General features: G+C 42.4%; 2 protein-coding genes and 1 pseudogene across 2 annotated transcripts; all 3 read right to left on the reverse strand.

Annotated features, from left to right (window-relative positions):
* Positions 1-4,466: 4,466 nt before the first annotated feature.
* On the reverse strand, positions 4,467-8,785 carry si:ch211-255i20.3 (transmembrane emp24 domain-containing protein 11). Its single transcript, XM_038993043.1, has 5 exons — positions 8,560-8,785; positions 8,138-8,229; positions 7,874-7,999; positions 4,979-5,125; positions 4,467-4,741 (listed from the first exon to the last, which is right to left on the reverse strand). Exons 1-5 carry the CDS (start codon positions 8,687-8,689, stop codon positions 4,592-4,594), a joined length of 645 nt encoding a protein of 214 aa, XP_038848971.1. The 5' UTR covers positions 8,690-8,785; the 3' UTR covers positions 4,467-4,591.
* A 1,419-nt stretch (positions 8,786-10,204) lies between these two features.
* On the reverse strand, positions 10,205-15,210 carry LOC120047095 (annotated as a pseudogene).
* Positions 15,211-25,311: 10,101 nt separating this feature from the next.
* LOC120047517 (C-terminal-binding protein 1-like) lies at positions 25,312-50,172 on the reverse strand. Its single transcript, XM_038993044.1, has 9 exons — positions 49,996-50,172; positions 32,304-32,458; positions 31,610-31,754; positions 31,169-31,375; positions 30,682-30,896; positions 26,807-26,937; positions 26,567-26,694; positions 26,278-26,392; positions 25,312-26,185 (listed from the first exon to the last, which is right to left on the reverse strand). Exons 1-9 carry the CDS (start codon positions 50,033-50,035, stop codon positions 25,996-25,998), a joined length of 1,326 nt encoding a protein of 441 aa, XP_038848972.1. The 5' UTR covers positions 50,036-50,172; the 3' UTR covers positions 25,312-25,995.
* Between the last annotated feature and the right edge of the window lie 21,917 nt (positions 50,173-72,089).

The following is a 72,089-nucleotide window of genomic DNA, read 5'->3' on the forward strand; positions in this document are numbered from 1 at the left end:
ATGTGTGTGTGTGTGTGTAACCTTTATTTAACTAGGCAAGTCAGTTAAGAACAAATTCTTATTTACAATGACGGCCTACCCCAGCCAACCTGGACTACGCTGGGCCAATTGTGCGCTGCCCTATGGGACTCCCAATTACAAACGGATGTGATACAGCCTGGATTCAAACCAGGGACTGCAGTGACACCTCTTGCACTGAGATGCAGTGCCTTAGACCGCTGTGTCCATGTGTGTGTGTTAACTATTTAACTATACTAGAATGCTTAAAAGGCCTCTAAAATGTTAAATATTGGTTATCGGTATCGTTTTTTTGGGGCAAGGAAAATATTGAATATCGGTATCGGCCAAAAATGTAATATCAGTGCATCACTACAAAAAAGCTCAATTGAATACATTTTAAATTCAGGCTGTAAGTCAACAAAATGTGGGAAAAGTCAAGGGATGTGAATACTTCCTGAAGGCACTGTATGTGGTACTGAATTATGCTAATGATTTGCATTCTTACTTGGACATTTGCTGAATTTCTTGCTTCATCTTGAGTAAAACGTCTTCTAACTTTTCATTCTAAATGGGTTGGGAAAATATTTGCGCAGATGTTTGAGATTGTAACACCACAAGATATGAGCTACCTCTAAACTATTATTGGTTTAATAATAATAATAATAATAAGAGGTATGACTAAATGTCCCTCTTACCCTATTCTGGTAATGCACCAACAGCCTCTTTTGGTGCCTTGCCTGGAATAGTTTCACCTACAGTAATAGGGTAGATATATATGTTGTTTTTAAACATGCAGTACAGCCTTTCTGTGTTTGAAAATTACTATCAATAATGACTTATTTGCCTATGAGCATCAAGAGCAATACCTTGCTTATCTCTGTGAAGTGTTTGGTTGCAACAGAATTGATGTCAGAGAAGAGGGCCTTCACTTCTGCACTACTCTGTGAATGTCAAGATTGTAAAGTTATGGCTACCATCAAATAGACTTATGTATGCCATCAAATTGATTTGTTTATGAGCCTTGCCAGTTAAATAAAGGTAACATTATAATAATAAACAGATGTATAAGATATCGCTGCTTACTTTGTCTGAGAGAGGAGTAACTTGACATTTTGCTTTACATATCATGCATTCCCCTTGCTTGCCTGAAAGAAAAATGAAAATGTGTTTATTGGAACAATACCATATACAATAGAATAGCGGAATATTACACTACTAGGAGGCTTTCAAACTGCATGGAGCATTTTCTATTTTGGCCAAAATCTCTCTGTAACATCAGACAAAGACCAGCAGAGGACAGTGTTTTCAAGTTTAGCCTGTAACTGTTTTGAAAAGACAGAACTGCAGCAAACTGACAAAGTAATATATTTTTCGTTCATATGACGTTAGGCCTATATCATCAGTAGTTAGGCAATGATATGTTGAACTTAATTTCACAAGAGACATAACAGGGTGCATTAGCACAATCAAATAGAGACTGAACTTGCTACCTTTCTGAAAACACACGTTGCAGATGACATGACCACAGCTGGCAACAGCTAGTTGGCAGTCAGGACCAGGGAGGTTGAAGCAGGAGTTACAGCAGATCCAGTGAGGCATTTTCTACAGCTAGCTAAGATATTAGCAAAATGTTAATGTTAGGTAGTAAAATCATTAGATAAGACTATGACATAGCTAGAAATTAATATATTCTATCTTCTTGCCCTCAAATCGCACAGATCAGCCAAAGCAGATTGCTTGCTACCTAGACTAATTTAGCTAGCTAGTTTGCGCTAACGTTGGCTAGAAAGAATAGCTAACGTTACCTAGCTGCCCCGGAGTAGATACAGCTAGATATAGCTGCCCTTTGAGTAGATACAGCTATCTACTCAAAGTAACGGGTATTTTATTGAAGACTGATCAACATCTGACTTACATAATGGCCTTTTGTTTCTCTGTGGAATTAGCAAGCTTTCACAAGACTTTCCGTGTCGTTTTACTGGCTTTAGCTAGCTACTAACTAGCTTCAGATTTTCGGTTTGTTTTGATTTTGGATCGCTTTCTGATTGGCTGGGTACGTCATCATTGACGTTTTGGGTAAAAATATGGAGATAGATTTCTATCAAAATGTTTAAAATATATAAGTAGTGAGTCACAAACAAAAAATGTTGTGCAAATATAGAATACAACTTTTAAATAAAATTCACAGTCTGTAAATATGCCATATAGTTAAACAAACATATGTCAATATCCAAAAGCAAATTAGTCATCATTAACAAAAACAAATTCAACACAACAGTGGTCAAATATGTTTTTGTGAATATGACAAGATTTGTGACTCCGCAGATTACATTTGTGACCTACATTTTACATATTTGTGACTTGCATTACATTTGTGAGTTGACTCCCATTTGAGAGTTGCTTCACATATTTGTGAATGGCCTCATATATTTGTAAGTTACATTTTACAGATCAGTTTATGCAGACATATGATATGGAATCCAGAGTAGGACATCCTCAGTTCTAATAAAAACGAGATTAAAATTAATATATCACAATTACCCTTTCCTCCTTTCCTATATTACTTTCCTCCTTTCCTAGCTTGCTTACCTTGATTCCTTTCCTTCCGTTCCTCCCATCCTTTGCTTTCCGAGCTTTCTTTCCTCCTATCCTTTCTAACCTTTTCCTTTCCTCTGACCTTAGCTTCCTTTCCTCCATTTCTTTCTCCCTTTCCTTCCCTAACTTCCATTTCTCTCCTCCTTTCCTTGCTCTCTTTCCTTCCCTGGCTTATTCTCCTCCTTTCCTAGTTCCCTTTCCTTTCCTCCTTTGCTTTCTCACAACTCACAAATGTAATGTAATACAAAGAAGTAAGATGCGGGTCACAAATGAAATCTTTGGAGTCACAAATGTTGACATTCACAAAAACATATTTTTGACCACTGTTGTGTTTGCAAATTAAGATATATGTTTCTAAATTATGTTGTGTTAACCAGAAAAAAACATATTTGCATTTATTTGCTAATCATAATTTATTTTTGTTAATGATGACTCATTTGCTTTTGGATCATTACATACACTACCGTTCAAAAGTTTGGGGTCACTTAGAAATGTCCTTGTTTTTGAAAGAAAAGCACATTTTTTGTACATTAAAATCACATCAAATTGATCAGAAAAACAGTGTAGACATTGTTCATGTTGTGAATGACTAATGCAGTGGAAAATGGAAAATCTACGTAGGTGTACAGAGGCCCATTATCAGCAACCATCACTCCTGTGTTCCAATGGCACATTGTGTTTGCTAATCCAAGTTTATTATTTTAAAAGGCTAATTGATCATTAGAAAAGCCTTTTGCAATTTTGTTAGCACAGCTGGAAACTGTTGTTCTGATTAAAGATGCAAAAAAACTGGCCTTCTTTAGACTAGTTGAGTATCTGGAGCATCAGCATTTGTGGGTTCGATTACAGGCTCAAAATGGCTAGAAACAAAGAACCTTCTTCCGAAAGTCGTCAGTCTATTCTTGTTCTGAGAAATGAAGGCTATTCCATGCGAGAAATTGCCAAGAAACTGAAGATCTCGTACAACGCTGTGTACTACTACCTTCACAGAACAGTGCCAACTGGCTCTAACCAAAATAGAAAGAGGAGTGGGAGGCCCCAGTACAAAACTGAGCAAGAGGACAAGTACGTTAGAGTGTCTAGTTTGAGAAACAGACGCCTCACAAGTCCTCAACTGGCAGCTTCATTAAATAGTACCCGCAAAACATCAGTCTCAACTTCAACAGTGAAGAGGCGACTCCGGGATGCTGGCCTTCTAGGCAGAGTTGCAAAGAAAAAGCCATATCTCAGACTGGCCAATAAAAATAAAAGATTAAGATGGGCAAAATAGCACAGAGGAACATTGCCTAGAAGGCCAGCATCCCGGAGTCGCCTCTTCACTGTTGACGTGGAGACTGTTTGCACAGTTCTCAGCTGTGCTAACATAATTGCAAATGGGTTTTCTAATGATCAATTAGACTTTTAAAATTATAAACTTGGATTAGCTAACACAACATGCCATTGGAACACAGGAGTGATGGCTGCTGATAATGGGCCTCTGTACGCCTATGTAGATATTCCATAAAAAATCAGCCGTTTCCAGCTACAATAGTCATTTACAACATTAACAATGTCTACACTGTAGTTCTGATCAATTTGATGATATTTTAATGGATAAAAAATATATATATATTTTCAAAAACAAGGTCATTTCTAAGTGACCGCAAACTTTTGAATGGTAGTGTATGTTTAATTCTGTATTTGCACAACATATCTTTTGTTTGTGACTCAAAACGTATATATTTACAAAATATTGATAGAAATCTACGTCCATAAAAAAGAATGTGTGTTATAATTCATAGAAATTACAGTCAAGTAATAATAATACAAAATAGCATAGGTGTGTAAGATTAAACAAAGCACATTTTTATTAATCCATACATTGTCTCAAGAAGAATGTACAGTAAAATAGATGCATCAGCACTTGATGTAAGTCTAGTTTTGGAATAGCCGTTGACTCTAGTAGCCACTTTGCATTGTACTGCAATATATAAATCCTGCCCTAAAGCCAAGCATATCAAACCAACTTCTTTGCAATCAAGAAGTCTTTCAGTCTTTTGATTTGCCAAAATCCAACTGATAGTAGAACGGAAGTCTGCACAACAGCCCACCACAAAACTTTCCCATTGGTTTCTTCACTGATTTGACGGAAAGTCTCCTCTCTTTCCTGTGAATTAAAAAAGTAGTGGTGGACAGTTAATTTTGGACCGTTCTTAGTTGAATAGGGCAGGCATAGTAGCTCAATGCAATATTTGTTGTCTTCATCAAACAATGCATCTGTAGTTCTGATCAAAATACTGCTTTGTTCAGAATTTTTCAAAATGACTCTTTCATAAAGTGTTTGTTTGTGATTATTTCCTATGTGTGTGATACTTTGCATTGTTGACAAGACTGTAGGGTTTACCCTCTGGAAGTCTTGCTGCCTGGTGATGTATAGGATCTGGTCCCTCAGGTGCTCCAGGCTGTACTCCATGGTCTGGACTGTGTCTTTGTGTCTCTCAACACTAGGGTCAATGGAGTGCTCTCCCATCTGAACATCAAAATGAATCCTCTGCGATGGAGATATCAGAACATTGTTCAGTAATGGTTATGGAGCAGCAGCATAACTTACACAAATGACTGATGATTAGCTGAGAGAAATTGATGATAAAATTAAGTCTTGTTAGACTTCAGTGCAGCTTTTGACATTATCGATCATAGTCTGCTGCTGGAAAAACGTATGTGTTATGGCTTTTACACCCCTGCTATAATGTGGATAAAGAGTTACTTGTCTAACAGAACACAGAGGGTGTTCTTTAACTTCTTTGGGACTGGGGGGCAGTATTGAGTAGCTTGGATAAAAAGGTGCCCAGAGTAAACTGCCTGCTACTCAGTCCGAAAAGCTAGAATATGCATATAATTAGTAGATTTGGATAGAAAACACTCTGAAGTTTCTAAAACTCTTTGAATGATGTCTGTGAGTATAACAGAACTCATATGGCAGGCAAAAACCTGAGAAAAAAATCCAACCAGGAAGTGGGAAATCTGAGGTTTGTAGTTTTTCAAGTCATTGTCTATCGAATATACCGTGTCTATGGATTCATATTGCACATCCTAAGGCTTCCACTAGATGTCAACAGTCTTTAGAACCTTGTTTGATGCTTCTACTGTGAAGGAGGGGGGAATGAGAGCTGATTGAGCCAGGGGTCTGGCAGAGTGCCACCAGCTCAGTCTCGCTTCCTCCCGTGAGAGTTAGCTGCGTTCCATTGCATTTCTACAGACAAAGGAATTCTCCGGTTGAAACATTATTGAAGATTTATGATAAAAACATCCTAAAGATTGATTCTATACTTCGTTTGATATGTTTCTACGAACTGTAATATGACTTTTCGTCTGAACTTTCGCCTGAACTTGCCCGCGCCTCCTGAGTTTGGATTTGTGTACTAAACGTGCGAACAAAAAGGAGGTATTTGGACATAAATGATGGACTTTATCGAACAAAACAAACATTTATTGTGGAACTGGGATTCCTGGGAGTGCATTCTGATGAAGATCATCAAAGGTAAGTGAATATTTATAATGCTATTTCTGACTTCTGTCGACTCCACAACATGGCGGGTATCTGTATGGCTTGTTTTTTCTGTCTGAGCGCCGTACTCAGATTATTGCATGGTGTGCTTTTTCCGAAAAGTTTTTTTGAAATCTGACACAGCGGTTGCATTAAGGAGAAGTTTATCTATAATTCCATGCATAACAATTGTATCTTTTAGCAATGTTTATTATGAGTATTTCTGTAAATTGATGTGGCTCTCTGCAAAATCACCGGATGTTTAGAGGCAAAACATTACTGAACATAACGCGCCAATGTAAACTAAGATTTTTGGATATAAATATGAACTTTATCGAACAAAACATACATGTATTGTGTAACATGAAGTCCTATGAGTGTCATCTGATTAAGATTATCAAAGGTTAGTGATTCATTTTATCTCTATTTCTGCTTTTTGTGACTCCTCTCTTTGGCTGGAAAATGGCTGTGTTTTTCTGTGACTAGGTGCTGACCTAACATAATCGTTTGGCGTGCTTTCGTCGTAAAGCCTTTTTGAAATCAGACACTGTGGCTGGATTTACAACAAGTTTATCTTTAAAATGGTGTAAAATACTTGTATGTTTGAGGAATTTTAATTATGGGATTTCTGTTGTTTTTAAATGTGGTGCCCTGCAATTTCACTGGCTGTTGTTGAGGTGGGATGCTAGCGTCCCGAATATCCCAGAGGGGTTAATGGAAGCCTCTCAAACATAATCCAGGTAGAATCAGGAATTCCCTAGGGTAGCTGTTTAGGCCCCTTTGATTTTTTCAATCTTTACTAACGATATGCCACTGACTTTGAGTAAAACCAGAGTGTCTATTGAGCAAGTTGAGATGACAACACTGCTTGGAGTACCATGGATTGTAAACTGTCATGGTCAAAGCATATTGATACAACAATAGCTAAGATGGTGAGAAGTCTGTCCATAATAAAGTGCTGCTCTGCCTTCTTAACAACACGATCAACAAGGCAGGTCCTATAGGCCCTAGTTTTGTCGCACCTTGACTACTGTTCAGTCATGTGGTCAGGTGCCACAAAAATGACTTAGGAAAATCGCAATTGGCTCAGAACACGGCAGCACGGCTGGCCCTTGGATGTACACAGGGAGCTAATATTAACAATATGCATATCAATCTCTCCCGGCTCAAAGTGGAGGAGAGATTGACTTCATCACTACTTGTATTTATGAGAGGTATTAACATGTTGAATGCACCGAGCTGTCTGTTTGAACTACTAGCACACAGCTCAGACACCCATGCATACCCTATAAGACATGCCACAAGAGGTCTCTTCACAGTCCCCAAGTCCAGAACAGACTATGGGAGGCACACAGTACTACATAGAGCTATTTCTACATGGAACTCTATTCCACATCAAGTAACTGATGCAAGCAGTAAAATTTGATTTGAACAACAGATAAAAAACACCTTATGAAACAGCTGGGACTGTGAAGCAAAAAAAAACATAGGCACAGACACATGCATACACACACATACGATAACATACGCACTATACACACACACACACATGGATTTAGAACTGTAGATATGTGGTGGAGTAGGAGCCTGAGGGCACACAGTGTGTTCTAAAATCTGAATGTATTGTAATGTTTTTAAAATGGTATGAACTGCCTTAAATCTGCCTTGGCAGCAGTTAATGGGATCCATAATAAATACAAACACAGTCCAGCAGACTCCATGCATTCAAAGTATAAGTGTGGATGAACTCACCAGCCTTTCACCGGCGAAAACTGAAAACCTTGTTGAGTTGGACTGCATGCACAACCAATGTGGGCCAGAAGCGTGGGATGTGAATGTGAATTTTCCAAATCTGCCATATCTTTTTTTCATCAGTATCTGGAACCAAAGAGGAGAAAAAGATGAAGAGTATGTTCTCTCTGTTTAAGGAATAGTTTTAGGTAATCAGGACAAGCAAACATATGTTTTTGTTTAGGGAGTGGGCTGGGTAGTAAACTGCTCTGTAAACCTACGTACATCATGGTTTGGATCTCGCACAGTGATAGTGAGGCCAAGATGAGGGGAGTTAAGGTTATTTTTTGCATCCCAATTCTCCAAAAGAAAATAACCTGAGAAGAACACAACACAGACAGTATAAGGCAATATTCTAAGTGTTTTATTACAACTCAGTGTGCTTTAGATTGCTTGGGGTTAAACCATTATTACATAAACAGTAGATTTTGCAAATGAAGAGTCATTTTGCAAATGAAGCCTGTCCCTCTCCAGATGTAAATACTATTAGAATATCACATTTCATATGCCTCCTGGATGACTTCAACATGATCCCTGCTAATTCATTTAACTTTTTTGTGTTTTTCTGATAGGTGGCTGAGATACAGCACAGTGAAATTCAACCATGCAGAACTGTGTCCTCTTTTCCAACTGCCCATAGAACTCACCTGTGACCAGCATGTCGCCTGGAATCTCCTCGATTAGGCATTTCTCCTCCTGCTCACCCAGATCAAAGTACATAGCAGCCGTCAGCACTAGGTAACACAGCATCCACAGCCCAATGCCCCTCACATTCATTTTGACATACAAGATGTGACCAACTTAAATTAATATAATGAGCCTTATGGTTGCTCGTGTGCAGGCGACTCTGGTGTGAAAATGTACACCTGCTGTTGCTGCGACTGACCAGCCAAACTGTGAGTTTGAGGGGGTACCCAAGGCCAACAGAGAAACTGATAAGCCTGGCAAGTAGTAGACGCCTACATGTATTGATAAAGAAACATGAAATAGTTCACTTATTAACTAATGTTCACTGTACCATCGTGAAACCTACTCGCAAAGACTGTCATTTATCAAAAGCCAAGAACCTGTCTTTCTCTTTTTCCTGTTACTTTTCCCAGTCATTTTCCATCAGTTGTCATTGGTTTGAATTAAGACCAACTTGAGAAACAACCAGGAATATATATGAAGCGAAAGCCACCAATGGCCAAGATGTAGGTTATGATAGCTATTGCTTAGAATTTCTGGAGTCAGTTTATTTCTTTGGTTTTCTGTAGCTTAGGGGTTTTCTAGGGAATAGCTAATTTGTGCTACATTGTAATTGACACTTTGGCATTATCTTATCATGGGACATGGCTTGATACAGTATGTCAGGTATGACTTATGAAAGCTTTGGCATATATAGCAAATGACGTCAATGAGTAACAAAGCTTTTGATGAAAGGGACAGTCCTTTGAGATCGGTGTGCTTCATAGCCCTATTTTATGCTATGGTGTATGTTGTGTTGCATGATTTATTTTGTAAATTGTATGTTATATTTTAGCTTTACTTCAATCAAAAATAAAATTACAATCGGCTTACATGTATTTAGTTTTCTGGACTTAAATACAGACACACAAATCAACTTAGCGATTTCTCTCTGATTACCTCAATGGCACGATTGAGTATGGTATTTCTACTGCTTGATACTGTACAGGTCAAAATTCTGTAAATAAATATACTCTCTGTAGTAGAGATCATCATGGAAAATAATGCTTTATCTGTAAACACTTCAATGCACACTGCACAATGTTTAGGACAGTAGTTGTAATTGAACTGCATCTTACAATGCAATTCTGAACTCCAATCTGGTCTATTGCAAGTACTGGATCCATTGACGCACCATGATTTCCCTGTTCTCTGAGGTTTTGGCAACTCTTGACTGCCTTATCATCTAGAACTTATGATTCATCCTCCATTTGCAGACTAATGGATAGCTACCACAGATAACCCAATGACGTAGGAGAACATCAATCACAAGGAGAAACTAGGCCTATGGGGAAAGTTTCAAGACAACCTCTTCATTCCTCTGGCTTCCCAATAATTGCCTGTCTGTGACCCATTTATAAATCTTTCCCAGTGGCTTTTCCAGTGGCTTTCCCATCTTTCCTGCCAACTGGAGTTAATGGAACGGCATCAAAAACATGGTTTCCAAGTGCTTGATACCGTTCCATCTATTCCATTCCAGCCATTACTATGAGCATTCCTCCCTTCACCACCCTCCGATGTTCCCAGTGAATACACTAGGAGGCCCAGAGAGAAAAGGGTCTATCTTTACAGCTTGGGCTTCTCCAGTGGAGATGACGGACGTATCTTTCGTCGTCTTGCATGGCCTCTTCTTTTCTGTTTCTTACTCCTGTCGGCCAGACATAAGCAGTTGTTAGAGATGCATTTCTTCTCCTCTTCCAGTGGGGGGCAGACTACCCAATTGTTAGCTGGTTGTAGGTGGATGTTGCGTGTTCTGTTGCGCACACCTGAGTCTCCGCATTTGCCTTTGCACAAGGTGACCATACAGACACCTCGCAGTCCAGAGGGGTGGAATCTAGTGGGAAGGACACCAGAGACTCTGTTAGCAATATCCATGAAGACATTATTTAAGCAAACACTTGAATTGCAAGAGCCCAGATACAAGAGACCTGGAACACTTGAGCATGCAGCAAGCAGTAAGGGTTGATATGAATTCAGTGAGCCTTCTTCCAGCCAAGCTCTAGTGCCCCTTTGTGTGTGTGTGGTGGTCTGTTAGAGTTATAGCATGCCACACACGGATATGCCCTCAGGCATAGGTTAAAAGGACTGATTCAGCTAAGCCACCCAACACCATTTCATATAAAAGGGGAAGACTTGATTTATTGGCTGGTACTAAACTTTAAGTACATTTTCTGAAAAACAGATCAAATATTTATACAATATTTCTAAGTGCTATGTAAAATATAGCTGTAATACTGGCGAAAACATGACATGTTTGGTTTACATTAGGAACTCCTGTTTGGTATACTCAGTGTATGCTTTTGTGTATCGAAAGCTCTTATGTAACTGTACATTCCTGGCTATTGTGGCTATACTGCAGGTTAAGTCTGGATGGACTTTTATTGAATAATTCAATTAGAATAACTTGACTTTGTTTTTAAATCATGTGATTTGCCAAGCCCCCACCTACAAAGCTATGACCTTGTAAAATGTTGATATCTATCGCAGATTGAGGCTTTTTGGATAATTAGAAAAGCAGAAGGATGGAACATGGAAATAAAAGCAAGGCTCGAGTTGACATCGTATTTTGGTTCCATTACAAACACTCCGAACGTGCTGAGTGGCAGGAAACTTCCAATGCCTTTGGCCTCCTGTTTGTTGCCTGGTTGCCATGGGTTCAGAGGACCAGCACTTGCTGACTCCATGTCAATGCTGTTGCACAATGGATCCGATTTACTACAGATTTCCTCTATGTTTTGCCAGATGGCCAGCACCAATTCTTTGCTCTCTCCTTTCATTTTAACAGTGCTAAATTTGAGAAATCTTAGATCATAATATTTATTATGTTTTTTTTTTTTTTTCGATCAGAGGGTTAGGATTGGAAGATATCCAATAGATATTATTTATGCATTTTCACTGTATTTGTTTCTTACATGTGTCTTGATTACTTATGAGAGAGTCCGCAATCTCATTGCCAGTCCTGTTGAACTGGGTGGGCTCCATGAGTATGCTGAAGATCTGGTTGCTGTTGATCTTTGTCAGGGTGACCTTGCCCATGGGGGGCAGATTCTTCAGACGGGGGTAATAGAAGGAGAAGATGACGTTATCTGGAAAGGACAAAATCAAGTTGAGTTGTCATAATCACTTCTGGTATTGATTACCGAAGCTGATAGTGATACTATCATACAGTACCAACATGATGATGAACCATTGGCTCTTTTAGATTTACCTGCGTGACTTTGTCCTGAGGAATGGTCTCAAAGTTGGGAGAGGAAAAGGTGAAGCCGCTGTCAGTGCCTGCATCGTAGGGGTACAGCTCCAGTGTAATGCTCTCCTTCACGAAGGTTAAAGCTGTCTACTCCCAGGAACCAGTCTGGGCTGGGAACTATCCGCACTACGAAGGACAGCTGGGGAGAGAGAAAGGAGTAGTATGGGTTATGTGAACGTTTCTAGTAATCCATCTAACAGTAAACTCAAATTTGGTGCGAAAGCATCAGCAATCTCGATCTGCACTGCATTAATCCTTGCTCTCATGTCTTTCCAGAGCTTTCCTCAACTAAAGTTCCAACAGAGCGTTCCAACAGTAAGAGTTTTCTTTGCTGACATAGTTGTGCATCTTTTAAAGGATATCTGGAGGGCAATAATAAGAAACTTTAACTGGTCCCAAATGCAGACTCTGAATGCTGTTTTTTATGGTTGTTAGCTTTGGGACATATAGATGAGAGCTTGCAAATAAACAGCAAACATGAATCTTAGGTATAACTACTGGGACACTCTTAAAAACCTTTTAAATTAAAAGTTGGCACAACATTTAGAATATTTTGTGTAGGCTTAACATCTCTCTATATAAGAGATGTAAGAGTAATCTCTCTGACAGTATACTTCATTTCTGGCATAGTCTAGAAAAGACAAACCTTGAGAAAGGTTCTTCCAAGTTAACAGGTGCACATTGAGAAATTATATTAGATAGATAGACATTGCGAAAGGTATATTAGATAGATATTATGAGATGTATTTTAGATACAGTCAGGTCCATAAGTATTTGGACAGTGACACAATTTGCATCATGTTGGCTCTGTACTCCACCACATTGGATTTGAAAGGAAACAGTCAAGATGTGCTTCAAATGTAGATTGTCATCTTTAATTCAAGGGTTTTGTGAAAATTATTGTATGAACCGTGTAGGAATTACAACCATTTTTATACATAACCCCCCAATTTCCGGAGCTCAAAAGTAATTGACATAATCATAAATTAAATTGTGAGCCGTCTTCAGTTCCTGCTTGTTCTTGGGGCGTTTTGCCTTCAGCAAGTGAAATGCATGCTCAATTGGATTCAAGTCAGGTGATTGACTTTGGCCAATGCAGAACATTCCTTCCACTTCTTTGCCTTGAAAAAGTATTGGGTTACTTTCGCAGTATGCTTTGGGTCATTGTCCATCTGCACTGTGAAGCGCCATCCAATGAGTTTTGAAGCATTTGGTTGAATCTGAGCAGATAATATATCCCTAAACACTTCAGAATTAATCCTGCTACTTTTGTCAGCAGTCACATCATCAATAAATAAAAGGAAACCAGTTCCATTGGCAGCCATACATGCACGCGCCATAACACTACCTCCAACATGCTTCACAGATGAGGTTGTATGCTTCGGATCATGAGCAGTTCCTTCCCTTCTCCATACTCTTCTCTTCCCATCATTCTGGTACAAGCTGATCTTTGTCTCATCTGTCCATAGGATGTTGTTCCAGAACTGTACAGGCTTTTTTAGATGTTTTTTGACAATCTCTAATCTGGTCTTCCTGTTTTTGAGGCTTACCAATGGTTTACATCTTGTGGTAAACCCTCTGTATTTACTCTGGTGAAGTCTTCTCTTGACTATTGACTTTGACACAGATATGCCTACCTCTTGGAGTGTATTCTTGATCTGGCCAACTGTTGTGAAGGGGTTTTTCTTCACCAGGGAAAGAATTCTTCTGTCGTCCACCACAGTTGTTTTCAGTGGTCTTTCGGGCCTTTTGGTGTTCCTGAGCCCACCAGTGTGTTTTTTCTTTTTAAGAATGTACCAAATAGTTGATTTGGCCACACCTAATGTTTTTGCTCTCTCTGTGATGGGTTTGTTTTGATTGTTCAACCTAATGATGGCTTGCTTCACTGGCAGTGACAGTTCTTTGGACTTCATATTGAGGGTTAACAGCAACAGATTGAAAATGCCACACTTGAAATCAACTCTAGACCTTTTATCTGCTTACTTGTAAATTAAATAATGAGGGAATAACACACACCTGGCCATGGAATAGCTGAGCAGCCAATTGTCCAATTACTTTTGGTCCCTTAAAAATGGTGGGGACCACACATAAAAATGTAAGTAATTCCTACACCGTTAAATCTGATTTGGATGTAAATACCCTCAAATTAATTTCAACTCCAATATGCTGTGGTAGACAGATAAAATAATAATAACTTGGTCAATGTCCAAATATCTATGGACCTGACTGTAGATACTGAAAGCTGTGTGAAGGTTGAGAAACTTACGAAAGCGTGCCTTGCGAAGACATCGAACTTCTGACCCGTTCCCCTGACCACGGCTGGAGTGGAGAACAGCCCGTAGACACTCTGGATGTTTTCCCCAGCCGCCCCCACCTCCTTCATCAGAGTCCAGGCCTCGCCCTTCTCAGAGAACTCCCTTACCCCGTTGCTGGCAAACTCATTTCGTTGCCAAATATGATAGTCTGAATTGTGGGTCACCCCTGGAATGGAGGAATCACACATTGCAATAAATTACATTCTTTCCTCATGTTTGTCTAGCTCTTAATTGGCAGCTCAGATTGTACAGTATTTGAGGGGTTTACGTTTCAGGCACACTGTAACCTAATAGTAATGGTAATTAATTGGATTCATATAGCACTTTTCCATGTGCTCAAAGGGTTATAAATTGTAGGGGAAAGGGGACATCTGCAATGCATGTCTACTACCATAAATGTACCAGGTGCTTGTCTACCACCATACATTTACCAGATGTCTACACTTTCAGAAAAAAAGGTGCTATTTAGAACCTTAAAGGGTTCTTCAGCTGTCCCCATAGGATAACCCTTTGAAGAACACTTTTTGGTTGCAGGTAGAACCCTTTTGGGTTCCATGTAGAACCCTTCTACATGGAACCTTACTGGGTTCTAACTGGAAGCAAAAAGGGTTCTTCTATGGGGACCTTTTTGGAACCCTTTTTTCTACGAGTGTCATTTTTTTTGTCATACCATGTTTTACTCATGAATATAGGAATCTATTACAGTATAGGAACGTAAGGAGAGTTACATCACCTCTGGAGGAGCACAAGCTAATAAGAGTATTTGCCTTACCAATGAGTGGGGACCACTGGGCAGGGGGGCGATAGATTGGGTACTGCTTGGGGAAGGAGTTCTGGCTCCACTTTCCTGAAAATGTCAGACTGTACTTGGCAGTGGCGTCCGCCGTGCATACCGGGTCTACGGTCACAGGCATGGGGTGGACACTCCCTACCAGGGTCAAGGTCAGGGTCAGGCTGGCTAGCCAGTGCACCACACTGCTAGTGCTGCACATGTTCTTCACTCTTTCCATGCTTGTTACTGAGGCTGGAAAAGAGAGGGGGGATTTCAGGTTCTGATCTGCACCACTTGAATGGGCAACCAACCACACTCTCTCTGTGTTGGTTTAAAGTAAGTGTGCCATATGATTAAGGAGGAAATCATTTTTGCCTTAACTTTTCCACAGCACCAGACTGAAACTCACATGTAGCCTAAACCCAGTGCAACAATGACAGTTAAATGGGAAGTAGGTCCGATTCAGACTTGAAATCAACTTAGATGTCTATATTAATAACGGCACTGAGAGAATCCTAAGGTGTTCGCAGTCTATCTATGATCTGCATTCTTTTTACGATCATTTGTCTTCATTCATTATTATTGTACTTGAAATTGTCGAGTGGAAAGCCTTCCCAGAAGAGTGGAGGCTGTTGTAGCACCAAAGGGGGGACCAACTCCATATTAATGCCCATGATTGTGGAATGAGATGTTGGACCAGCAGGTGTCCACATACTTTTGATCATATAGTGTATCAATCAAAGTCTAGTAATTGTCTCTGACAATTCACATGTTTTTGCATTCATTAATATAAATGAGCTAATGCAATTAGGGACATCATAGAACACTTGTTCACTGCATTAAGATAGACATTGAGAAAGGTATATTATATAAAGTTGAAGTCAGAAGTTTACATACACCTTAGCCAAATACATTTAAACTCAGTTTTTCACAATTCCTGACATTTAATCATATTAGAAATCCCTGTCTTAGGTCAGTTAGGATCACCACTTTATTTTAACAATGTGAAATGTCAGAATAATAGTAAAGAGAATGATGTATTTCAGCTTTTATTTCTTTCATCACATTCCCAGTGGGTCAGAAGTTTACATACACTCAATTAGTATTTTGTAGCATTACCTTTAAATTGTTTAACTTGGGTAGCCTTCCACAAGCTTCCCACAATAAGTTGGGTGAATTTTGGCCCATTCCTCCTGACAGAGCTGGTGTAACTGAGTCAGGTTTGTAGGCCTCCTTGCTCGCACATGCTTTTTCAGTTCTGCCCACAAATTTCTATAGGATTGAGGTCAGGGCTTTGTGATGGCCACTCCAATACCTTGACTTTGTTGTCCTTAAGCCATTTTGCCACAAGTTTGGAAGTATGCTTTTAACTTCCTGACTGATGTCTGGAGATGTTGCTTCAATATATCCACATAATTTTACTTCCTCATGATGCCATCTATTTTGTGAAGTGCACCAGTCCCTCCTGAAGCAAAGCACCCCCACAACATGATGCTGCCACCCCCGTGCTTCACGTTTGGGATGGTGTTCTTCGGCTTGCAAGTCTCCACCTTTTTCCTCCAAACATAACGATGGTCATTATGGCCAAACAGTTCTATCCATCCACAGATAAAAGGGTAACGTTAAACCAAGTTTGTTTCTAGTAATCTTTCCTCCTACAGGCTTCTTCTTTGGACTTTATATGGCGGTTGGCAACCAACTTTAAGGTGCATTACCACAACTGACTGGAGTGTGGACCTCAGTTCATCTTTCAATCACCCACGTGGGTATATGCTCCTAAAACCAATGAGGAGATGGGAGAGGCAGGACTTGCAGTGTGTTTAGCATCACAAATAGAACCAAGTTCTATTTGAGCGCCTGGCTATGCAGATGCTTGTTGACGTGCGCGATGCGATGCGAGCAGTGTGGTCAGCATGCTAGTTAGCATTTACTGGTAGGTATCATAAATTGAAACATCTTTCCTACCCTACCGCCTACCGATGTCATTCTTCTGTGAGCTGCTCCACCAGTTGAGAGCTGCATACTCTTGCTGCCTGCAGATTATATTCCGCTGAAACTAGGCTATGTGTGCGTCGCGCATGTAAATATATTTCACGTGCTTTGCGATTGTGTAGGCTACTTTGTGAATGCTTTCTCTATTGTACTACATAATTGATAAGTCGTATACAGTACCTTCTACACTACTTTTGTACGAATCAGTAGTGATTAAAGAGTATAAGCAATGCCCACAAAAAAAGTGCATATACGGTTTATACTTGCATATACCCTCCTCTACTGGCCCTTTGTACTTTAAAAAAAATGCACACTCCTATATGGGTTGCTGTCCTTTCAGAATCCTGTCACACACTGATGGCCTATAGGTTTGTCATTGCGCAAACATGTCTATAATAGATACGGCTCTTAAGATATTAATGTTCCAAGAAAGGAGTGTATATATTTGTCCTGGTGAAACGGTTTCAAGCGCTGACTAAATGGAAGATGATAATTATGAGTGTTTTACTCCACTGGTCTCGGCTGGTCTTGGGGAAGGAATTAAGAGTCCTCACTGTCAGAGACCGAGTCAAGACCAAGTACAAATGTATCCAACTCCAAGACAAGACACATTCAATATGTGGTCTCGAGATCTTACTTGAGACCGGTACTACAAGACTGCTTGAAACTAGTCTGATTTTCTCAAACAATGCTGCTCCTCAGATGTTTGAATATTAGTGGTTTTGCTTTGGAAAAACTTTGAAATTCACTCTGAGATGGTTTCAGATGAGTACTTAATAAAAGGGGCATAAATTCAAACCCATCGCCGCTGACAAGTCACCATTCAGATTATAGCCAAGAAAATAAACCTTGAGAATTGTGAGGGCTCGATGGCTAAAGGATGTTAGCAAGCATTAAAACTGTCTTTCCTCAATAAAAGACAAATGTCTTTCTGAGGGAATCTCTCAAACCATTTCTCTAGATGAGCTTGTAAAGGTACCACAGAAGTCATAATAGCTGAGACATTGATGGAAACCAGATGACACACAACAGCTCCCGTTCAAATAACAGGGGGGCAACAAAACCAGACAGAAAGTGGGTCTATCTCCTCCTACAGTCTCATTTCGCAAAACGTAACCATTAACGATGGAGGATCAAACAAAAATATGGCCTAAATGTTTGCATAGCCAAACTGGACTTTTCTTAATCCAAACATAAAACATCCTTCTTCTGTTTTAGTAGTCTTTTTAGGCCCCCTCTCCCTCCGTATCAACCTTAAAGATGACCTGTTTCCAATCTCATATGACTCTTCTCCATAGTCTGTTTACCTTACATGTTAACTGTTGCTCAATCTAAAATGTCATGTGGGTCTACAAAATTCGATTTGAGGATTTATGTACATTTTATAGAGCGAATTACTCTTGTCTTTTGGATTATGTTTTGAAAAATATCAAAGCACTTGACTCTGCCTTCCTTCTACGTTTTCTTTAGTTAAAATTCGGACAATTAGCTTCTGTATAAATGTTTGATATGTAGGGGTTGAAACAAGGTTTAAGACATTGCCCTTCTTTTCAAAGCGGAGCACAGAAGTTTTATTGTGAGCTGAGAGGAGAACCAGCCATCCAAGTGAGCACATTCTCCTGCTCCCAGACTTTACAATGTGCTATGTAGGCTAAACCCCTTCTCACCTTATTTTTGGTCATATGTATAATAACGCCAAAACACTGTATATGGATCTATAACAGTTTGGAGATAACATTTCCATTCAATGTCTTGTGTATTTCCCTGTCTGTGCCCCATGTCAACCAACTGCAGCTCTTCTCAGAGAGGTAGAGAGAGTTGGGGAGGAAGTCTGGATATTCTGACAGGCAGCATCTCAGTCACTGCTGAACTTATCTGTGAAGGCTGGACCTACCATTCCACAAACACATCCATATGTGAGGAGCCTCATGTTTGTTGGACAGGTTGAAATGAGAGGAAGAAAGTCAAGGTAGGATACCAATCAAGCCTCAACTCCATCTGCTTTTTATGCTCTGAAAGAAATATCAGAACTTCCAGCTGCTCTTTTCCAGGGATTGTAATTTAGAGTGACAAGAACACACACATACACAGCTATTTCTATTGTCCATGCCAGCAGCCTGACTCAAGCCTGTTAGGAAAGAGACTTACAAAATATACAGCCATGATTGTAAATAGTGTCTTAGTTGTAAGTGAGCAATTTAAGTCAGATTTGTGCAGAGAAATCATTCTTTGTGAAACAAATGTATGTTTTATTGACATTCAAATATAATTCACCCTAAAAAAGAGTAACCCCATTGCCTCAAAGAAAAACGAACAAGTTGAACAACGGAGTAGATTGATATTTGATTGAGTATGCTACTCCTATAATTAAATGCTGTGTTTCTGTATTCCAACATATACAAATGTAATTCATCAAGATCAGAGGTTTTCAGGCAACTTGCCTTTTTCCCCCACGAAGCAAGAATATGTGTTTATTCCTATATGCTTGAGATGAAATACATGAATATGTTTGTTGAAAATCAAAACAATAATCTCATGGGAATTCAGATACAGGTACAATGGCCTTCAGCCTTGCAGGCAGCTATTGTGCCATCGAGTCTTTGGGTAATGTATCCATTTTCCTTGGACTGAATGCCAACCGACAAAGACATAACATTTGACATTTTAACAGGGACTTTTATTTATTAAAAAAATTATTAAAACAAATGCATACAGTCACAAACATCTCTTTTTGGATTTTGGTTAACCCAAAATAATTACACTACCGGTCAAAAGTTTTAGAACACGTACTCATTTAAGGGGTTTTCTTTATTTTTACTATTTTCTACATTGTAGAATAATAGTGAAGACATCACAACTATGAAGTAACACATGGAATCATCTAGTAACTAAAACAGTGTTAAACAAATCAAAATATAGTTCATATTTGAGATTCTTCAAATTCTTCGAAGATTCTTCAAATAGCCACCCTTTGCCTTGATGACAGCTTTGCACACTCTTGGCATTCTCTCAACCAGCTTCACTTGGAATGCTTTTCCAACATTCTTGAAAGAGTTCCCACATTTGCTGAGCACTTTTCCTTCACTTTGCGGTCTGACTCATCCCAAAACATCTTAATTGGGTTGAGGTCAGGTGATTGTGGAGGCCAGGTCATCTGATGCAGCACTCCATCACTCTCCTTCTTGGTAAAATAACTCTTTCACAGCCTGGAGGTGTGTTGGATCATTGTCCTGTTGAAAAACAAATGTTGGTCCCATTAAGCCCAAACCAGATGAGATGGCGTATCGCTGCAGAATGCTGTGGTAGCCATGCTGGTTAAGTGTGCCTTGAATTCTAAATAAATCACAGACAGTGTCACCAGCAAAGCACCCCCACACCATAACACCACCTCCAACATGCTTTACAGTGGGGAAATACACAGCGGTTGGAACCAAATATCTCCAATTTGGACTCCAGACCAAAGGACACATTTCCACCTGTCTAATGTCCATTGCCTCTTTTTCTTAGTAGTGGTTTCTTTGCAGCAATTCAACCATGAAGGCCTGATTCACACAGTCTGCTCTGAACAGTTGATGTTGAGATGTGTCTGTTACTTGGACTCTGTGAAGCATTTATTTGGGCTGCTATTTCTGAGGATGGTAACTCTAATAAACTTAACTCTGGGTCTTCCATTCCTGTGGCGGTCCTCATGAGAGCCAGTTTCATCAGAGATTGATGGTTTTTGAGACTGCATTTTAAGAAACTTACAAAGTTCTTGACATTTTCCGTATTGACTGACCTTCATGTCTTAAAGTAATGATGGACTGTCGTTTCTCTTTGCTTATTTGAGCTGTTCTTGCCAGAAGATGACGCCGACGGAGATGGCAGCATTGTGACTAGCTCTTAGGAAACTTTGCAGTATTTAGTTTTTTATGTACTATTTTTTACATTATTAGCTCAGGAAATGTTTTGTGTCATTACAGACAGCCGGGAAGAACTATTGTATATTAGAGCGGCGGTAACTCACCAGAACTACCAGCATTACAACCAGGAATACGACTTCCTTGGAGCAGATCCTTTGTTCACTCTCCCCAGAGCAATTGAACTTATTCCAGAGACCGACTCAAAACATCGCCGGCAGAGGAGAGGCACTCGAGGCGGGCTGCTTGTTCGACTTAAGAGGCGCACACACCACCCACCGCTTCCGAGTATATTACACGCTAATGTTCAGTCTTTGGATAACAAAGTTGATGAGCTTAGAGCAAGGATTTCTTTCTAGAGAGACATCGGGGCCTGTAACATACTTTGTTTCACGGAAACATGGCTCTCTCGGGATACTCTGTCGGGGTCGGTAAAGCCAGCAGGATTCTCAGTACATCACACAGACAGGAATAAATATCTCTCCGGGAAGCAGAAGGGCGGAGGGGTGTGTTTCATGATTAACGACTGATGGTGTAATTATAGGAATATACAGGAACTCAAGTCCTTTTGTTCACCCGACCTATAATAACTCACAAACAAATGCAGACCATATTATCTCCCAAGATAATTCTCCTCTGTCGTTGCCACGGCCGTTTACATCCCCCCTCAAGCCGATACCACAACGGCCCTCAAAGAACTTCACTGGACTTTATGCAAACTGGAAACCACATATCCTGAGGTTGCATTTATTGTAGCTGGGGACTAGCACATTTGAGGACTAGCCTGCCGAAGTTCTATCAACATATCGATGGTACTACTCGCGCTGCTAAGACTCTCAACCATTGCTATTCAAACTTCCGGAATGCTTACAAGGCCCTCCCCCGCCCTCCTTTTGGCAAATCTGACCCCGATTCCATCTTGCTGCTCCCGTCCTATAAGCAGAAACTCAAACAGGAAGTACCCGTGCTAAGGACTATGCTGGTCTGACCAATCGTAATCCACACATCAGGATTGTTTTGATCACGTGGACTGGGATATGTTCCGGGGTGCTTACGAAAATAATCTAGAGTTTATATGGAAGTGTATAGGAGATGTAGTACCTACTGTGGCTATTAAAACCTACCCTAACCAGAAAACGTGGATAAATGGTAGCATTCGGGCGAAACTGAAAGCGTGAACCACCGCATTTAACCATGGCAAGGTGACTGGGAATATGGCAGAATATAAACAGTGAGCCTCCCAAGTGGTGCAGTGCCTTAGCACTGCATCGCAGCACTAGCTGTGTCACTAGAGATCCTGGTTCGAGTCCAGGCTCTGTTGCAGCCGGCTGCGACCAGGAAACCCATGGGGCGGCGCACAATTGACCCAGCGTCGTCCGGGTTAGCGGAGGATTTGGCCGGCAGCGATGCTCTTGTCCCATCGCGCACTAGCGACTCCTGTAGTGGGCTGGGCGCAATGCACGTTGACACAGTTGCCAGGTGTACAGTGTTCCCACCGACACGTTGGTGCGGCTGGCTTCCGGGTTAAGTGGGCATTGTGTCAAGAAGCAGTGCGGCTTGGCTGGGTTGTGTTTCGGAGGACGCATGGCTCTCGACCTTCGCTTCTCCCGAGTCTGTACGGGAGTTGCAGCGATGGGACAAGACTGTAACTACCAAATTGGATACCATGAAATTGGGGAGAAAAGGGGTACAAAAAAATAATAAAAAAATAATATAAACAATGTAGTTATTCACTCCTCAAGGCAATCAGACAAGCTAAACGAGTTGCAATTCAACAGCTCAAGCACGAGACGTATGTGGCAGGGACGACAGACAATCACAGACTACAAAAGGAAACCAGCCACGTCGCCGAGACCAACGTCTTGCTTCCGGACAGGCTAAACACATTCTTCGCACGCTTTGAGGATAACACAGTGCCACCAACTCGGCCCGCTACCAAAGACTGTGGGCTCTCCTTCTCCACGTGAGTAAAACATTTAAACGTGTTAACCCTCGCAAGGCTGCTCCCTAGCCGCGTCCTCAGAGCATGTTCAGACCAGCTGGCTGGTGTGTTTACGGGCATCTCACTATCCCAGTCTGCTGTCCCCACATGCTTCAAGATGAACACCATTGTTCCTGTACCCAAGAAGGCAAAGGTAACTGAACTTAATGACTATCGCCCCGTAGCACTCACCTCTGTCATCATGAAGTGCTTTGAGAGACTAGTCAAGGATCAAATCACCTCTACCTTACCTGCCACCCTAGACCCACTTCAATTTGCTTACCGCCCCTTTAGATCCACAGACAATGCAATCGCCATTACTCTGCACACTGCCCTATCCCATCTGGACAAGAGGAATATCTATGTAAGAATGCTGTTTATTGACTACAGCTCAGCATTCAACACCATAGTACCCTCCAAGCTCATCATTAAGCTCGAGGCCCTGCTTCTGAACCCCGTCCTGTGCAACTGGGTCCTGGCCTTCCTGACGAGCCGCCCCCAGGTGGTGAAGGTAGGAAACATCACCTCCACTCTGCTGGGGTCCCACAAGGGTGCGTGCTCAGCCCCCTCCTGTACTCCCTGTTCACCCATGACTGCATGGCCAAGCACACCTCCAACTCAATCATCAAGTTTGCACACGACACAACAGTAGTAGGCTTGATTACCAATGATGACGAGACAGCCTACAGGGAGGAGGTGAGGGCTCTGAGAGTGTGGTGCCTGGAAAACAACCTCTTACTCAACGTCAATTAAACAAAGGAGATGATCGTGGACTTCAGGAAACAGCAGAGGGTGCACCCCCCTATCTACATCGACGGGGCCGCAGTGGAGAAGGTGGAAAGCTTCAAGTTCCTTGGCGTACACATCATTGACAAACTGAAATGGACCACCCACACAGGGTCAAGAAGGCCCAACAAACCTCAGGAGGCTAAAGAAATGTAGCTTGTCACATAAAACTCTCACAAACCTTTACAGATGCACAATTTAAAGCATCCTGTTGGGCTGTATCACCACCTGGTACGGCAACTGCACCACCCGCAACCACAAGGCTCTCCAGAGGGTGGTGCGGTCTGCCCAACCCATTACCGGGAGCAAACTACCTGCCCTCCAGGACGCCTACAGCACCCGATGTGACAGGACAAAAAGGACAAAAAGATCATTGAGGACATCAACCACCCGATCCACTACCTGTTCACCCTGCTATCATCCAGAAGGCGAGGTCAGTACAGGTGCATAACAGCTGGGACCGAGAGACTGAAAAACAGCTTCTATCTCAAGGCCATCAGACTGTTAAACAGCGATCACTAGCACATTAGAGGCTGCTGCCTCTAGGCATAGACTAGAAATCACTGGCCACTTTAAGGAATGGAACACTAGTCACTTTAATGTTTACTCATATGGCATTACTCATATCATATGTATATACTGTATTCTATACTATTCTACGGTATCTTAGTCATTTAACGTTTACATATCTTGCATTACTCATCTCATATGTATATACTGTTTTCTATACTATTCTACTGTAGCTTAGTCAGTTCCGCTCTGACATTGCTCATCCATATGTATATAGTCTTAATTCATTCCTACTTATATTTGTGTGTATTGGGTATATGTTGTGTAATTTGTTAGATATTACTTGTTAGATATTACTGCACTGTCGGAACTAGAAGCACAAGCATTTCGCTACACCCGCAATAACATCTGCTAATCACGTGTATGTGACCAAGAAAATTGGTCACATACACACACACCTTGTCACAACACAACTGATTGGCTCAAACACATTAAGAAGGAAAGAAATTCCACAAATTAACTTTTAACAAGGCACACATGTTAATTGAAATGCATTCCAGGTGACTACCTCATGAAGCTGGTTGAGAGAATGCCAAGTGTGTGCAAAGCTGTCATTAAGCCAAAGAGTGGCTACTTTGAAGAATCTCAAATTAAAAATATTTTTTGATTAGTTTAACACTTTTTTGGTTACTACATGATTCCAAATGTGTTATTTCATAGTTTATGTCTTCACTATTATTCTACAATGTAGAAAATGTAAAAATAAATAAAAACCATTGAATGAGTAGGTGTGTCTAAACTTTTGACTGGTACTGTACATCAGTACGTCAGTTGTTTTGCTCACAGGCCTCAGAAGACTCACAGGCCTGTCATGTATAGGGCAGACACTTTCTTTAAATTCTTTGGGGGGTGACTATCTGTTTTTGCATGTAGTGCATCTGTTAATCAATGCATTTGTATGGGCTAATAGCAGTAAGGCTAAATACAATTTTCTATCAAATATATTTCTTATATATTTTTTTGATACCAAAAAATTGTATTTAGCCTTACTGCTTATTAGCCCATACAAACGCATCGAATAACAGATCACTACATTTTTTTTTTTTTAATCTATCAATCTATCATTTTTGTTGATACTTCAAGGGGTCTTAAAATTAAATAGCTAAATGATCTTTGGTATGACCTTCTTAAAACAATTCCATATAGCTTAGTAGAACCCACCTCCTCCACCGGCTTAGACAGGGCTTACTCTTATGGGTTAGTATGTTTGCTAATATAAACAAAACAGGTAGAAAAAGAAAGCACTATCTGGCATAAACGGAAAATAACTAGAGAAATTCAATTTCCTGAGAAGTTGTGCAAAAGCTTCCTCTTTTGGGGCTTGTTGGGGAATATATATTTTTTAAAAATCAGTTGGTTAGTTTTCACCCTTATTTTTCTTTTAGACTGCAATATAAATATTGTTTTCATTGTTCTAAAAACTGTACACAAACAGGTTATTCATGTTATAATAAACTACTTCTGCTTTAACGATGAACCCATAGGACACAGCAACAGATATTCGCCCACTTTACTAGGTCAAACTACAGTCTAAACAGCAGGATTCGCTATAAAGGATATAGGTATTTTCTCTTTCCAAATCCACATTATTATTTTATTTTTTTCTGCACAATTTTTTTGTTGTTGAAAAAGATGACCACTATGGTTGGACCAGATGAACTGTAATAGACCTCTGTGAGTCTGTCTGTTTCATGGCAGCTGTTTGAAACCTATGAGGCTTCAACTTCATTCCTCTTCGGACGAATGAAGACCAGTAGAGTTCTTTTGGTTGGACAGAGAGCTCTGTGGGGTGGGGCTACAACAACTGGTCATTGGGGTGCTGCTCTCTGTCTGACTCTGCTTTGCCTGGCTGGCCCGGCGAAGGGGCGTGAGAGGGGTGGGCGACGCTGGGCAGGCAGTGTGTTATGGGCACTGCGTTAGGAACGATTCCCTCTATAGGTGGAGGGAGCCCCCCAGAGGCCAAACTCACAACACCAGGAGGGTACCTGAGACAAGGAGAGGATGAATCAGAAAATGCTATAGCACTTGTAAATGCATATACAGTACCGTTATTATGTATCAACAGTGGGTTCATTACCTGTAGGCCCCATTGAGCTCAGGATGAATGACAGCAGGGTCCATATTGACCCAGTGAGTAGTCTGGGACAGGAACTCTTTATTCACACAGTTCTTTAGGCTGTCTGGAATACGACCTGGAAGCAGGAAACAGTCATTGATGAAGCACAAAGCCGTTATTAGGGAGTTCGTTATTGTGGCTTCGCTGTTGTTTATTAGTGAGAGGGGAGCCTGGGAGCCTGATACATTACCCCTTGGGAAAACAATAATCAACCCAAGAATACCCATTATTAGTGTAACAGGTATGTTACCTGAAATGGCTCGTCGGATCTCCCGGGCTGCCTCCTCTCTCATCTCAATAGAAGCCTGTTCGCTGTACCAGGCAGCATGGGGAGTACATATCAGGTTAGGAGCATCTTTCAGAGGTCCCTGGCTGAAGCTGAGAAAAAGGAAACATGGTTGCGTAATATTAGACTCACCTCAACACAGTGGGGAAAAAATATTATCAAAATGAAGACAGTATAAGATAGAATAATGTAAAGGGAGCTAACCCGAAGGGCTCTGTCTCGTGGACGTCCAGGGCCGCCCCTCGTATCCTCCCCTCTTTCAGGGCCTGTGCCAGGGCCTTCTCATCCACGAGCCCCCCTCGGGCCGTGTTAACCAGGAACACACCCTTGCGCATCTACAACACACCATATAAAATATGTAAACAATGCAGTGCACAACTGTAAATGAAATGTCTTAGTAGGTTTAGGTTTAATATATTTGCACTAAAACAAATAAGTTATGAACAACAATACAGATAAAAACAAATAAATAAAAAACGGTGTGCAGGTTATTAATACATAAGTACAAAAATGTAAAATGTTTGTTAAAACAGATAACAAATCCCGCTAATCATAAATGTACACATTAACTTTTCAGCAATCACAAAAAATAATAAACAGTATATGTTTTGTTTATATGTGTGTGTGCATGTGTGGATGTGAGTGTGTGAGAGATGGGATATATGGAGGAGATTACTGATGAGTAGTTTGGTCCATCAGGCTGACCCCCTGTCTTTGCTTGAAGTTATTGAGGGATGATGAGGTTTTGGCAATGTGAAGATAAGAATTCCAGAGTACGGTACCTCTGTATCTGATAGAGAATTGACTATGTGAGGTGTGGCAGTGGGGAGGGTGAAGGTTATCACAGTGTTATATAGATGGATTTCAGAATTAACCTATACAAATCCATTGAAGGGTTTAGGTAAACTGTCTGGGAGGAATGAGTATGTGTAAATGCATAATTGACATACATTGATGTGGTAAATAGACAAGATGTTGAGTTTCTTAAACAAAGGAGCAGATGGAGCCAGGTAATTAGAGGAGGTGGCTAGTCTTGCACATGTCTTTTGTATGATGAGTAATGTGTGTATGTTGGAGGCATATGTACTGGCCCAGACAATATTACAGTAAATGAGATATGAGTAAATTAAGCTATAGTAAAGAGTTAGGAAGCGAGCCTGATGAACCAAACCACTAATATTTCTGATGATACTGTCAGGCGTGTGCGTACTTGTGCTGAAGTCAGGTGCAGGAGAGCAGAGAATTGTGAACAGGCGCACACTTTATTTCGGCAGGAAAGATATACAGATGGACGCAACTGCATCCAAAAAACCTCCAGCCAACAAGGCAAAGTGTATAATGCGCAAAACAGTCACAACACATCAAATGTATACAAAACAGGCTTTGTGAAATAACACGGGAAAAACGCACACAAGCCTAGTGCGTTCAAAAACACATAACACACAAACAATCTACCACAAAGACATGAGGGGGAACAGAGGAATAAATACATGTAGTGTAATTGGGGAATGAAAACCAGGTGTGTAAGGAACAAGACAAAACAAATGGATACATGAAAAATGGAGCGGCGATGGCTAGAAAGCCGGTGACGTCGAACGCCGCCCGAACAAGGAGAGGAGCCGGCTTCGGCGGAAGTCGTGACAGATGCCAACAGATTTCATCACTTTGATGAGATAGTTGTTTGATGATTTTCCAAGCTGACTTTATATTTTTTAAGGATTCTTGGAATTTGTTAGTAAAATATATTTTGGGGAATATCCAACATTTGTTCTCATACTTTTGGTAATTTGCAGAATTCACGGGAGAGGGATTTGTGAGAAACCTTTTACACAACTTTTAAAAAATTTACTGAGGATTTTTTGAGACTGGTTGTAAACCAAGGTTTCCAGAACCCTTCTGGTGCTCTCTTACGTGGTGAGCAGTGGTGAAATACAGAGTTGAAAGATGTGAGAAGTCTGGTAAGCAGACTCTACATCGGCCTGATTATAAACATTTTCCCATGAAATATCATCTATCAACATCTTAAAGCACAATTAATTTTGTTAAATATTCTACATTTAATGCTACTAATCATTCCCATCTGTTCATTTCCAGCTGCCAAAGAGAAGTGGAAAATTGGTAAGTGGTCAGAAATGTCAGGATAAAGTAAACCTGTATTAGCGACACTATTCAAAGAATTTGTAAAAGATATTATCAAAAAGGGTGGCAGATAAACTGGTCACTCTAGTGGGCTTATAGATGATGGGATACATATAGCTGGAGTATAAAGTACTAAAAAAGTCAGATATCAGTGAGTGGTTCTTACTTACTAATGTATGTTGTAATCACCCAATAGAAAACACATTTTATGTTATTATTAATCACATTCTCGGTTGATGCTATAAAATCTGACTGTAGTTTTGACAGACCAACATTATCATCCGCATATACAGTACCAGTCAAAAGTTTGGACACAAATCAAATGCAAATAGTCTGGGTAGCCATTTGATTAGATGTTCAGGAATCATATGACTTGGGGGTAGAAGCTGTTTAGAAGCCTCTTGGACCTAGACTTGGCGCTCCGGGACCGCTTGCCGTGCGGTAGCAGAGAGAACAGTCCATGACTAGGGTGGCTGGAGTCTTTGAAAATTTTTAGGGCCTTCCTCTGACACCGCCTGGTATAGAGTTCCTGGATGGCAGGAAGCTTGGCCCCAGTGATGTACTGGGCCGTACACACTACCCTCTGTAGTGCCTTTCGGTCGGAGGTCGAGCAGTTGCCATACCAGGCAGTGATGCAACCTGTCAGGATGCTCTCGATGGTGCAGCTGTAAAACCTTTTGAGGATCTGAGGACCCATGCCAAATGCCAGCGTGGCGGATGTGTTCCAGGGTCCTTGGTGGTCAGGGACTATGGTGGTCTGCTTGAAACATGTTGGTATTACAGACTCAGACAGGGAGAGGTTGAAAATGTCAGTGAAGACACTTGCCAGTTGGTCAGCGCATGTTCGAAGTACACGTCCTGGTAATCCGTCTGGCCCTGCGGCCTTGTGACTGTCTTTAAAAGGTCTTTCTTTTAAAGGTCTTTAAAAGTCACTGTGGGGACGACATCATCGATGCACTTTTTGATGAAGCCAGTGACTGATGTGGTGTACTCCTCAAAGCCATCGGAAGAATCTCGGAACATATTCCAGTCTGTGCTAGCAAAACAGTCCTGTAGTTTAGCATCTGCTTCATCTGACCACTTTTTTATTGACCGAGTCACTGGTGCTTCTGCTTAAATGTTTTGCTTGTAAGCAGGAATCAGGAGGATAGAATTATGGTCAGATTTGCCAAATGGAGGGCAAGGGAGAGCTTGGTACACGTCTCTGTGTGTGCAGTAAAGGTGATCTAGAGTTTTTTTTTCCTCTGGTTGCACATTTAACATGCTGATAGAAATTTGGTAACATGGATTTAAGCTTCCCTGCATTAAAGTCCCTGGCCACCAGGAGCGCCGCCTCTGGATGAGCGTTTTCCTGTTTGCTTATGGAGGTATACAGCTCATTGAATGAGGTCTTAGTGCCAGCATCGGTCTGTGGTGGTATATAGACAGCTACGAAAAATACAGATGAAAACTCTCTAGGTAGATAGTGTGGTCTACAGCTTATCATGAGATACTCTACCTCAGGTGAGCAAAACCTCGAGACTTCCTTAGATAACGTGCACCAGCTGTTGTTTACAAATATGCATAGGCCCCCGCACCGTGTCTTACCAGAGGCACACCTACTCAGGGTTTTTCTTTATTTTTACTATTTTCTACATTGTAGAATAATAGTGAAGACATCAAAACTATGAAATAACACACATGGAATCAAGTAATGACCAAAAAAGTGTTAAATCAAAATATATTTTAGATTTTTTTAAAGTGCTTTAGGACTATGAGGACGCCTCTGAGCGGTCGGGTAGGCTATTTGGAGTGTTTATCCGACTAGAGACATTTTTTTATAAAATATGTGACCCCCCCACTTCTTAAATCAAAGTTGTCCACCTGTATTGTACAATATGTGTCCCCCCTTTTTGTAGGCCTAATTTAGATTGTGTGTGTACATGCGTCATGTCCCTGACCTGTTTGATGGTGAAGTCATTGATGAGGTGGTGGTTGTGCTCATTGAGGCTGCAGTGGAGGGTGACACAGTCGCTGTGGAAAAGCAGGTCCTGGAGGGTGTTTACACGCTGCAGGCCCAGGGCTCGCTCCACCCCGTCAGACAGGTATGGGTCATAGAAGATCACATTGAACCCAAACGCTTTGGCTCTGAGTGCTACACCCTGGCCAACACGACCTGAGGACACACAACAACATGGACATTTGAGTAATTCACAGACATGTAAATACTGTAGTTACACCAAAGGGATGCAATAAAGGTGAAATCCTTACAGCAAATACCATGCCTGTTTTGTAACAATTAGACAGCAAACAATGGCATATAGAAAAGCTATCGAACACTACTAAACGATCCCATATCGAAACAACCGATTATCCACAATCGTATCTTCAGCTAATAGCTAGTTGGGTAGTGTAATACAACATTGTACTGAAAGATCTCTGACTAACCGAGGCCGATGATGCCAAGTGTCTCCCCGCGGATCCTCGCCGCCCCGGACGCCACCTCTCTGATCTGCTCCACGCTCTGTACCCTGGTGCCCTCGCGCAGTGCCTGGTGAAGCCACGTGGTTCGTCTGTACAAGTTCAGGATGTGACACAGTGTGGAGTCCGCTGTCTCCTCCACCGACGCTGCTGGCATGTTACACACTGCTATCCCTATTGAGGGAGAGGACTATTGTAAACAGCTACTCGTAGTGTAAGGTGGAGTAAGGTAAGTATAGTTTACTATATCAAAATGTTGTTTTTATTATGGAGATCTGAGCAGTTGCACTTTGTTTTAAATGGAATACCATAACATGCAGAAAATTATATAATATTTGACCTAGTAAGCCTGCAAGTCTTTGGGTGAACATCTGTATAAAGTTGAGAAAGAGTAATGCAGGGCCTCACCTAAATCTCCAGCCGACTTGATGTCGATATTGTCGAAGCCGCTGCCTATGCAGACGATGATCCGAAGTGCCTTGAATTTCTCCAGGTCCTCCCTCATTAGCGTGATGGTGTGGTACATCAGAGCTCCTACAGCCTCGTTCAGTACCTGCCAACAGAAAGCTCTCAGGTTTAGTACACAGGGGACAGTTATATAGCACCCTTCAATAAGAGAAATAGACCACTTTGAACTAATGTGTCATCAGAATTCAAAGCAAACTGAATTAACTGTGGCTGTGTTGTTTACTCCAAAGGCCCTGACATGGGCTCTCCGTTGGGCTCTTGTAGTAGTAGCTAATCTTTCAAATCAAATTGTATTGGTCACATATACATATTTAGCAGATGTTATTGTGGGTGTAGCGAAATGCTTGTGTTCCTAGCTCCAACAGTGCAGTAGTTTCTAACAATTCACAATACAATACACAAATCTAAAAGTGTATTGAGAAAGAGAGAGAGATGGTCGTAACAGCCTGGCCATTGTTTTTAGGACATCGTTAGTTATGGTATGTTAACAAACTTGTTTAGCAGCACAAGGTCTTGCTTATAGTATGGTCAACAAATACTGGTTTTAGGCCAGGGAGTCTTTTTTGCTTTAACTTGAAAGAGGTAGCATGTAAATGAAGCTGAGCAGACAGATAATCATTTGGCAGGGCAGCACCTTCTCATGGATCTCCTGGGTGGACTGGGCATCACAGAAGGCCACAGTGGCCACGTCTTTCAGGATTGGCATCTCTATGGTGCAGTCACGCCCATCCAGCAGGGCCACCAGGGGCCGTGGGTTCATGGGCCCGTTCATGATAGGCGGCCGAATGCCTGAATACAGAGAGAGTGGACGGGTAAAACATACGGTATTTGACATCATATACTGGAATGGGTTGTGAATTAGACATTGTAGTGTGAGAAAATTGCAGTTGGGGGGGGGGGGGGGGGGGACTCAGCAATAGGAAGGTGTTCCTAATGTTTGGTATACTTTTCCACCTACAATCCACCACAAATCCAGTTGTTAGCTGGTATGTTAATGAATCCCATGCTAGTAAAAAAAAATCCTAAAAGGGGTCTCATACTTGGGTTTCTTAATTATTCCCAGTTTAAAAAAATTACTCTGGAAAGCAATTAAAAATGTTAAAGGTTATCTTTATGTACGTTTTTTAACGCCAGAAGCAGACCTTTTCATACTGTGACTTAAAACCTCTCAAAATGTGTCACTACATGAGAAATTTACCCCCTGATGTTGCAATAATCAAATTGAAAATTACTGTGAAAGTGGGAACTAAGTTATAAATGACATGGGGCGTTAAGAAAATGTTGCAGTTTTAACGGCCCAGTGCAGTCAAAAAAGACATTTCACTGTGTTTTATATATCTTTCCACACTATGAGGTTGAAATAAGATGGTTAGTTGTGGCTGTGAATTTGCCTTTCACAAATTTCAAAATACAATACCGTTTTGGAATGCAAATGCGTACTACTGACAGTGACACACAAATATCATACCCCCCCATCATACCCCCCCAAAAAATGTGAGAGGTTAGCAGGGCATGGGGGTATGATATTTGAATGTCTGTAACTTTCTCACGTCTCAATATTGATGATTCATTCAGGACTATCCGTAATCATGGTAGCATCCACATTAATGTAGAAGTCTTTGGAAACATACACTACATGACCAAAAGTATGTGGACACCTACTCGAACATCTAATTCCAAAATCATGGGCATTAATATGGAGTTGGTCACCACTTTACTGCTATAACAGTCTCCACTTTTATAATTTCCCCCCCCTTTTCTCCCCAATTGGTAGTTACAGTCCTGTCCCATTGCTGCAACTTCCGTATGGACTCAGGAGAGACGAAGGTCAGGAGCCATGCGTCCTCCGAAACACGACCCTGCCAAGCCGCACTGCTTCTTGACACAGTGCTCCCTTAACCCGAATGCCAGCCGCACCAACGTGTCAGAGTGCATGCGCCCAGCCCGCCACAGGAGTTGCTAGAGTGTGATGGGACAAGGACATCCCGGCCGGCCAAAAACTCCCCTTACCCGACGACGTTGGGCCAATTTTGTGCCACCTCATGGGTCTCCAGCTGCGACACAGCCCGGGATTGAACCCAGGTCCGTAGTGATGCCTCACTGTGATGCAGTGCCTTAGACAGCTGCGCCACTCGAGAGGCACACTGTTTTGGGAAGGCTTTTCACTATATGTTGGAACATTGCTGCGGGGACTTGCTTCCGTTCAGCCACAATAGCATTAGTGAGGTCGGTGTTCTAATTCATACCAAAGGTGTTAGATTGGGTTGAGGTCAAGGCTCTGTGCAAGCCAGTCAAGTTCTTCCACACCGATCTTGGTAAACCATTTCTGTATGGACCTCGCTTTGTGCATGGGGGCATTGTCATGCTGAAACAGGAAAGGGCCTTCCCCAAACTGTTGCCACAATGTTGGACGCACAGAATCGTCTAGAATGTCATTGTATGTTGTAGCGTTAAGATTTCACTTCACTGGAACTAAGGGGCCTAGCCCGAACCACGAAAAACAGCCCCAGACCATTATTCCTCCTCCACCAAACTTTATAGTTGGTACTATACATTGGGGCAGGTAGCGTTCTCCTGGCATCCGCCAAACCCAGATTCGTCTGTCGGACGTGGCAAACCATTTCATGAAGCTCCCGACGAACAGTTCTTGTGCTGAAGTTGCTTCTAGAGGCGGTTTGGAAGTGAGTGTTGCAACCAAGGACAGGCGATTTTTACGCACTACATGCTTCAGCACTCGGCGGTCCGTTCTGTGACCTTGTGTGGCCTACCACAGACATTTTACGAACTGACCTGTTGAAATGGTGGCATCCTATGACAGTACCACGTTGAAAGTCACTGAACTCATCAGTGAGGCCATTCTACGGCCAATGTTTCTCTATGTAGATTTGTGCTCGAATTGGCCATGTGCTCGAATTGTATACACCTGTCAGCAACAGGTGTGGGCGAAGCAGTTGCCGTACCAGGCGGTGATACAGCCCGACAGGATGCTCTCGATTGTGCATCTGTAAAAGTTTGTGTGTTTTCGGTGACAAGCCAAATTTCTTCAGCCTCCTGAGGCTAAAGTATTCTATTAAAATGGATAATCATCACGCTGCATTTTGGGTCCTCCTCTCTTTCGCCCGACGAAGAACGTTACAATTATAAGTGAAATAATCTGTCTGTAAACAATTGTTGGAAAAATGACTTGTGTCATGCACAAAGTAGATGTCCTAACTGACTTGCCAAAACTATAGTTTGTTAACAAGAAATTTGTGGAGTGGTTGAAAAATGAGTTTTAATGACTCCAACCAGTGTATGTAAACCTCCGACTTCAACTGTATTTACTGTAACTCTTTGAAATGTTTGCATGTTGCGTTTCTATTTTTGTTCAGTGTATACATGATAGAAGACATTAGCAGAATATTCTTTGATACCACACAAATGGCAGATTTCAGGCTACTGTGCAACTCACTATTCAGGTAGGATGCAATTTTGGAACGTCATTCATTATTATTTTAATAATTTGTTTTATCATTATTGTTAATGTATTTAATTGTTATTATTGTAGGCCTATTTATTAATCTGAACCAGGTCTTTAAAACATACTTTTACAAATGACAAAAACACTATTCCTTGTGTTTTGAACTTTATAGCCAATTGTTTTATTGATTTTTACTTTCCTAAAACAATGATTGTCCACTTCACGGTTCAGCTGTCAGAGTTGAGCACTAAATGCACTCTCCTGAGTCCATACTGAAGCATGTAGTGCTCACTAAAAATGAGTTTTAATGACTCCAACCTAAGTGTATGTAAACTTCCGACTTCAACTGTTGGTATTCCTCTTGTCCAGATGGGTTAGGGCAGAGTGATTGCGATTGCGTCGTCTGTTGGCCTATTGGGGCAGTAAGCAAATTGGAGTGGGTCTAGGGTGTCAGGTAGAGTGGAGGTGATATGATCCTTGACTAGTCTCTCAAAGCACTTCATGATGACGGAAGCGAGTGCTATGGGGCGATAGTCATTTAGCTCAGTTACCTTAGCTTTCTTGGGAACAGGAACAATGGTGGCCCTCTTGAAGCATGTGGGAACAGCAGACTGGGATCGGGATTGATTGAATATGTCCGTAAACACACAAGCCAGCTGGTCTGCGCATGCTCTGAGGACGCGGCTAGGGATGCCGTCTGGAGCTCACTGTACTCACTATACAGTATATATTAATTAAATTAAAATGCTGCCGGTTAAATGTCCGGCACTACATCTTCATAATGGAAACAATGGTCAGGTGCCATATATATAAAACCTGGTCCGGCGCCACATACAGTGCCTTTGGAAAGTATTCAGACCCCTTCACTTTTTCCACATTTTGTTAGTTACAGCCTTATTCTAAAACTGATAAAAATATTTTTTGACCTCATCGATCTACCCCACAATGACCCTATTCACATAAGTATTCAGACCCTTTGCTATGAAACTCAAAATTGAGCTCAGGTGCATCCTGTTTCCATTGATCATCCTTGAGATGTTTCTACAACTTGATTGGAGTCCAATTGTGGTAAATTCAATTGATTAGACATGGTTTGGAAAGGCACACACCTGTCTATATAAGGTCCTACAGTTGACAGTGCATGTCAGAACAACAACCAAGCCATGAAGTCGAAGGAATTTTCCATCGAGCGCAGAGAAAGGATTGTGTCGAGGCACAGATCTGGGGATGGGTACCAAAACATTTCTGCAGCATTGGTCCCCAAGAACACAGTGGCCTCCATCGTTCTTAAATGGAAGAAGTTTGGAACCACCAAGACTCTTCCTAGAGCTGGCCGCCCAGCCAAAATGAGAAATCGGGGGAGAAGGGCCTTGGTCAGGGAGGTGACCATGCGCCAGATTTCCTCTGCAGAGATGGGAGAACCTTCCAGAAGGACAACCATCTCTGCAGCACTCCACCAATCAGGCCTTTTTAGTAGAGTGGCCAGACAGAAGCCACTCCTCAGTAAAAGGCACATGACAGCCCGCTTGAAGTTTACCAAAGGGCACATAAAGGACTCTAAAACCATGCAAAACAAGATTCCCAGGTCTGATGAAACCAAGATTGAACTCTTTGGCCTGATTGACAAGCGTCCCGTCTGGAGGAAACCAGGCACCGATCATCACCTGGCCAATACCATCCCTACGGTGAGCGTGATGGTGGCAGCATCAGCGGCAGGGATTGGGAGACTAGTCAGGATAAAGGGAAAGATGTACGGAGCAAAGTACAGAGAGATCTTTGATGAAAACCTGCTCCAGAGTGCTTAGGACCTCAGACAGGGGCAAAGTTTCACCTCCCAACAGGACAACAACCCGAAGCACACAGCCAAGACAACACAAGACTGGCTTCGGGAACAAGTCTCTGAATGTCCTTGAGTGGCCCAGCCATAGAGACTTGAACCCGATCAAACATCTCTGGAGAGACCTGAAAATAGCTGTGCAGCGAAGCTCCCCATCCAATCTGACAGAGCTTGAGAGGATCTGCAGAGAAGAATGGGAGGACCTCCGCAGATACAGGTGTGCCAAGTTTTAGCATTATACCCAAGAAGACTCGAGGCTGTAATCGCTGCTAAAGGTGCTTTAACAAAGTACTGAGTAATGGGTCTGAATACCTATGTAAATGTGATATTTCCGTTTTTTATTTTTAATACATTTGCAAAAATGTCAAATAATCCGTTTTTGCTTTGTCATTGTGGGGTATTGAGTGTAGATTGATGAGGGGAAATAAACAATTTAATCAATTTTAGAATAAGGTTGTAACGTAACAAAATGTGGAAAAAGTCATGGAGTGTGAATACTTTCCGAATGCACTGTATATGGCGCCGGACCAGGGTTTCCGTTATGAAAATGTGGTGCCTGACATTTGACCGGCAGCATTTTAATTGACATTTGAGAAATTTACCGGATCCATATGCATTAGGTGCGTAACCTGATTAGGACGTCCATTCACTGTGCTCAGAATGACAGAAATCACGTTTAAATTATGGTAATTCATCTTAACAAAACATGCAAGTCAAGAATGCAATGAAAGGCTTCTTACCAAATTCCAATGTGCATTGAAGATATTAGAATAGCTGTACACATTTGCTTTTCCCCAGCCAACAAGACGAGTAATGAACAGCAAAATCACGAGCCTATGTCAATCTATTATGCCCCATAGTAGAAAAAATGACCTATTATGCTGGTCAGCTTGTCGAGAAAGAAATAGCCTCTTCCTAAGAAACTCTGGGACAATTGTGGAACGATAGATCCCAAATTCATACAACCAGTAGGCTAGGCCTAGGCTACATTTTAAAAAAAGTTAAAAAGCAATAAGTCTGATGCATTAGATCCGAATGTTTAGCTTAAAATGTTGATCAACTATTATTTCATCACATTATAAGCGCAGCAATGCGCACAAGGCCGTAGGCTACGCGCAAATGTTAGTTTCATAATACAATTAGCAGAAAACACTGTTGTCGAAGTGACAGAGATTAAAATATCCATTAGAAATGTAGAAAGAGGGGAAATCTAAAGACGCAATAACAATAGAACGTGAGAGAAATAGGCTACTGGTTTCAATGGCATATGGAAGTCTTTATCAAATTATTGCCTCCACGGATATGGTCATACTTTGCCTAGGATACTTTGAAGCAAGGTTAAACATGCCTCATAATAGGTAGTAAAATGTTCAGGTTTCAAACAATTAATATACATATGTTTTCAAAATGCATCCTGCCTCCAGATCATTGCAAAGTGGTGTGTTACACGCTGATGAAACATGTCTTCCTGCCAATGATGTAACCATTGCCCTTGATTTATTATGTTGTGCTGCTATTTTTATTGACTTGGCCAAAGCTTTTGATACGGTAGTCCATTCCATTCTTGTGGGCCGGCTAAGGAGTATTGGTGTTTCTGAGGGGTCTTTGGCCTGGTTTGCTAACTAACTCTCTCAAAGAGTGCAGTGTATAAAGTCAGAACATCTGCTGTCTCAGCCACTGCCTGTCACCAAGGGAGTACCCCAAGGCTCGGTCCTAGGCCCCAAGCTCTTCTCAATTTACATCAACAACATAGCTAAGGCAGTAGGAAGCTCTCTCATCCTTTTATATGCAGATGATAGTCTTATACTCAGCTGGCCCTTCCCCGGATTTTGTGTTAAACGCTCTACAACAAAGCTTTCTTAGTGTCCAACTGCCCTTAACCTTGTTCTGAACACCTCCAAAACAAAGGTAATGTGGATTGGTAAGAAGAATGCCTCTCTCCCCACAGGTGTGATTATTACCTCTGAGGGTTTAGAGCTTGAAGTAGTCACCTCATACAAGTACTTGGGAGTATGGCTATACGGTACACTGTCCTTCTCTCAGCACATATCAAAGCTGCAGGCTAAAGTTAAATCTAGACTTGGTTTCCTCTATCGTAATCGCTCCTCTTCCACCCCAGCTGCCAAACTAACCCTGATTCAGATGACCATCCTACCCATGCTAGATTACGGAGACGTAATTTATAGATCGGCAGGTAAGGGTGCTCTTGAGCGGCTAGATGTTCTTTACCATTCGGCCATCAGATTTGCCACCAATGCTCCTTATAGGACAGATCACTGCACACTAGACTCCTCTGTAAGCTGGTCATCTCTGTATACCCGTCGCAAGACCCACTGGTTGATGATAATTTATAAAACCCTCTTAGGCCTCACTCCCCCCTATCTGAGATATCTACTGCAGCCCTCATCCTCCACATACAGCCAGTCACATTCTGTTAAAGGTCTCCAAAGCACACATCCCTGGACCACTCGTCTTTTCAGTTCGCTGCAGCTAGAGACTGGAACGAGCTGCAACAAACACTCAAACTGGACAGTTTAATCAAAATCGCTTCATTCAAAGACTCAATCATGGACACTCTTACTGACAGTTGTAGCTGCTTTGCGTGATTTATTTTTGTTTCTACCTTCTTGCCCTTTGTGCTGTTGTCTGTGCCCAATAATATGTGTACCGTGTTTTGTGCTGCTACCATGTTGTGCTGCTGCCATGTTGTGTTGCTACCATGTTGTTGTCATGTTGTGTTGCTACAATGCTGTGTTGTCATGTGTTGCTGAATTGCTATGTTGTTGTCTTAGGTCTCTATGTATTGTTGTGTTGTCTCTCTTGTCGTGATGTGTGTTTTGTCCTATATATTTTTATGTATTTAATTGTTTTAATCCCAGCCCCCATCCCCGCATGAGGCCTTTGCCTTTGGTAGGCCGTCATTGTAAATAAGAATGTGTCTAGTTAAATAAAGGTTAAATAAACTAAAAATAAAATATGCATTTGAATGGTGAATGGGAAGCACGTATCAATTAGGCTACCATGAGAAATAGGGCTAAAAATAGTACCTCTTTTTAATCGTGGCCATAATAACAATTTTTAACAAACGATTGCATTTAGAATTTTTGCGCAATGATTGGGCTTATAAAAGAACTGTCTGACAGATTTTCAGCTCAAAGACTGAGCTGTGCGCATGTGATAAATAAAATACATAACGAATATACACACACAGCAATTTAATTCCACTAAATTATGCAAATTAACCCATAGACTGATAAGCACGACCTGTCAAATATATTTACATTTACTGGTATTTTCACCAATGAGAAGGCAAAAAACCATTATTTCGCAATATGATTTTTTTTTCTTCTCCTGGTTAATTGGTGGCAATTTTATTCATCAGCTTTCCAATTTCTTTATCAGCCAAAAGCCCAGACAAGTGACCTGGAAGATCTTAAATTATCGGACATTTGAGAAATGTACCATATGCATTGGCTGTTTAACCCACTAGGGAGTCCACCCACACAGCCACCACCACCAACATATTGTCCAAATTAGCCACAATTACATGTCCTTTAAATAGCCTATAAAAACATGTTTTGTTTCATTCTGTTGAGACAGTTAAACAAAACAGGTGGTAACGCGAATGTCTATCAACCCAAAGGTTGCATGTTCGAATCTCATCATGGACAACTTTAGCATTATAGCTAATTAGCAACTTTGCAACTACTTACTGCTTTTTAGCTACTTTGGAGCTACTTAGCATGTTAGCTAACCCTTCCCCTAACCCTAACCTCAAGCCTTTAACCTAACTCCTAAGCTTAACCCTAAACGTAACACTTTTTTGATGAAGATGGCTGCCTTTTTATTGGCTCTTAACCAACCAAGTTTTTTCGCATTGTTTGTAACTTATTTTGTACATAATGTTGCTGCTAACGTCTCTTATGACAGAAAAGAGCTTCTGGACATCAGAACAGCGATTACTCACCTCGAATTAGACGAAGAATCTTTCTTTAATGAGTCAGACGGGAAGGATATACTCCAAACACCCGTACAGGCCCTCACCTCCGTCATTCGCTGGAGAAAGAAACAGAGATTTTGCGGAAAGAGATCGGGGTGCCTTGTGAGGATCAGGCAACGAGTGGATAGTCTGCCTTTGCCATCCGTACTGCTAGCTAACATTCAATCGCTGGAAAATAAATGGGACGAACTGAATAATGAACTGTAATATCTTATGTTTCACAGAGTCGTGGCTGAACGACGACATTCATAACATACAGTTGGCGGGTTATACACTCTATCGGCAGGTCAGAACAGCAGCCTCTGGTAAGTAACGGGGTGTGGGCCGATGCATATTTGTAAACAACAGCTGATGCAAGATATCTAAGGAAGTCTCGAGGTTTTGCTCGCCTGAGGTAGAGTATCTCATGATAAGCTGTAGACCACACTATCTACCTAGAGAGTTTTCATCTGTATTTTTCGTAGCTGTCTACATACCACCACAGTCTGGTGCTGGCACTAAAACTGCACTCAATGAGCTGTATACCGCCATGAGCAAACAGGAAAACGCTCATCCAGAGGTGGCACACCTAGTGGCCGGGGACTTTAATGCAGGGAAACTTTAATCAGTTTTACCTAATTTCTATCAGCATGTTAAATGTGCAACCAGAGGGAAAAAACTCTAGATCACCTTTACTCCACACACAGATACACATACAAAGCTCTCCCTTGCCCTCCATTTGGCAAATCTGACCATAATTCTATCCTCCTGATTAAATTAAAGCAGGAAGCACCAATGACTCGGTCTATAAAAAAGTGGTCAGATGAAGCAGATGCTAAACTACAGGACTGTTTTGCTAGCACAACCTGAAATATGTTCCAGGATTCTTCCAATGGCATTGAGGAGTACACCACATCAGTCACTGGCTTCATCAATAAGTGCATCGCTGACGTCGTCCCCACAGTGACTGTACGCACATACCCCAACCAGAAGCCATGGATTACAGGCAACATTCGCACTGAGCTAAAGGGTAGAGCTGCCGCTTTCAACGAGCGAGACTCTAACCCGGAAGCTTAGAAGAAATCCCACAATGCCCTCCGACGAACCATCAAACAGGCAAAGCATCAATACATGACTAAGATCGAATCGTACTACACCGGCTCCAACGCACGTCGGATTTGGCAGGGCTTACAAACTATATCAGACTACAAAGGGAAGCACAGCCAAGAGCTGCCCAGTGACACGAGCCTACCAGATGAGCTAAATAACTTCTATGCTCGCTTTGAGGTAAGTAACACTGAAACATGCATGAGAGCATCAGCTGTTTCGGGCGACTGTGTGATCACGCTCTCTGCAGCTGATGTGAGTAGGACCTTTAAACAGATCAACATTCACAAGGCCGCAGGGCCAGACGGATTACATGGACGTGTACTCCGAGCATGCGCTGACCAACTGGCAAGTATCTTCACTGACATTTTCAACCTCTCCCTGTCTGAGTCTGTAATACCAACATGTTTCAAGCATACCACCATAGTACCTGTGCCCAAAGAACACTAAGGTAACCTGCATAAATGACTACCGACCCGTAGCACTCACATTCGTAGCTATGAAATGGTTTGAAAGGCTGGTCATAGTTCACATCAACACCATTAACCCAGAAACACTAGACCCCCCCCCCCCCCCCCCCGCCATTTGCATAACGCCCCAACAGATCCACAGATGATGACATCTCTATTGCATTCCACACTGCCCTTTCACACCTGGGCAAAAGGAACACCTATGTGAGAATGCTATTCATTGACTACAGCTCAGCGTTCAACACCATAGTGCCCTCAAAGCTCATCACTAAGCTAAGGATCCTGGGACTAAACACCTCCCTCTGCAACTGGATCCTGGACTTCCTGATGGGCCACCCCCAGATGGTAAGGGTAGGCAACAACACATCCGGCACGCTAATTCTTACCGGGAAGTGGACAATCATTGTTTTAGGAAAGTAAAAATCAATAAAACAATTGGCTATAAAGTTCAAAACACAAGGAATAGTGTTTTTGTCATTTGTAAAAGTATGTTTTAAAGACCTGGTTCAGATGAATAAATAGGCCTACAATAATAACAATTAAATACATTAATAATAATGATAAAACAAATTATTAAAATAATAATGAATGACGTTCCAAAATTGCATCCTACCTGAATAGTGAGTTGCACAGTAGCCTGAAATCTGCCATTTGTGTGGTATCAAAGAATATTCTGCTAATGTCTTCTATCATGTATACACTGAACAAAAATAGAAACGCAACATGCAAACATTTCAAAGAGTTACAGTAAATACAGTTGAAGTCGGAGGTTTACATACACTGGTTGGAGTCATTAAAACTCATTTTTCAACCACTCCACAAATTTCTTGTTAACAAACTATAGTTTTGGCAAGTCGGTTAGGACATCTACGTTGTGCATGACACAAGTACTTTTTCCAACAATTGTTAACAGACAGATTATTTCACTTATAACTCACTATATCACAATTCCAGTGGGTCAGAAGTTTACATACACTAAGTTGGCTGTGCCTTTAAATGGCCTGGAAAATTCCTGAAAATTATGTCATGGCTTTAGAACCTTCTGATAGTATAATTTACATCATTTGAGTCAATTGGAGGTGTACCTGTGAATGTATTTCAAGGTCTACCTTCAAACTCAGTGCCTCTTTGCTTGACATCATGGGAAAATTAAAAGAAATCAGCCAAGTCCTCAGAAAAAGAACGTTCATCTGTACAAACAGTAGTACGCAAGTATAAACACCATGGGACAACGCAGCCGTCACACCACTCAGGAAGGAGACATGTTCTGTCTCCCAGAGATGAATGTACTTTTGTGCAAAAAGTGCAAATCAATCCCAGAACAACAGCAAAGGACCTTGTGAAGATGCTGGAGGAAATAGGTACAACAGTATCTATATCCACAGTAAAACAAGTCCTACATCGACATAACCTGAAAGGCCACTCAGCAAGGAAGAAACCACTGCTCCAAAACCGCCATAAAAAAGCCAGATTTTGGTGTGGGGACAAAGATCGTCTGATGAAACAAAAATAAACTGTTTGGCCATAATGACAATCGTTATATTTGGAGGAAAAAGGGGGAGACTTGCAAGCCGAAGAACACCATCCCAACCGTGAAGAACGGGGGTGGCAGCATCATGTTGTGGGGGTGCTTTGCTGCATTAGGGACTGGTGCACTTCACAAAATAGATGGCATCATGAGGAAGTAAAATTATGTGGATATATTGAAGCAACATCTCAAGACATCAGTCAGAAAGCTTGGTCGCAAATAGGTCTTCCAAATGAACAATGACCCCAAGCATACTTCCAAAGTTGAGGCAAAATGGCTTAAGGACAACAAAGTGAAGGTATTGGAGTGGCCATCACAAAGCCCTGACCTCAATGCTACAGAAAATTTGTTGGCAGAACTGAAAAAGCGTGTGCGAGCAAGAAGGTCTAAAAACCTGACTCAGTTACACCAGCTCTGTCAGAAGGAACGGGCCAAAATTCACCCAACTTATTGTGGGATGCTTGTGGAAGGCTTCCCGAAACGTTTGACCCAAGTTAAACAATTTAAAGACAATGCTAGCAAATACTAATTGAGTGTATGTAAACTTCTGACCCACATATGATGAAATAAATAAAAGCTGAAATAAATCATTCTCTCTACTATTATTATGACATTTCACATTCTTAAAATAAAGTGGTGATCCTGACTGACCTGACATGGAATTTGTACTAGGATTAAATATCAGGAATTGTGAAAAACTGCGTTTAAATGTATTTGGCTAAGGTGCATGTAAACTTCCGACTTCAACTGTATAAGGAAATCAGTCAGTTGAAATTAATTAATAAGGTTCTAATCTATGGATATCACATGACTGGTAATACAGATATGCATCTGACCATCATTTTCCTCATGCAGAGCAACACATCTCCTTCTCATAGTTGATCGGGCTGTTGATTATGGCCTGTGGAATGTTGTCCCACTCCTTTTCAGTGGCTGTGTGAAGTTGTTGGATATTGGCGGGAACTGGAACACACATCCATCCACAGCATCCCAAACATGCTCAATGGGTAACATGTCTGGTGAGTATGCAGGCCATGGAAGAACTGGGACATTTTCAGCTTCCAGCAATTGTGTACAGATCCTTGTGACATGGGGCTGTGCATTATCATACTGAAACATGAGGGGAAGGCGGTGGATAAATGGCACGACAATGGCCTCAGGATCTTGTCACTGTATCTCTCTGCATTCAAATTGCCATCGATAAAATGCAATTGTTTTCATTGTCCGTAGTGCGCCACCCCATGGGTCTCCGGTTGCAGCCTGCTGCGACAGAGCCTGGACTTGAACCAGGATCTCTAGTGACACAGATAGCACTGCAATGCAGTGTCTTAGACCACTGTGCCACTCGGGAGGCCCAGAGATGGTTTCTTACAGTTTGTGCAGAAATTATTTGGTTGTGCAAACCCACAGTTTCATCAGGTGTCTGTGTGAGTGTTCTCAGACGATCCCGCAGGTGAAGAAGCCGGATGTAGAGGTTCTGAGCTGGCGTGTTTATACGTGGTCTGCAGTTGTGAGGCCAGTTGGACGTACTGCCAAATTCTCAAAAAAACTTTGGAGGTGGCTTATGGTAGAGAAATTAACATTAAATTATCTGGCAATAGCTCTGGTGGACAATTCTGCAGTCAGCATGCCAATTGTATGCTCCCTCAAAACATGTTACATTGTGGCTTTGTGTTGTGTGACAATTGTACATTTTAGTGGCCTTTTATTGTCCTCAGCACAATGTGCACCTGTGTAATGATCATGCTCTTTGATCAGCTTATTGATATACCACACCTGTCAGGTAGATGGATTATCTTGGCAAAGGAGAAATGCTCACTAACAGGGATGTACAACATTTGAGAGAAATCAGCTTTTTGTGAGTATGGAAAATGTCTGGGATCTTTTTTTCAGCTCATGAAACATGGGACCAACACAACCTGTTGCGTTTATATCTTTGTTCAGTATACAGTAGATGCCTGCAATACGTTAAGCTTTTAAAAAATACATTTTCTCAAGCTAATTTACCGCAATTCTACATATTTTGTAATTTTGTAATTATTTTTCCGGCTAAGCGATCGCTTATATCGCTTATGCCTGGAATTCCTGCTTATAAGGAATTATTGTGATAACATCAAATGGGAAAATTAGTGAGAAAGGAAAAGATCCCTATCAGTTTTCTTATCACATCTACCACATTTTACTGACACATTTAGAGACCCAGTTCCTACTGGAAGGAAATATCTGTCATTCCAGTGGAGGTTCTGATCTTGTGAGAACCAGTACGAACGACCCTTACGTCCAGTATTCTAAACATTGTCTCTCTTGTGGCCTAAGGTATGCCCCTCCTCAGCCTGCTCCTGTGAACCCTCATCTACGTTCATACAGTCAAACTACAGCACCCCAGAAAGCCTGAGTTGTGTTCAACAAGGATACAAGGACGACTGTGTGATCACGCTTTCTGTAGCCGATGTGAGCAAGACCTTGAAACAGGTCAACATTCACAAGGCCGCAGGTCCAGACGGATTACCAGGTCATGTACTAAGAGCATACAAGGACAAACTGGCAAGTGTCTTCACTGACATTTTCAACCTCTCTCTGACCGAGTCTGTAATACCTACATGTTTCAAGCAAACCACCATATATTCCCTGTGCCCAAGAAAGTGAAGATTCAATTACTACCACCCCGTAGCACTCACGTCGTTAGCCATGAAATGCTTTGAAAGGCTGGTCATGGCTCACATCAACACCATCAAAACGCTAGACCCACTTCGCATATCGCCCCAACAGATCCACAGATGACGCAATCTCAATCGCACTCCACAGTGCCCTTTTACACCTGGACAAAAAGACCACCTATGGGAAAATGCTGTTCATTGGCTACAGCTCAGTGTTCAACACCATAGTGCCGACAAAGCTCATCACTAAGCTAAGGATCCTGGGACTAAACACCTCCCTCTGCAACTGGATACTGGACTTCCTGACAGGCCGTCCCCAAGTGGTAAGAGTAGGCAACAACACATCTGCCACGCTGATCCTCAACATGGGGGCCCTTCAGGGGTTCGTGTTTAGTCCCTTCCTGTACTCCTTGTTCACCCACAACTGCGTGGCCAAGCACGACTCCAACACCATCATTAAGTTTGCTGACGACAAAACAGTGATAGGCCTGATCACCGACAATGATGAGACAGCCAATAGGGAGTTGGTCAGACACCTGTCAGTGTGGTGCCAGGGGAACAACCTCTCCCTCAATGTGAGCAAGGAGCTGATCGTGGACTACAGGAAAAAGAGAGCTGAACACGCCCTCATTCACATTGTCGGGGCTGTAGTGGAGTGGGTCGAGAGTTCCAAGTTTCTTAGTGTCCACATCACCAACGAACTATCATGGTCCAAACACACCAAGATAGTCGTGAAGAGGGCACGACAATGCTTTTTCCCACTCAGGAGACTGAAAAGATTTGGCATGGGTCCTCAGTTCTACAGCTGCACCATCAAGAGCATCCTGCCGGTTGCATCTCCTCCTAGTATGTCAACTGCTCGTCATCCAATCGTAAGGCGCTACAGACGGTAGTGTGTATGGCCCAGTACATCACTGGGGTCAAGATTCCTGCCATCCAGGACATTTATACTAGGTGGTGTCAGAGGAAGGCCCAAAAAAATGCCAAAGACTCCAGTCACCCTAGTCGTAGACTGTTCTCTCTGCTACCGCACAGCAAGCGGTACCGGAGAGACCACGTCTAGGTCCAAAAGGCTTCTTAAAAGCTTCTACCCCCAAGCCAAAAGACTGCTGATCAATTAATCAAATGGCCACCCGGACTATTGCATTGACACCCCCCTCCCCCCTTTGTTTTTACACTGCTGCTACTCGCTGTTTATTATCTATGCATAGTCACTTTACCCCCACCTACATGTACAAATTACCTCGACTAACCTGTACCCTCGCATATTGACGGTACCGGTACCTCCTGTATATAGCCACGTTATTGTTTATTGTTATTTTATTGTGTTATTTTTAATTTTAATTTTATTTTGTAAATATTTTCCTAACTCTATTTTCTTAAAACGGCATTGTTGGTCAATAAGGGCTTGTAAGTAAGCATTTCACGGTAAGGTTGTATTCGGCGCATGTGACAAATCAAATTTGATTTGATTTGATCAGAGCTGTCCTTTACTCTGCAAATATGAAATGCTTCAAACATAGCTCTATTTAATTTCTTTCCCCACTTATTTAAGATGTCCTCATATACATTATTTTTCAATACAGCCCAATAAACCCATATTTGCATTGATATGAAAGGTAGCATCGTAACTGTAACCACCATAAAGAAGGGGGAAAAACTGTGCACCTGTGAGCAGCTCAGGCTATGTGATTTATGATCATAGCCAATCTGACATGAACAAACATGGCGTGACTGTCTCAACCCACTGTTCTGTTCCCACAGGAAATCTCCCTCCTAGGCGAGCCAGGGGAGTATAGACACACCCCTCTCTTCTCCTTCAGCTCCCTCCCTCATTCCCTCCCTACCTCATCCCGCCACCATCATACACACATGCAGGCGGACACATGCATACTCACCGAGAGACACAAACACCAATACACATACTCAGTCAGTCACACGAACGCACGCACGCACGCACGCGCACACACACACAGTCACTCACACACAAGTGAGCAAACACACAAACACAATCACACAGGTAAACAGGATCATTAAGCCACGTCTTGTTTGTCTGCGTTTAGATCACAACTGGACTGATCAGCCACAGGGTGTAATTCACTACAAACATGAAAATGAGGATGAATGTATATGCCTAGCTCGATTACTGGAGAGTTTTATCAGCCACGTTTGACATTTGTGTTTTAGATCAATGAAAATACAAAAACTATTAGCTAAGCCAACATGTCTTCTTCAAAGATTATAAAGAAATTAACAAACAATGAAATGTTTTATCACCAATATCCATGGCATTCCATGGCAATACTGATATGGGATCTTTGTATTGGGGTAATTCTGCCAATTTGAGCACCCCAGGGGTGAGTTGGTGTCTGTGTCAATTAGCCTGATTTTAATAACAAGATAAGACACGATCCATTGATCACAGAACTGAACACACCTACGAGCCCAGACTTGAATAATAATAGAAAAAGATCCAACAACAAACAAGACCCCCATTGTAGAAAATATGCTGATGTTGTGAATACAATAAAAAATAAATCCAAGTAACAGACACCAGTCTGGGGCGGCAGGTAGCCTAGTGGTTAGAGTGTTGGACTATTAACTGAAAGGTTGCAAGATCGAATCCCTGAGCTGACAATGTAAAAATCTATCATTCTGCCCCTGAACAAGGCAGTTAACCCACTGTTCCTAGGCCATCATTGAAAATAAGAATTTATTCTTAACTGACTTGCCTAGTTAAATAAAGGTAAAATAAAAAAAATTCAGTCATGGAAGTATTCACAATACTAACATGACTACTAAGCACCTACAAAGCTGTTTTCTATCCTTCCTGAATCTGAAGTATTCCCATAGTAGACTGTTCTGGAATCAATGTTTCTTTCTTCCCTAAAAGGAAAATTAGGAAGCAAGTCAGACGGAACTGGAAACACCGTTCCCAACTGCACAATGAACGGGAAGGCCATTTAGGAAGTATCTGCTGTGTGTCTCCTTGCCAGCCCTTACATTTTTTGAAGGGAAATAGTATTTATGTCCTTCACCCCTACAGGAAGCTATAGGCTAAGCATACAAGGCATCAACAGAAACATATTCGGAGTTGAAAGCAAGCTATTACAGCATTGTAAGTTGCTGAATGGTAGAGATGAAGATAATGGAGAGAGAGAGAGAGAGAGGGAGAGAGTGGAGGGGGAAAGGAAAGAAGAATACTGTACAGTACACTGTGTACACACCACACAGCACAATCACAGTTAACATGTGGTCCAATGCACCAAAGGAAAGCTAAATGTTTACCTAAAGGCAAGCCTTTGTTCAGAAAATGCGAGCTTCCCATCTTTTTCCCCCAAAAAGAATATTCACTTCAGCAAGACAGTCATAAAAATCCACAGCATATGGCGGCTACTTCAATTTCCTTATTCCTTTTCCCTGCCCCTCAGTGGCAAGCATTCCCCTTTGCTCCTTCACTCTCCCTCCCTCTCTCACTTTCTATTTCGACTATCTCTCTCTATCACACATGCATGCACACACAGAATGCAACTGTCACTGCATTTGTGGGAGTGGGAGAGCGAGAGACAGAGAGAGAGAAGGGCGCAAGTGTGAGGTGGCTGAAAGAAAATAAGAGGAATGGGGTGGAGCTAAGGCCAAACAAAATGTATGTTTTGTTTCCTGAAAGACACTCTCCACAGTGTGGTAAAAAGCTGATGTTTTCGGTCAAAAGCGGATGTTTTCGGTTTTCAGGGATACAGACCTAACTTCCGTTTCCCCTGAAAAACAGATGAGGGGACTCTACTCAGACGTTTTTTATGCGTGCTAGGTTAGATTACCTGAAGAATACGAAATGATAAATGTTATGCGGTAACGGCCCATGTACGTGTGGTTAATTCCTTTTCTGTGTTAAAATGGCGCAATCAGCAACACGAAAACGGCTCTTTTTTTTCTTTTTTTTACAGAAAAACTAAAATAGGCTTTAAATGTTTTTGCATATAAACCAAACAATATCTGAATATTTTGATTTTTACATGCGGGTGGGATTAAATGTGGAATGCCTGTCATTTGCTAAATGCACAGCCAACACTTCATGTCCCTTCAAAATAGTTCACCCTTTAACTTCATTGTATGAAGCTATTATCTATTAATGAATGTATTCATTTCTATTAATGCCAAGATAAAGTGATATTTCTTTATTTCTGATGTAGATTTAAGATTATAAGGTAGTCCCAACAAAGATAGTGTTTTTTTGTCTTATGAATGAACTGCTGTTACTGTAAATGGTTAGCTAACTGATATATCCTAGCTACCTACTTAACCATTGGTAATCTGAGCATTTTAGGTGTCATTTCAGAATGAGGGGTGCTGTAGCTCTGCTGTTGTTGCTATCCTGTCTGTCGAGGGCATGGCTCAGGAAAGGAGGAGAGAAGAGGTGTCAGAGAATTACATCACTCAACAGTGACAGTGAAGAGGTACAGAGAATGGTGAGAGTTTCAGATTAAGAGCCAAAGGCCTGAGGCTACACAAACAACCCAAATTTGACTGGCCAGGCCACCACACACACACTTGCAGTATACTTGTCTCACTGCCTGTAACCCCTACCTGCCACTTACTTACTCACACACCTAACATTTCGGGAAGATCTAGGCCTGTATTCACAAAGTGTCTCAGAGTAGCATTGATTATCTAGGATTACTAATCAGGTTCCCCTTGTCCTTGTAATCAGCAGATGAATAGAGGGGCGAGACCCGACGCAGCTTCTATTTCAGCACTGTTCAGCACTGAGTACCGGTCGCCTGATTGAGTTATCATTATAGGAAAAGGCCCATTTAACAAATTATTGTGTAGATTATTTCTCTTTATATTGAATAGTTGTGTCCATGTTTGACATTTTATTATAGGGAACAACATGGAACGTAGCCTATACAGTGCATTCGGAAATTATTTAGACCCCTTCCCTTTTCCACATTTTGTTACGTTACAGCCTTGTTCTAAAATCTACACTTAATACCCCATAATGACGAAGAGAAAACAGGTTAGACATTTTTGAAAACGCATCACAAATAAAAAACAGAAATACCTTATTTACATAAGTATTTTTGCTATGAGACTCGAAATTGAGCTCAGGTACATCCTGTTTCCATTGATAATTCTTGAGATGTTTCTACAACTTGATTGGAGTCAACCTGTGGTAAATTCAATTCATTGGACATGATTTGGGAATGCACACACCGGTCGATATAAGGTCCCACAGTTGACAGTCCATGTCAGAGCAAAAACCAAGCCATGAGGTTGAATGAATTGTCAGTAGAGCTCCAAGACAGGATTGTGTCGAGGCACAGATCTGGGGAGGGGTACCAAAACATTTCTGCAGCATTGAAGGTCCCCGAGAACACAGTGGCCTCCATCATTCTTAAATGGAAGAAGTTTGGAACCACCAAGACTCTTCCTAGAGCTGGCCACCTGGCCAAACTGAGCAATCGGAGGAGAAGGGCCTTGATCAGGGAGGTGACCAAGAACCCAATGGTCACTCTGACAGAGCTCCAGAGTTTCTCTGTGGAGATGGGAGAACCTTCCAATCAGGCCTTTATGGTAGAGTGGCCAGATGAAAGCCACTCCTCAGTAAAAGACACGTCAGCCCACTTGGAGCTTGCCAAAAGGCACCTAAAGGTCTCTCAGACAATGAGAAACAAGATTTCTCTGGTCTGATGAAACCAAGATTGAACTCTTTGGCCTGAATGCCAAGCATCACGTTCGGAGGTAACCTGGCACCATCCCTACGGTGAAGCATGGTGGTGGCAGCATCATGCAGTGGGGATGTTTTTCAGCGGCAGGGACTGGGAGACTAGTCAGGATCGGGGGTAAGATGAACAGAGCAAAGTACAGAGAGATCCTTGGTGAAAACCTGCTCCAGAGCTTCCAGAAAAGGGATGGGCAACTCCCATCCTTTGGGGCTGGAGTGGTGTCACACTTTCCCCCATCCCTAGCAAACACAGTTTGAGACCATGCAATCAATTTAAATCAAATCAAATTTTATTTGTCACATGCGCCGAATACAGCAGTGAAATGCTTACTTACAAGCCATTAACCAAAAATGCAGTTTTAAGACAATACCTAAAAAAAAGTAAGAGATAAGAATACAGAGTCAATGTCAATGTGCGGGGGCACCGGTGTCGAGGTAATTGAGGTAATATGTACTGTGGCGTACAGCAGGTCAGCCACCAGGGGGAGACTCGTCGAGGCCTGGTAACAGATGGAGTATACATCACGAGGCGGTGGCTCCATCTGCTGGACGTGCCAGATCTCGACGGGCTCTCCGGACAGGACTAATTGGGGCTGATTGGGAGCTGGTGAGTAATCAAGGGCAGATTGCTCACCAGCTGTGCGAGGTCCATAAAGCTACCAGAAGGGCAGCACACAGAGAAAGAACTAGAGGAAGTGAGGTGACTTCCATGTGGTTGGATACGGTTACCCGAGCTGAGCCGAAGGAGTTGAGTTTGTGTGCCTGACAGGAAGACCCGGAGCCCAGGAGAAGGTATCCCGGAGAGGGTCTCATGGGGGAGACCTGTTATTTTCTTTTTGATTTATTATTTAATAAACACCCTTGAAACCGAACTAATCATACTCTGTCCGTGTCTGATCTATGTAAATGTCTTGACCAAACCCCCTGGTCTGCCACAGTACACTACCGTTCAAAAGTTTGGGGTCACTTAGAAATGTCCTTGTTTATGAAAGAAAAGCTCAATTTTTGTCCATTAAAATAACATCATTTTGATCTGAAATACAGTGTAGCCATTGTTAATGTTGTAAATGACTATTGTAGAAGGAAACGGCTTATTTTTAATGGAGTATCTACATAGGTGTACAGAGGCCCATTATCAGCAACCATCACTCCTGTGTTCCAATGGCACGTTGTGCTAGCTAATCCAAGTTTATCATTTTAAAATGCTAATTGATGATTAGAAAACCCTTTTGCAATTATGTTAGCACAGCTGAAAGCTGTTGTCCTGATTAAAAAAGCAATAAAACTGGCCTTTTTAGACTAGTTGAGTATCTGGAGCATCAGCATTTGTGGGTTCTCAAAATGTCCAGAAACAAATAACTTTCTTCTGAAACTCGTCAGTCTATTCTTGTTCTGAGAAATGAAGGCAATTACATGTGAGAAATTGCCAATGCAGATAGTCTGGGTAGCCATTTGATTAGCTGTTCAGGAGTCTTATGGCTTGGGGGTAAAGCTACTTAGGAGCCTTTTGGACCTAGACTTGGTGCTCCGGTACCACTTGAGTGCGGTAGCAGAGAGAACAGTCTATGACTAGTGTGGCTGGAGTCTTTGACAATTTTTAGGGCCTTCCTCTGACACCGCCTGGTATAGAGGTCCTGGATGGCAGGAAGCTTGGGCCCAGTGATGTACTGGGCCTCTGTAGTGCCTTGCGATCGGAGGCCGAGCAGGTGCCATACCAGGCAGTGATGCAACCTGTCAGGATGCTCTCAATGGTGCAGCTGTAAAACCTTTTGAGGATCTGAGGACCCATGCCAAATCTTTTCAGTCTCCTGAGAGGGAATAGGTTTTGTTGTGCCCTCTTCAACTGTCTTAGTGTGCTTGGAACATGTTAGTTTGTTGAGGATGTGGACGCCAAGGAACTTGAAGCTCTCAACCTGCCCCGTCGACGAGAATGGGGGCGTGCGAGGATCAGCGTGGCGGATGTGTTGTTACCTACCCTTACCACCTGGGGGCGGCCCATCAGGAAGTCCAGGATCCAGTTGCAGAAGGAGGTGCTTAGTCACAGGGTCCTTAGCTTAGTGATGAGCTTTGAGGGCACTATGGTGTTGAACGCTGAGCTGTAGTCAATGAATAGAATTCTCACATCGGTGTTCCTTTTGTCCAGGTGTGAAAGGGCAGTGTGGAGTGCAATAGAGATTGTGTCATCTGTGGATCTGTTGGTGCGGTATGCAAATTGGAGTGGGTCTAGGGTTTCTGGAATAATAGTGTTGATGTGAGCCATGACCAGCCTTTCAAAGCATTTCATGGCTACAGACGTGAGTGCTACGGCTCGGTAGTCATTTAGGCAGGTTACGTTAGTGTTCTTGGGCACAGGTACTATCGTGGCATGCTTGAAGCAAGTTGGTATTACAGACTCGTCCAGGGAGAGGTTGAAAATGTCAGTGAAGACACTTGCCAGGTGGTCAGCGCATGCTCGGAGTACAGGTCCTGGTAATCCGTCTGGCCCTGCGGTCTTGTGCATGTTGACCTGTTTGAAAGTCTTACTCACATTGGGTGCGGAGAGCGTGATCACACAGTCGTCCGGAACAGCTGATGCTCTCATGCATGTTTCAGATTTAGTCTAGCCCTCTTCTCTTTTGACCTTTCTCATTGTAAAATGCAGGTTATCTGGAGTCATTTCACAGTGCCCTGCGGCTGCATTGTGGGTACAGGAGCATGAGGGGGTGGACACACCTTGCGGTTATGGAGCACAAAAAGATTGTGTGACAGAAACCAGCAAGGGACACTGAAAGGTAAAAAATCATGACTACAACAGTAATGACACAACCACCTCATTCTTCTCTCTGCAGATTCTCAAAACACAATGCAAAGACAAGGTAAAAACAAATCCCCTGCAAATGGCTACTATTGACAAGAATGATCAGTCAAAGTCAATGGGCTGGGGAGGTTTACAGACATTACTTTGAGATGAGGAAGGTGGTTGTGGTTGTGCTAAAAGTAATTGTTTTTGGGTGCCTCCCAGGTGGCGCAGTGGTCTAAGAGTCTCTGTGCCACCAGAGACTCTGGGTTCGAGCCCAGGCTCTGTCGCAGCTGGACGCGACCGGGAGGCCCATGGGGCGGGGCACATGGGCCTAGCGTCGTCCGGGTTAGGGAGGGTTTGGCGCCAGGGATATCCTTGTCTCATTGCGCACTAGCAACTCCTGTGGCGGGCAGAGTGTGCTGACCAGGTCGCTAGGTGTATGGTGTTTCCTCTGGCACATTGGAGCGGCTGGCTGCCGGGTTGGATGCGCACTGTGTTAAAAAGCAGTGCAGCTTGGTTGGGTTATGTTTCGGAGGATGCCTGGCTCTCGACCTTCGCCTCTCCCGAGTCCGTACGGGAGTTGTAGCGATGAGACAAGACAGTAACTACTAACAATTGGATACCACGAAATTGGGGAGAAAAAGGGGGTAAAAAAAAAGTTTTTGTTTTGTTGTATATGAGAGCGATTGAGAGGTTCCATTTCTCCCCATTCTCCCATACACAACAATTCATACTGTGTAAGAACTGCCCTCCTAAGACTTTTCACAACTTTAGCCCATTCACTTTGTTGACTGATCTTTCCTCTCAAAAGCAATTCGCACTGTCCCTCATTGTACCTAAACAATATGCTAGCCGGTCCCATTTGTTTGAAACCCTTCCATAAAATGTGTAAAACGCTAACATTCAGATATTTTTTTTTTATAATTGGTCTTTTGACCAATCAGATCAGTTCTGAAAAAGATCTGATGTGATTTAGACCAATCAGTGGAAAAATATCAGAATTGGGCTGCCTGTGTAAACTCAGCTAATGTGGCTCAGCATAAGACCATGTAGAACCACCAAAAAATAAATATGGCAATTTTCTATCAATCTTAGAAATGTGTCTGCCTTTACGGATTCACTAAATATATTTATATAAGCTGTACATCAAACAGATACTAAACATTCAGATATTCAAATAATGTTTATTTGTCAAAACCAAAAATACAGGGGAGTGTACACTATTTAATGCTAACTCAACAGAACTGGGTATTCAACAATAATGTTATATGGTAAAAGTAACATACAAAAAAAAATAGGTGTAGTACAGTTCAGTGTGTCCGAGTGTGTCTCGGGTGTAGAGACACACAAGAGCAGAAAACTGTAGCTACTGATTATTACACCAGATAATGTGATTTACCCAAAGAAGTCTTCTCTCATTGAGCGAGATAGGTGGATGTCAACCTCAAAGTGTTGCCTGTCATGATGACAGAGACCTGTCTCAGTCAATGAGAGAATACTTGAAATGGACAAGATGGCAGCATACTGTTATGTTCTAATTTAAAATAACTTGAAATATCCTTGTTCTGTCACACTCGGATTTGTTTCCCCTGTCTTTTTGCTTGTCTCCACCCCCTTCAGGTGTCACCAATCATCCCTATTATCCCCAGTGTATTTATACCTGTGTTCTCCGTTTGTCTGTTGCCAGTTCGTTTTGTTTTGTGAAACCTACCAGCGGTTTCCCCCTTGCTCCTGTCAGTTCTAGTTCCTATTTTCTATTTTTTCCCAGTTTTGACCATTCTGCCTACCCTGACCCTGAGCCTGCCTGCCATTCTGTACCTTGCCAAACCACGCTGGATTATACTGACCCCTGCCTGCTCTGACCCTGAGTCTGCCTGCCGTTCTGGACGTTTTGCACCCTATCTGGATTACTGACCTCTGCCTGCCCTTGAGCTGTTGTTTTGCCTTCCCCTGAACTAGTAATACACTTTTGTTACACTGTGTGCATCTGGGTCTTAACTGAAACGTGATAGTACGAACTGGCCATGACTGACACAGCAGACTCGAACCAGCTTCACAATGCTATCTCCTCCCAAGGAGCCACCATTGGAAGGCATGAGGAGTTGCTTCGTGGTCTCATGGAAGGGTTCCAGACCATGGCCGAACGCCATGACCAAGCGTTGAACACATTGCTGGAGCAATTCCGCAGGTTGTCTGTTAGGCACCTGACCATGACAGCAACCTCCCAGCCCCTCAGTAACCCGGCTGTTAGCAGCGCCGCCTCCCCGGTCATCCAGGTTTCCCGGGAACCCTGCTTACCTCCCCCGGAATGCCTCGATGGAGAGTCAGGCACCTGTCGGGCGTTTCTCGCTCAAAGTTCCCTCATCATCGAGCTGCAGCCCTCCTCCTTCCCCTAGGACTGCTCTAAGATAGCATACCTCATCACATTAATGTCCGGGAGGGCTCTCACCTGTGCTATGGCAGTATGGGAACAACAGTCGGCATTATGCTTCATTCTGGAGGAGTTTGTGGCGGAGGTAAATAAAGTTTTCGATGCTTCATTGTCCGGGAGAGAGGCTGCCCATAAGTTACTCCAGCTTCAGCAAGACTCCCACAGTGTGGCAGACTATGCAATGGATTTCTGCACGTTGGCTTTTGGGCACTTTTCCTCTCCCCTTACACCCCTTTTCATGCCATTTTGCTGTGGGGGAACCAGTCGAAATCTCTCCGGGTACTCATCGACTCTGGGGCCGATGAGAGCTTTATGGATGCTACCCTGGCTTCAGAGCTGGACAGCCCCACTCAGCCCCTCTCCATTCCCATGGACGGTAGAGCACTGGAAAGCAGCTCTATAGACCGGGTCACCCACAATACCATCTCCATCAACCTACATGTGTCAGGGAACCACAGCGAGACAATCCAATTCCTGCTCATTAAGTCTCCTCATGTTCCCATGGTATTGGGATTCTCCTGGCTCCAGCGGCACAATCCCCTCATTGACTGGTCTGCTGGTGCCATCATGGGCTGGAGCCCGTTCTGCCATGCCGATTGCCTGAAGTCAGTGCAACCTGCCCCGAGATGTCTTCCTGGGGGCTCGGAAGTTGCCCGGACCTCTCCGCCATTCCCGCGGAGTACCAGGACCTCCGAGAGGAGTTCAGCAAGGCCCGGGCCACTTCGCTTCGACCGCACCGACCATATGACTGCGGGATTGACCTTCTCCCAGACACCACTCCACTCCGGGGACGACTGTACTCTCTGTCGTATCCGGAGACCAAGGCTATGGAGACCTACATTGAGGTCTCCCTAGCTGCAGGGTTCATCCATCCTTCTGCCTCCCCCGCCGGCACAGGGTTCTTCTTTGTGGAGAAGAAGGACAAAACCCTGCACCCCTGCATTGACTACTAGGGTCTCAACAACATCATAGTGAAGAACCGCTACCCGCTACTCCTCATCTCCTCGGTCTTCGAGCCGCTCCAGAGGGCCACTGTGTTCTCCAAGCTGGACCTACGGAATGCCTACCACCTGGTGCGGATACGGGAAAGGGACGAGTGGAAGACTGTCTTCAACATGGCCGGCGGTCACTACGAGTATCTGGTCATGCCATTTGGCCTTACCAACGCCCCTGCTGTATTCCAGGCTCTGGTTAATGATGTTCTCTGCGCCATGTTGAACCGGTTCGTCTTTGTCTACCTCGAAGACATCCTCATCTCCTCCCGCTCTGCCCAAGAACACGTGATCCATGTCCGACAGGTTCTCAAATGCCTCCTGGAGAACCAGCTTTTTGTAAAAGCAGAGAATTGCGAATTCCGTCATCGCTGCAGGGAGTGTACAGATGGATCCCAGAATGGTGAGAGTGGTGGTGGATTGGCCCCAGCCTACGTCCAGGGTGAAGCTGCAACATTTCCTGGGATTTGACAACTTTTAGTGACGCTTTATTTGGGGTTACAGCACCCTGGCTTCCCCCGTCTGCACTCACCTCTCCCAAGGTTCCGCTCACGTGGTTCCCAGCTGCTGACCGGGCATTCTGGGATCTAAAACACTGCTTCACCACAGCTCCCATCGTGGTTCATCCTGACCCGTCCCACCAGTTCGTGGTGGAGGCCGATGCTTCGGATGTCAAAGCGGGGGCTGTCCTGTCCCAGCGTTTTGCCCTGGACCTCAAGTTACATCCCTGCGCCTTCTTCTTCCATCCATGTGCCTTCTTCTTCTTGTGGTTGTGCGGACCAACCACAAGAACCTGGAATATTTCCGCACTGCCAAGCACCTCAATTCCCGAGACCATCCTTCCCATGTGCACAGGCACAGAGATTACATTTACAACAATATCTAGCCTAATATAAGGAAATATGGCATAACTCTCAACCTTTACACATTGGCCGGACCGTACAAATGTGTAGGTAGGTAGGTAGGTAGGTAGGTAGGTAGGTAGGTAGGTAGGTAGGTAGGTAGGTAGGTAGGTAGGTAGGTAGGTAGGTAGGTAGGTAGGTAGGTAGGTAGGCAGGCAGGCAGACAGTATCTACATACAGCCATGTCTATCAAGCATGCTTAGGCAAATCATTTTTATTGTAAAACCAGCTTCAGTTGTAGAGATTTACAACAGTAAATTGTTGTATTATTGTTTCTCCTCACTGTTTGCTAGTAAACTTTGCTAACTAGCTTGCTGGATATAGAATACATGTTATTTACATCTGTTTGAAATCCTATCTTCCGTCATGCCTATAATTTTGTGAGATTGGAATGCATCCATGGTCATAATCATAACCAATATCAATGTAACGATTCCCCTCTTCGTCTGAGGAGGAGTAGGAAAAGTCGGACCAATGTGCAGCGTGGTAAGTGTCCATAATTAGATTTTAAATAAATCAACATGAACACGGAGCAAAAATAACAAAAAAAACACGAACAAACAACCGAAACAGTTCTGTATGGTTAAACACAGACACAGAAAATAACTACCCACAACCCATAGTGAGAAAACCGGCTACCTAAGTATGATTCTCAATCAGAGACAGTGATATCCCCATTAAATTAAACAATGATATCCCCATATGCGTTTTGCTTGTTTCTAGGATAAATCATCGTGGGCCAAAGCACTGTTTTAGATCACTTTATATAATCTGATCCATTTCATTTTTCTTCAAACTTTTTAGTTAACAATGTGCTGTGTGCTTTTTGTTATTTTCTTTAATAAAAGTTAGGCCAATGGCATACCCTCTCATACCCCCTAAATTCGAGTCATGGTTTTAACTTAACAGCCCTTCACTGACACGGAGGAAGGCTATTTAAAGAGTGTATGGTAGGTAAGGAATTGACTGACAACTCTATGGATATAGCAGCCTATAGCCTAATTTCGTCTGTCAAACAGGTAGGCCTACCTCTTCATTTTTAAATAGGAAGAAATAGGCTCCAACACATAGCCCTCTTGTTATTAGTGAAGTCTAATTAAAATGTAGGTGGTTGAAATTAATTATGCCTACTTGAATTTGCACCATAAACTGACCATTTCCAATTGATTGTGTTGCGGCTGCTGCTTCAAGTTTCAGCACCCTAATGTGCCAGAATCTGGTTTATTGTGAGGTCAATAACTCTGTTACGTTCCCTAGTTTCTATGCTGTCGGTTTGTATATATGTATGTGTGTATTTCAGGAAATGGCTTCCTGGATTCTCCCAAGCAGCTGATTGGTCGGCCCCATTGCAGATTGGAGGTCGGATCCTGCCCTCTTGTTAAGGGATACAGCTGTCTGCAATTACAGACTCCTTCTGCAGCTTTAAAAGCCAGAGTTCCTTTGTTAGGAAGAGAGAGCTTCTTGGATGTCCTGTTTTGGTTGTTGCGCAGAGAGTTTCTTGGTATGTCCTGTGCGTCGTTGTTGGTCTGTATAAGTTTTTGTAAAGTATTTTGTGGCCAAAGGACTGTGTTTTTGATTAGTGAAATTGTTTACTTATGCTAGTAATTATTCTGTTTTTGTTCCCAGAGGGGGAAGGGGAAGGCACCTTGGGAGTGCTTAGGCAAGAGGCCTGCGGGCAGACATATACCCGTAGTATATTCTGTGTCTATTCACACTAGGTAAGACCTGGGCGGACCATCCCCCTGTATTTTGGTTAGTGCGCCAGTTGTGGGTAGGAGAGGGGGCTATAACTTTTACTTTCTTTGCTTAGATTCTGTCCAGCCCCTTCTCCCCTCATTACCGTGACAATGAAATAAATTCCCTGTAAATGGTAATATATTCTGCCTCTGTCATCCTTACCTGCACCTGAGGTCACATACCTCTTTCACTCCATGGTGAGTTGAGTGTAGCAGGGTGTTGCGTTCCCCCTCCAAGAGGCGTGCGTAACATAACGGGGGCTCATCTGGGATCTTTAAACCCTGCTGCTCTGAGCTCTCTGTGATTGAGGTGTGATGGTAGGTTATGAGTTTGGATGACTTGTTTAGTTATGTGTGTTCAGTAGGCTGCTGTCTACAAAATGGCTGCCTCAGCAATCTCCAAGTTTATTGAAGTGCCCTCTGTTGGTGGGGTTGTGTAAAGTAGACCTTTGTGCAATAGCTGAACATTATGGACTCTTTGTCCCTGAGAGCCCTAAATGCTGAGCTTTTGGTGCTAGTCAGGGAGGGTTTAGTGAGAGCAAATGTTCTTGTTGAAGATGAGGGAGGCTTCTGGAGAGGCGATGGGTAGACCTTCCGATGCAAAGTCAGAGGACAGGGAGAACGAAGGGGTTGCTTGTACCCCCTTTACATTGTGCCAATTTGACTCTTTATCTTATGCTTTGGGTCATTCAGATGGGACAGCAAAGCTAAAGGTGAGGCTGCCCGTTTGGAAATGGAGCAAAGAGAGAAAGACGGATGAAGTTTGATTTAGAAATTAGGAAAATGGAAAACGACAAGGAGGTGAGGATCTGACAACTGGAGCTAGACGCTGGCGCCAATCCGACTCCACAACCTGCCCGTCATCAAGCCCACTTCGACATGAGTAAAAATATTGCTTTAGTCCCTCCATTCCGGGAGTCGGAAGTTGATTCCTAATTATTTGCATTTGAGCGTGTGGCCGCTGCACTGCATTGGCCACTCGAGGTTTGGCCGCTCCTGTTACAATGTAAATTGTCTGGGAAAGCCCAGGAAGTAGTAGCTGCTTTCTCCTTGGAAGACAGTTCACAGTATGATATAGTTAAACCAACCTTATTGAGGGCTTATGAGTTGGTGCCTGAAGCTTGTAGGCAGCGCTTCAGGAACCACAACCATGTCATTGTACTTTTGAGTTTGCAAGGGACAAAGAGTCTCTGTTTAATCGCTGGTGTTCAGCCAGCAACGCTAACACCTTTGCTGATATTTGGGAGTTGATGCTGTTGGAGGATTTTAAAAGGAACCTCCCTGATAGAATTGTAGTTCATTTAAATGAACAGAAAGTGGCAACATTGGCCCAGGCCGCAGCGTTGGCAGATGAGTATGCTTTGACACAAGACTCTTTGGCGCCCCTCGTTTTGAAGGCTGAACGATTACGTCATCAGTGCATCGTTTGGGTCGCTATTCCTCCGACCCTATGCCTTCGCACAAGATCCATGAATGTTTTTACTGTCTCTAAAAGGGTCATGTGATTGCAAACTGCCTGGTTTTGAAAAATAAATAAAATAAAAGACTTTGGCTCACCTGTTGGACAGAGTAAGGATCCGATTTCCCAAATGCTGAATCAATATCTATGCTCCGTATATCTCTGCTGGTTGTGTTTCCTTAACTGGAGAAAAAGCGGATCAAAAGCCCATTCAAATCTTACGCGCCATTGGGGCGTTGCCGTCAGTAATTGTTACTGATGCTTTACCCTGGTCTCCTGAAACATATTGTGGCTAGCATGTCATATTACAGGGTATAGCGACAAAAACCGTACCTGTACCATTACACTGGGTCCACTTAGTGTCAGACTTGGTATCAGGATGTTTCTGTGTTTGTGTAGTGTCTACACTGCCAGTAAAAGGAGTCACATTTGCTACTAGGGAACGATATTGCTGGTGGTAATGTCACTCCTGTGTTAGAAGTAGTAGACAACACAGAAATCAAAACTACAGGTAAATTGGTTCAAGCGTTTCCCCATGTTTTTCCTGCTTGTGTGGTTACGAGGGCACAATCTCACAAGCTTGGAGATGTGGTGGATTTGTCTAGTTCCATTTTTGAGAATGTTGAGGTAGAAGACAATGCACCGAGTATTCCTTCTGCAAGACAGTTTTTACAGGGGGTAAAAACTAAGGCAGGGGAAAGTGAAATCGCGCCCCAATTACATGACATTCTTTTGTCTGTCACCCCCAAGAAGGTGATTGAATGTCAAAAAGGAAACACCAGTCTTTGCAAGTGTTTTGCTTCGGTAATTTCCACTGAGGAAGCTAAAACTAAGGAGACCGCCTACTTTATGGAAGCAGCAGTTTTGATGCATAAATGGGCAGCTCATGACACTGTTAGTGACTGGAGTGTCAAGTGGTTGTTCCTACACCGTTCCGACAGCAGGTGCTCTCACTCGCCCATGACCAGGCGTGGTCCGGACATTTGGGGATCACGAAGACTTATAACCGAGTCCTTCAACATTTTTTTTCTGGCCAGGTTTGAAGTCTGACGTGGTCTACTTTTGTAAAACCTGTCATGTATGTCAACTCACTGGGAAAGCGAATCAAACAGTTCCTTGTGCGCCACTCTGCCCGATTCCAGTGGTGGGGGAACCGTTTGAACGAGTGATAATTGATTGTGTAGGTCTGTTGCCAAAAACCAGGTCAGGTAACCAGTACTTACTAACAATAATGTGCAGTGCTACTCGATACCCAGAGGCTATCCCTCTCCGTACTATAACGGCTAAGACTGGTGAAGGCACAAGTGAAGTTCTTCTCTACGTTTGGACTCCCTATAGTAATCCAAACTGATCAGGGAATAAACTTTGTCAAAACTGTTCTCAAATGTGTTAAAGACGATGTGTATTTCCCATCAGGTCTCCAGTCCCTATCATCCGGAGAGTCAAGGGGCACTCAAACGCTGGCATCAGACACTAAAGGCAATGCTATGTAAGTACTTGATGGATACCGATTGGGATGAGGGGGTGCCTTTTGTCCTATTTGCTATCAGGGAAAAAATACAAGAGTCCTTAGGGTTCAGCCCTGCTGACTTTGTGTTGGTCATACCCCACAGGGTCCGCTAAAAGCATTGAAGAAGCATCTCCTACCCCCAGTAGCGCCCCTAAAAATGTTGGATTATGTCAGTAAGATGCGGGAGAGACTGCACGCCGCATGTGCGTTAGCCCAAAAGTCTCTCCTTGTCTCAAATGCATGAAGTTACATGAGAGGCTGCTGGCTGTTCTTTTGCACCAGGGGATCAAGTTTTAGTTTTGTTGCCAATCCCTGGCTCATCTCTCGGCACGTATTTCTGGGCCATATCTTGTGGAAAAGAAACTTCGGTGACACCAATTATGTGATAGAGACCCCAGATCGTTGGTCTTCCCTTGTGTCATGTTAACATGCTGAAAGCATATTATGTGTGTGATGCTCCTCAGGTAAGCTGGTCCAGCCTGCCGTCTCCAGTGTGGCTGCGGTGGTGCTGAAGCCTGGCTGGGAAATAGAGGAGGTTATGGAGGACGGGTTGGAGTTAAGCCATATGTTACAGCAGTGTGAACGCTTATGTGCTTCAGAGATGCTGAAAAAGTTACCCTCTCAAATGGGTAACTTTAAATACTCTTTGTATTGTGTTTTGAGAATCGGAGAGGAGTGATTGTGTCAGTAGTGTTGCTCGTTTTTGTCCCACAATCTTGTTGTGCTCCATAACATCAAGGTGTCCCCCCTATGGCCAATATACAGCTCTGGGCTGTTATTTGTTTGTTCAGTTTTACACATGATAACACAAACAATATAAATAATATAGTCAACTAAAAATATAACTAGAAAGATACTGTACTTTAGACAAGTTAAACACACTGGGCAGAAGGGTACAAAGGTTAAAGGGCATCCTGTAGTTAATACAGGAACAGAGCGGTCACCTCACCATTGTTCCTGTAAACAGATGAGGGATGGAGAAATGCACCCACTCACAGACAGTCATGGCCACAGACTGCAAATCCATTGGACCAAAATTAAAGTTTACAATGCTTATTTTTGAAATATTTTTTTTACTATGTAAGTGTAATCGCAAAACAAGCTCACATTTTAGGCTCTGACAGGGCAAGAGGAATAAGGCATCCACAAGTCACATTCAATAAGAATCAATAGGCACATAACAGACCATTCCCCCCCCCCCCCCCCCCCCCCCCCCCCCCAGATAAAATGGTCCTCCAACCAGTAAATCCCAGGGGTGTCAAATTCAGATATATTTTTGTTTTAATAAGAATGATATCAGTGTGGACTGTTCAAAGTAAGACCGGAATGGAGCCCAAGCATCATAAAACAGTTTGGAGTTCCCACGTGGTTTGAATTACATTTTTTCTAATTTCAGAGAGCACATCATCTCCCATCAATATTTATAAGATGGGGGAACTTCCAGTTCTTGAGTACCAGTCAAAAGTTGACACACCTACTCATTCAAGGGTTTTTCTTTATTTCTACTATGTTCTACATGGTAGAATAATAGTGAAGACATCAAAACTATGAAATAATAGACATGGAATTTATTTAAAGTATCAGAAACAACTTGCATTCGGGCCTCAATCGTAGCAACTACCTCTGTTTTCATTTCGATTACCTCTGAGCGTAGAAGCTCGATGGCCTCGAATGTTCATTTCAGTGCCTCAAGACAAACCCGCACCCCCGGGTAGTGCGAGTCTCCAAGCCCTCAGACTCAGGATAGGGCAGTGATAAAAATGGGTCTTGTTGGCCGGGTTCTCTCAAAGTTGTGTTTTTGGCCTTATGTTTCGTCGACATACTGACATTTGAAAGCAAAGTAGTCTTGTGTATTACGGAATGGGATCAACAAACTAATATTTGAAAATGAATACTGTTTTTCTGCAAAATTCACAAACTTTAAGAATACTGCACGAGTAAACAAAAAACACTTCACATTGCGCCCCTCGCTAAGGGCTGTTCTTATGATTGACGCAACACGGAGTACAGCCATTAGCCGTGGTATATTGGCCATATACCACAAACCCAGAGGTCCCTTATGACTATTATAAACTGGTTACCAACGTAATTAGAACAGTAAAAATAAATGTTTTGGCATACCTGTTGTATACGTTCTGATATAACATGGAGAGAGAGAGAGCGGGAGGTCAAACAGACCTATTTTGTAGATTAAGACAATTTAAAGGTTGTGGGACTCAGTAGCGTGTAGATGGCGTCAAAATGTCTTGATCCTTGTTCTTGAAAAAACACTGGAGTATCCCTGCAAAAACCACTATTGACTCATAGTAAAAACACACATCTCCAGTACACACACAGATATTGTCTCTGAGGACAGAAGGCTGGGGACTCCAGAAAACTCAGCAAATGGTATCACAATAGAGTACCAGTGGTCTAATACTTTGAAAACACACACACACACAATACTATTTACAACTGATTGGAACTCCAGTCTCCATACATCCCCCCTATGCCCAGTGCCAATCGGCATACTCCCCTTCCCTGACTGAACACAACGCTGTCCTGACGTGCATCCTGGCCTACTAGTGACCTCCGACAACCACACACAGCACACAGGAAGCACAATATGAGTCAAAAACAATCACAAACCTTGCATTACCCTTTTCTGTGTCTCCAAATCCAGACTATGCATGTCCTTGGTAAAACATTGGCCAATCATAGGAGCTGTGAGACAGCCAATCAAGGTTGGCTGCCTCTGGCTACTATCTAGACTAATCACAATATGGCTCATTACTCAACTAGACAGGCTTGTGGAGGGTTCACTTGCTCATTCAAGAAAATAAGTCTGAGCATGCAGTGGAGAGAGGGATTGGGGCCAGGGAGAAAGATAAACATTTGTATAAGGGGGAGGGTGTATGGGGAACAAGAGTGTCAGGAAAGGCTGGGAGTGAAATATACTGAACACATTTTTTTAACGAAACATGCTGAGTTACAGGTCATATGAGAAAATCAGTGAATTGAAATAAATAAATTAGGCCCTAATCTATGGATATCACATTCTGGGAATACAGATATGCAGTTGTTAGTCACAGATACCCTTAAAAAATGGGCCTCACAATGGGCCTCAGGATCTCATCACTGTATTTTTGTGCATTCAAACTGCCATAGATAAAATGCAATTGTGTTCATTGTCCGTAGTTTATGCCTTCCCATAACATAACCCCACCGTCACCATGGGGCACTCTGTTCACAACTTTTACATCAGCAAACCGCTTGCCCATGCAACGCCATACACGTGGTCTGCGGTTGCGAGGCCGTTTGGACGTACTGCCAAATTCTCTAAAACGACATTGGAGGAGGCATATGGTACAGAAATTAACATAACATTCTCTGGCAACAGCTCTGGTGGACATTCCTGTAGTGAGCATGCCAATTGCACACTCCCTCAAAACTTGAAACATCTGTGGCATTGTATTGTGCGACAAAACTGCACATTTTAGATTGCCTTTTATTGTCCCCAGCACAAAGTGTACCTGTGTAATGATCATGCCGTTTAATCAGCTTCTAGATATGCCACACCTGTCAGGTGGATGGATTATCTTGGCAAAGGAGAAATCCCACTAATAGGGATGTAAACTAATTTGTGCACAACATTTTAGAGAAATAAGCTTGTTGCGCATATGGAACATTTCTTGGATCTTTTATTTCAGTTCATGAAACATGGGACCAAGACTTTACATGTTGTGTTTATATAGGAATCTATAGTTCAGAATGGAATCTATAGTTCAGAACCATGCTATTTGTACTACGAAGAAAAATGAGTGTGGCACTTTGGATATGTAATCAGTGTGCTTGACAGGTGTTGCTCCACCTTGCACAAAACAATATCACATTAGCAAGGAAGCTATGGACGCTACTAAAGTAGTGAGTAAAGATCTGTGGGACATGGCTATAGTTGAAAGACACCATGTAATCCAGCTACTCTGATGTATCCTACAGATACCACATTACTTGAACATGACTGTTGTGAGTTGTTTTGGATCAGCTCTCTGATGGGTTTATAGAGTAATTCGCTGGAAAGCCCTGAGTTTCTTTTATATGCAGACAGTTCAAGTATTGTGGAGGGGGGTGTGAGGCAGGCTGGGCATGGGTAGTTACTACAATGCACAATGTGATAATACAGGCGAGTTAGATTTGAGAAAAGCAGACATTCACTTTATGAGTGACACTGCTTAACTATTGCATACAACTCTCTAATGGGGAATAACTCCCGAGGGGGGACATGACGTAGTGCCAGGAGTGGCCAGTCTGAGATATTATTGGCCAGTCTGAGATATGCCTTTTTCTTTGCAAGTCTGCCTAGAAGGCCAGCATCCCAGTATCGCCTCTTTACTGTTGACTTTGAGACTGGTGTTTTGCGAGTACTATTTAATGAAGCTGCCAGTTGAACTCTTGTGAGGCGTCCGTTTCTCAAACTAGACACAAATGTACTTGTCCTCTTGCTCAGTTGTGCACCGTGGCCTCTCACTCCTCATTCTATTCTGGTTAGAGACAGTTTGCGCTGTTCTGTGAAGGGAGTACACAGCGTTGTACGAGATCTTCAGTTTCTTGGCAATTTCTCACATGGAATAGCCTTCATTTTTCAGAACAAAAATAGACTGAAGACTTTCAGAAGAAAGTGCTTTGTTTCTGGCCATTTTGAGCCTGTAATCGAACACACAAATGCTGATGCTCCAGATACTCAACTAGTCTAAAGAAGGCCAGTTTTATTGCATCTTTAATAAGCACAACAGTTTTCAGCTGTGCTAACATAATTGCAAAAAGTTTTTCTAATGATCAATTATCCTTTTAAAATGATAAACTTGGATTAGCTAACACAACGTGCCATTGGAACACGAGTGATGGTTCCTGATAATGGGCCTCTGTACACCTATGTCGATATTCCATAAAAAATCTGCCGTTTCCAGCTACAATAGTAATTTACAACATTAGCAATGTCTATACTGTATTTCTGAACAATTTGATGTTATTTTAATGGACAAAAAAAGTGCTTTTCTTTCAAAAACAAGGACATTTCTAAGTGACCCCAAACTTTTGAACGGTAGTGTAGGTTGACCCAAACAGTACAAACATCTTCTGAGCATGACTCCTAATCTTTGGAAAGTTTTGTTCATCAAGAGATGCATAGAACCTCGTCAGTGACATTGTTTTGAATAGTTCTCCAATCACTGCATCAGACTGAAGATCGATAAGCTCAAATTGCAGGTCAGTGGGAGCGTTATCCACATTGAAGGTGAAAGGAGAGGAAACCAACAGCATGTCATTTTCCAACACTTTGAAATCCTCAAAACGACGAGAACTCACCATTCAAAGCGCGCAGCAGCGACGTATACTTCTCCCGCTGGTCATCTGATAGGGAACAGACTAGCAGTGTCGGAAGGTGGTTGAGATTGTTGGCTTCTACTTGGCGGGTCAGGAGGAGTAATTTTCCCTTGAAGGCTTTGACAAGGCTGTACATCTGATGTGCAAAAAGGCCCTTACCTTGTAGTTTGGAATTCAGTTCAGCCATGATGTCCAGGGTGAAGGCAAAATCAGCCAAACATTCTTTATCTTGCAGTTGAGGGAAATCCACATATTTTCCTTTCATACATGAAGGGCACTTTTTGGCATTTGCTGTATGATCGATGAGAAACTCCATATTACAAATGTACGGTTCCTTACTAGATGTCCGCGAATGTTTGTAAACGGTTTCCGTTTTATAAAATTTTCACATTTTGGTCATTTTTCCGCTATCCCGGTAAATTCCACCAGATGGCAAATGGAATCTTATTGCAAATGTACAAAACACCACCAATCATGCCATAGCCATTTCTCCTAAACGGAAAATACTTCAAAGACGAAACTTGGTGAACATAGGTTTGGACTAATGGGCTATTAGCCCCGAAAAAGATGGCGTCGAGGCCTCAACGCTAGGGGTCATATATATATATATCTTTTTTTTTTTAAAGAACGGGCCCAAGGTAAACGGACTATTTCTCAGGTCCAGATCGTAGAATATGCATATAATTTACAGATTAGAATAGAAAACACTCCAAAGTTTCCAAAACTGTCAAAATATTGTCTGTGAGAATAAACAAACTGATTCTGCAGGCGAAAACCTGAGAAAATCTAACCCGGAAGTGATATATTTTTTTTTAATTCTGTGTTTCCTGGCCAGTCTTTCTTCCATTTAAAGGTGTATCAACCAGATTCCTTTTCCAATGGCTTCCTCAGGCTGTGACCAGGCTTTAGTCATAGTTTCAGGCTTTTATTTTGAAAAATGAACGAGATTTTTCAAAAGTAGTCAGGTGTCCTCTGAATAGTGCCTGCGCGCCAGAGGGGAGCTCTCGATTTTGCTTTTCTCTCTTATTGAATAGGTTATGGTCCGGGTTGAAATATTATCGATTATGTTTGTTAAAAAGAACCTGAGGATTGATTATAAAAAACATTTGACATGTTTCTACGACCATTACGGATACTTTTTGGAATTTGTCAAACGGAACAAGGCTTTGGTTTTCTGAACATAACGCGCAACCCAAATGGCGTTTTTTTGTGATAAAAGTAATATTTATCGAACAAAAAGAACATTTGTTGTGTAACTGGGAGTCTCGTGAATGCAAACATCCGAAGATTATCTAAGGTAAGCGATACATTTTATTGCTTTTCTGACTTTCGTGACCAAGCTAACCAAGCTAATATAAGGCTAAGCTAATGTAGCATAGAAAGCTACACTCACAAAAGCTTGGATTTCTTTCGCTCTAAAATATATTTTCAAAATCTGACACGATAGGTGGATTAACAACAAGCTAAGCTGTGTTTTGGTATATTTGATTATACATGATTATAAATATTTTTAGTAATATTATTTGACTGTGGCGCTATGCTATTCAGCGTTGCTGATGACAATTATCCCGGATCCGGGATGGGTGGTTGAGAAAGGTTAAACAAAATACGCTGTGAATTTTGGGCCTGCTCTGAAATATGTGACAATTGGCTTCTAAACGAGTTGGAAAAAGTCGGTGTGGTGTCAGTTTGTATCAGTTTGGTGTCAGAATGATATCGAATTGACTGATGAACGGTGACTTGCTGGCAGACTTTTGTCCATTTGCAATATGTTTAAACGGTGATAGACCATCACCAAATTTACATTCTGAAATCAACACCAACGAGCGATGGAGAGGAACCACTATCACTGCCCGGCCATCCCGAGTTCACTGGGCCAGTCAATTTTGCATTTCTGCAGTATTTTTGAGCATGTCAAATTCGTGATGGTAAATGCCCATTGAAACATATTGCAAATGGACAGCCGTGCGCCTGGTGATCGGAATGGGTTACCAGGAGCACATTTTAAAATGTTTTGTAATGGCTTTTGGAGGGTGCAAGGGTTCTACGGTTGGGTAGGGAGCACCCCCCACCCGTGCCCATCCAATAGGGGGCGCCCCTGGTCATTTTGGACATTTTTCAAAAAAACAACAGAGTCCCACTTCTCCCTCATCATACATGACAAATAGACCATCTAGGTTGATTCATGGCTTAACATAGTGTTGTATATCATTTGGGCAGTATAAATGCCATTTGGACATGGTTCACTGACTTTTGGGTTTGGAAACCGACTTCCTATGATCGTACATGGCAAATGGATATAACATCCTGATTTGGCACTACTTTCATATTGCATTTGGACATTTCTTATTGCATCTGACTTTTGACTACGACTTTTGACTTCCTATGAAATCATATTGCAAATGGACAAAACATGTGTCTTATGGACAATTTAAAAAAAATAACATGATAATAAAATATGACAAAAGTATGTTCATACAGTTCATA

This window comes from Salvelinus namaycush, chromosome 5 (genome assembly GCF_016432855.1).
Source record: "Salvelinus namaycush isolate Seneca chromosome 5, SaNama_1.0, whole genome shotgun sequence".
NCBI lineage: Eukaryota > Metazoa > Chordata > Actinopteri > Salmoniformes > Salmonidae > Salvelinus > Salvelinus namaycush.

Bases quoted from the DNA above. Each gene is read 5' to 3' on its own strand.
- si:ch211-255i20.3 (XM_038993043.1), bottom strand. From the start codon at position 8,689: ATGAATGTGAGGGGCATTGGGCTGTGGATGCTGTGTTACCTAGTGCTG. The intron at 8,230-8,559 runs GTGAGTTCTATG...TGTTCTTCTCAG, and splicing joins AGGCGACATGCTGGTCACAG to GTTATTTTCTTTTGGAGAAT. The intron at 8,000-8,137 runs GTACGTAGGTTT...CTTTGGTTCCAG, and splicing joins TGCGAGATCCAAACCATGAT to ATACTGATGAAAAAAAGATA.
- LOC120047517 (XM_038993044.1), bottom strand. From the start codon at position 50,035: ATGGGAAGCTCGCATTTTCTGAACAAAGGCTTGCCTTTAG. The intron at 32,459-49,995 runs GTAAACATTTAG...CTCTGTATTCAG, and splicing joins GAACAAAGGCTTGCCTTTAG to GCATTCGGCCGCCTATCATG. The intron at 30,897-31,168 runs GTTAGTCAGAGA...GTGTGTCCTCAG, and splicing joins ACTTGGCATCATCGGCCTCG to GTCGTGTTGGCCAGGGTGTA.